This window comes from Zootoca vivipara, chromosome 8 (assembly GCF_965207765.1).
Source record: "Zootoca vivipara chromosome 8, rZooViv2.hap1.1, whole genome shotgun sequence".
In the NCBI taxonomy this organism is placed as follows: Eukaryota; Metazoa; Chordata; class Lepidosauria; order Squamata; family Lacertidae; genus Zootoca; species Zootoca vivipara.
The window spans coordinates 44,737,128-44,798,075 of record NC_142591.1 but is presented as its reverse complement, the minus strand read 5'-3'; the positions used below and the strand labels follow the sequence as shown (position 1 = coordinate 44,798,075).

Genomic DNA, 60,948 nt, shown 5'->3' with positions numbered 1-60,948 from the left:
ATTTGGCGCTTCTGCACATACCTGCAATGTCATTCGGCACGTCTGTGCATGCGCAAATCGCCAAACCCAGAAGCAACCCGTTCTGTTACTTCCGGGTTCGGCGCGTTTGTAACCCATGTTGTACGCAACCCACAGCATTTGTATCTAGAGGTATGACTGTATATGCAAATATTGAGCTATATGCTTGAAGTATTCTCTGCTATTGCGGACTTTCTGCTTTGATGTGCTGATAGCTTCATGACAACAGTGCTGGACGCAATAATGCCATCTCTGATGTTTGATGGAGTAAATACTCTAACATTTTTAATAAAATAGTTACTTTAATGCAGTATTTAAAATAATTTTAAACATCTGTCAATAAGACTGAATACACAACCGGGGAAATGCTGTACTTTACATAAATAGTAAAGCTATTCTTTTTATTATACAATTATCTTTCTTCTTATCCCATCAGTATATTGCTGGCATTTCACACACACACAAATAATTCACTGTGTAGGTTTAACTAACTTAGTTCAGTTTTCCTAACAGAGAAACTGTAACTAGATTAGAGCCTCTCAACATTCTGCAGTAGTCCTGGTCTCTTAAGTTCGACAGTTTCCCCAATTTGTAAGGTGGCATACCCAAAAGCTTTGAAAGCCTTTAAAAATAAAGACTTTAATGGTAAAGACATTCATTTGCTATCTCTTACCCATCCCAGTATACACCCAATGTTATACATTATGAGCACAGGGTAGTGCAGAATTTGTAGAAAAGTGCAAAAGATGTCTTCATATGGCTCTCCACAACCAACTTCTTCTTGAGTGATTCACGGCAGGCTTAGAAGTCCACCAGAACTTTCACTTCAGCTCTTTGCAGAGTTTTGTGCTCTCCCACGAAATGCCACAGCAGAATTTTTCTCCCTATTAAGCGGAGTTCGGAATTGCATCCAAACTTCTAGTTTAAGATCAAATCCCTGATAATTATATGTCTCCTCTTTGATTCCCATAATGTAGGAAGCAGGAGATCAAATAATTATATTCTATATACTTTATATAAAGCAGGGAATGCGTTCCATACTGCAAGAGCCTCCAAGATAGTTCTCTGCTTTAAAGTCTGCACAGATGCAAAACCGAACACATCCAAAGTCATTGTTATGCTGGAAATGAAATGTGTTAAGTGTTCCACCAGATTTGCCTTTTAGACTTCGGCAACTACATTTCCAAACGCTCCTCGCCCGCACCCTTACAGTTCCAGCTTGCTTCATCTGTCCAGTAGTACTGGCAGCACAAGCCATGCCACTGGGGAGTCCTCCTTTCTTTGGAGGCAGTAGATTGCAGATCTCACTTTGGCACTTCTTTGGCTTGCTCCCAAGTGGTTTCTCTTCCAGCTAGCTATAGCAAACTCTAAAAACTAGGACAGCTAGCGAGGTTGAATCCTGTAGGCAACCCGCTAGCAAGCTGCTTGCCTGCTGGTTTGTGATTAAATACATTCGTCATACCACCCTTCCTCAAATGCAGCATTACAAGGCACAATATTCATGGGATAATATTGCAGATTGAAATACTGAAACGTGTTGCCTATACTGAACTTCGCAGGCTCCTGAAGCCTTCTATCTCCAGTGCATTCAGGCAGCACACATGTTTCTAGTGACCACCCAAGTAGACTGTTCTAGGTGGTTCCCTTTGTTTAAAAAAAAAAAGGAAAAGGAAAAGGAAACAGGAGATCACTGTAAACCAAGGCTTCAAGATAGTGCAAACAGGTGTTTCTTTGGCAACAAATGCTGGCAAGCCAAAACGCAAACCGCCTAGCCGTTACTTCAGAAGAGCTTGGTACAAGGCTAGAGAGCGCTTCAGCTCTTTTTCTTGTTCCATACAGAATATCAAGTCCCTGAGGCAGATGCGGGTTATTCGTGGATGAAGATTTGGTTTCGCAAGGCTGGGTGATCTGTTTGAGCCCTAGAACGGGAAAAAGGAGAGAAAGGGTGAGTAGTCATTAAAAATACTGTAAATAAAATTCACTGTACAACGTAAGTGCGATCCAATAGGATCTTATACTGCATGAGCTTCACTCCTCATTATTTGCCCTAACTTTAGAGGTCTCCCATGCAAGCGATTGCTCGACGGGGCACAGCTGTCTTTGCAGGAAACCCATGCAGTTCAGTATGCTGCAGAAAGGTTGTTGAATAACACACATATGTTTCTTAAAGAATTGTGTTCAGAATCTTCAGGAACAAATAGGATAAAGCTCTGAGACAGCCTGGTCCTGAATATCAGAAAGGAGACATCAAAAATTCCACCCCAGCCTTAAGATCTATTGGAGAGGTCCTATTATCAATACCCAGATGTTTAAGTTGTGATGTGCTGCTCCTCCATGGTAGCATGTGCAACTCTCCTAGGGGACATGGGGTAGCCAGAGCCTCTTTCATTTTTAGGAGAACAGCAAACACCTTCTTGGGCTTCACGTTAAGCTATCTCACACCGCTTTTAAAACTGACCACATAACTTTAGTATATGGTTTCATTATTGCTGGAAGCCACCCAGAGTGGCTGGGGCAACCCAGTCAGATGGGCAGCATATAAAATATTGCTATTAGCATTAGCTGCTTTAAGTGGGACATAAATATGTTTTTATTTAATCCAAACCACCTCAAGGATATAGAACAAAAGAATTTTAGCCTCGCTTAGAAAGTAGGGAAACAATATAAGCCAACACATTTAAACGCTTGGATATTGGCATGAAGTATATCCATAGGAAGTACTACTGCTACTACTCTGACATCAGCAAACAGACTTAAGTTGATACCTGCTTTCTCTCCCAAAAGAAAGACTGTTTCTCCCACTAACATGATCCAAGACAACACCAGCTGAAAACTGAAATAAGAATGCCATCGTTTGAAGCTTTCCATTTGTTCAATAGCTTGGACCAAAATAGGCATGGGAGAAATATCAAGGCCATGTACAGGGAGAGAGAGAGAGGTCCTTCTTGTCTTGGTAAGACACAAAAGGGTCACAATTCAGAGCAAGACAACCCCTTACGGGGAGGGGAAGCGGGGGGGGGGGTAGCTTTGTAGCACAGCTGCCACTACAGGGTTGAAGAGGAGGTCACTCCAACAGGATGCAGCAGAAAGCTTGAGGCATTATTACAAATGAAACAGGCCTCAGGGGATTCCTCAGCAATCCAATAGCCATGTCCTTCAGAAGTCAAATAACTTTAGGGAGGGGAAAGTATTTACTTTCTAAACAGAGACCAGCTTAGAGGGCTTAAAACTGTTCAACATTCACACACAAACCTGTTTGTTCTTATGTAGCCCTTTGAAAAACAAAGTGTAAAGGACAAAAACTTCAAATTCCCAATCAGCAATCTTCATATCTGGATCTATCTCTCTACCCTTGAGAACAGTCATAGCTTGAGCCCATGTAAGGTTTGCACAGATGTTTGAATTCAGTGGGGCTTCCTTGTGGGATAGTGTGTGCTGCCAGGATGGGGAATCTTTTCAACCTGAGGGCAGCATTACCTGGAGTGGGGGTTGTTTTTGATTCTCTTGAATCAGCACAATGTATGTGGATTATGGGTTTTGCCTATTCACAAAAGAGCACACATATTTGCATATGCTTTTAATCATATGCTAATCTACATCCTCCCTTGTGTGGGGTGAAGGTGACAAACATAAATTAGGAGCCAAGTGCAAGCAAGCAATGTTTCTGAAAGAACATTAATAGGTGAATCTTTCCCCATAATTGTATTTCCATACTAGAAAGGACTTCACCTGTTCAATTTCTGCCTGCCACACAGCTGTTCAAACCACAAGAGCCCTGCTCTCCCCCCCCCCCCCCGGTGCCAACCCTAAACCATGCAAATAGCACTCTCTTGATCTTCTCTGTAGATTCAGATAATGGAGAAAGACTGCCTGCCCTAGTTCTTCAGAGTTACTCAATACACTGCATAATTTCTGAAGCATATGAGGTGCTGGCTGCTATTACTTAGGGATTAAAATAAGTCACTCTGTTGTAAATCTGAGGAGAGTGTCTGAACATGTACATACATGCCGTAAACCAGTCCCAGCATAATTTAACTTGACTCTTCCTGTCATCTCAAGTTTTTACTGACCAGAAAACCCTCAATTATATTTGTTCTGCTTTTTGTGTTGCCTTCATTTTAGCCTCTCTTTCACAGGCCCAATAAGTAGACTACTCATACCACTGGAGACAAGGTTGCCCAATAATTTACATATCTTCCCCATGTATTCTCTTCTGTTCAAAGTACTGAATTTGCAGCATTCATGTGTTGTCTCACAAAGCACAAATATAAGCAGCGCCTTTTTTGTGATGGAACAGAGTACCACCACTTCTTTTTACTGGCCATGAGTGTTGGTTAAAGTTTAAGTGAAGTTTTCCTCCAACATCTATTTAACCAACCAGTAGTCTGTCTCAGGGAACTTTCCTAAGGCAACAGATTTGAGCTTATCCCACACTGGGTGTGGAGTTGTTTAAACTTTGTCAGGATAAGCATGTCATTTTTATGATTATTTTGTATTTTTTTTATTCCATATTATGTTTTATTGTACTTCTAAATGTTGTTGCATACACCCCCAATATTTTATATGGGGGCAGTCTAGAAATATTTTTATGAGATAAATATGATAACTTAATCAAATGCACACAATAGCCCATATAGCTTTTAGCTTACATGTAGAATTTTGAAACAGATGTGCAAACTGAACTCTAAATGGAAGATTGGCATAAAATCTGGGAGACTTATCCAAGCCTTTCATTATGTGCCAAAATAAAAGAACTGTCATACAAAATCCTATCTAAGACTGCCCCTCCCCCTGGCAATAATATACAAAACCAAATTGGTCTCTGGGTTTAAGCTCGTATGCATGTTATGTTTTTTAGATGCTTTAATTGCTTTAAAATGTTTTTAGGTTGTTTAAAGTATGTTTTCATTTCACTTTAAATTGTATCATTTAACATTTTGATGTTTGTTGCTCTCGCCTCCTTTGGGCGGCAGGGCAGGATAGAAATTTAATAAACAAAAGTGTACTTTTCCACATTGTGAGAATGTGAAGCTGGACCAAGGTTTTTCTTTTTCCTGCTGCTGTACAGTGGAACCTCGGTTTATGAACACCTCGGTTTATGAATTTTCGGTTTATGAACGCCGCGGACCCATCTGGAACGGATTAATTCACTTTCCATTACTTTTAATGGGAAAGTTCGCTTCAGTTTATGAACGCTTCAGTTTATGAACAGACTTCCGGAACCAATTACACCCATGTTTCAGTTTATGAACGCTTCAGTTTAAGTACTCTGCGGACCCGTCTGGAACGGATTAATCCACTTTCCATTACTTTCAATGGGAAAGTTCGCTTCAGTTTATGAACGGTTACTCCGCGGACCGTCTGGAACGGATTAATCCACTTTCCATTACTTTCAATGGGAAAGTTCGCTTCAGTTTATGAACGCTTCAGTTTATGAACAGACTTCCGGAACCAATTGTGTTCATAAACCGAGGTACCACTGTATATGAAAGCTGACAAGTATCACAGGCGCCACCCTCCCTTGAATCCAGCCTACACCTTGCTGCATTCTTTTAATAGTTAGCATGACAAACACAAAGTTAACAGATGTTAGCAATAATGTTACTGTACATGGTTGATGGACTAAGCTAATCATCACTGGTCCAAGAAATACTCAAGGGGCAAAAATACAATTATATAGTATCAAGTCTCAAGAGACAATCAGAAGAATGAGCATAAAATTTAAAGGTTCTGCAATTTGTTCCAAAAGCACTTATATAATGTTTTGTTAGGAATGTACAATACATACATGTAATGAAGTCATGCCAGGTAAGAGATCCACCCTTGTTTCTCATTTACCACTGGCAAATAAGCTTGAGTTAGCCAAATAGTGGAATTTCTTTCACTCTCCCCATCAAGTCAATTGCAGAATTTTCTCATGAGAAATCTACACAGCAAACTTTGGCCAAATGAAACAATACAAAAAAAAAAGCTCAACAGCTTTTGTGTCTAGATTTTTAACTTTTTGAAATATGGCAACCTTATGCTGGGCTGCATTTTTCCTTTTTGAAAAAGTTTGAAACCTACACTAGCTTTTTAAAAATATAAAATAAAACCAGTAGAAATCTCATGTAAGACAACTTCCTTTAAGGTTTTTATTATCCGATACAGATTGCATGGTTAGGATTTCACAACGAAACCAAAATTCTGAAAACAAACTAACTTCAGTTGCCAAGAGATTGTAAAGTGGAAAACATGCTTCAAATGAGATAATTCCGCCTTTTTTTTCTACAGGTCAAGTGCCCACGGCACCACTGTGAGATGCTCCATCAATGTGCCATATTGAAAAGCAACACTTAGAAAGGAAGAACTTCAGTTGACCTCCTTCTTACTGGGATGAAAAAGTCTCCAAGGCAGCTCTCTGACAGTAAAATAAGTAAATGAGAATACTATACTGCACTTTTGATTTTTAAAAAGGAGAATGAGAACTCTTGGGACATCTCATGGCATGACAGACATGTTTTCACTTGAACAATTTAGGAATAAATGTGTGTTTATGATCCAATTATCTTCACTCATGCTGGAACTTCACTAAACTGTCAAAGATCTGCAAGAGACTAGGTATTAATATTCTGTTGTGTAGCTTTCCTCCCCCAACTTGCATTGTGACATTTCTACAAGTCCTTTCAAATGTAACCAACAGAGTGTTTTACATATTGAGACAAATTACTGGAAATGTAGTGTCAGTTTACTCATGATTATGCCCAAGATTCATGCTTACATGTCACTATCTGTGGCTGCATCAGATCCTTAATCTGTACCTGGAGGTAACAAATACTGTACAAAATGTGTCATGTTAACTTAATACATGATTATTAAACTGAAATATTCTGGCTCTTTGCCACATCATTTTAGGCAATATATCATCAACTAAATTATAAAACTCTTGACCCTTCACATGTCATCAACGTTTCTGTTATCAATATGTTTAGCCCAGAGCTACAATACAATTAGTCATTTAAATTGCAGATATCTTTCATACAGGAAAATAATTAAGTTCATCTCTGTACAGGAATGGCACTCTATGGGCCTGTGAGCTGCACTGCTTAAACCTATAAATGGCAGCCTAGAATATTTTAGCCAATTTACAGGCAAACATCTGACGTCATGTGTGTGGCCTAAACTGACAACTGCTAAGAAATTCAGAGATGAAACTGAAACTCCACCATTCACTGACAGATGGGACATACAACACATTTGTTGCTTCCTAGTCTCTTCCAATGAGACCATGTCTCAGTTACAAAGAGTCCCAAGATGCACCTAGCACTTACGATTGAGGGGGCTCAGTCAGCATGCAAGTCAAGGGAGCTGACAAGCTTGAAAGACAAGCTTCTGAGCCAGGAGTAAGGAATCTGCAGTCCTCCAGAGGTTGTTGGACTACCATTCCTACCAGCCCAGCCAGCTTGCCCTACGATCAAGGATGATGGGGGCAGCAGTAGGTTCCACAGCGCTGCCCTAGAATATACATTTGTCTGCACAATTATCTGAAAGTCAGTCAATTTGTGCATTATTCCACAATGAGAGTCAGCACTTAAGGGGGCTCAAACTAAGACACGAGTTTCTTTCTAGCTACCCTGTGCTTGTGTTAAGGAGTACAGAACATTAGCTCCACAATCATGGCAACAACCTGGTTGTCCCCATAGTTTTTTACCAAGGCACCAATAGTGTCAAGTATGGTGCACACACTGATACCGAAGAGATAGCTATCAACCCGATTTCACAGAGATATGAACAAATAGGCACAGTGCTGCAAATGTGATTTTTGAAGAATCAAATCAAAAGGTAAATATTGCATTAAACCTCTAATCTTCAGGGGAAGAGTGTCCAGGCTTATGCAGTCAAAATGGCAGCATCAACACAGAAGAGGGTACTCATAGGAACCCCGGGATTGGAATGTCACCACCAACTAATGTTCTATATGTGGCAATGAGTGGGAGGACTTCCTTGGACAGAGTTTAACTGCTTTCACAGGAAAGTGCCAAGGAGAAGTCTGGAAAAAGTTACCTGGCCCTCAGGTAATAATGGCAGCCTTCCCAGGAGATGTCTACCCAAAACACTTGGCATGTTGGGAGGGGCATGAGCAACATAAACTAGTTCACTCCCCCCCCAAAGATGCTTTATATGTCCATATAACACCCACACCCACACCCACACATATATATATATATATATATATATATATATATATATATATATATATATATGAATTAAAGGCATGCTTCTAGTGCATTACCACTAGTTTTATTTAACACTTAGAGAAAGATAAATAACTGGAAACGGTCAGATGTGTGTCAAACTGCTTAAGCTCTTTGACATTTAACAGCTTTAGAAAATAAGTATCTTTGCACTCGATGGATATAGTTCTACATATTTAAATTAGACATGTTTTCTCAAAATATGCTTTTGGTGATTCCTAGTGTGTACAGGCCCCCAAGCCATATTCTTCCATTTCAAGGCCATCCTTTCATCTCTGAACAGAACACTGTTTACTCATCAGGATGTTTTGCTTTCCTTGTTATGCGTATACTGCAAGCATTCTGGTTATATATATATATATATATATATATATATATATATATATGATTTCTCAGAGATTGTTTGATTTAAAAACTACTTTATAGTCATAACTCTTCAGATCCATTTACAATACACCTCACCATTTCTAAACCCCAGCAAAGAACCAGGACACTCCAACACTGGGAGTCACATTTTCATGGAGACTGTTAAGAGAGCTGAAACAAAATTATGCAAAGGGCTGAATCTGAGAGGTAGAGCATCTCAAAGGTAGAGTTCCTAGGTTCAATCTTCAGCAGTTCCATGTGCTGGAATTACTTCCAGTCGCTGTAAGACAATACTAAGCAAGATGGGCCAATGGTCAGTATAAGGGAACTCCCATGTTCTACTGGCCAATTTGGGCGGTTGACTTAGAGAGACCATTTTGTATGAAACATGTCTTCCCCATTCCCAAGTGACGTTTATGAATGTAAGAGGCAGGTTGGAACAAACTGCTTAGTGGCTGGACCCTTTAGCACTCTAATATCCAACGAACTAAAAAGGAATCTGCACAGGAAGTCCCAGCATCTATGTAAAAGATTAAAGCTCCCAGAGATTTGTGTACTGTAAAAGAATGTTACAACACAGGCCATTCTTCCTCTCATGGTTAGAAATCTAAGCCTCTGTAGCATGGGCTGGCAAATATTGGTGGCAATATTCTCCCACTCCCATATCTAGTGATATTAAAGTTATGTCCTGTCTCAAATTACTTGGCAAAATTATATTCCAAGAAAGCAGGCCCTAGAACAGTCAAATATTCAACTTGGGTCATGTTACTTTTTTTGTAGGTGAATACCAAAATATATTCTTCATACACCTAAAACTGTTAAGTCTTTACGCAACATTGTGTTCCCACTTCACAGCTACACTTGCGGGTGAGCTGCAGCTGGTCATCTCTCCCTGTTGAAAGTCCACTCTGGCCAACCTGGATTAATTTCTGTAGCGCAGGGATAGGGATCCTGCATGCCTCCAGATGTTGTCAGACTCCAGCTCCCATAAATCCTTTCCAATGTGACCAAAGGCCAGGATGGTGGGAGTTGGAGTCCATCAACATCTACAGGTCCCCCACCTCTGCTATGTTTGGAGCATCACTCGTAGGTGCTTAAAAACCAAATGAAGTAACTGACTTGCTGCATATTTTAAAGACACCCTTATAAAGATGCAAAGTGTAGGCATAGCATGCCTTAATGAATGCTTCCATTTATGTTGCACAAAATGTTGGATGCTATTGTTCTGATGTATAACTATTGCCACTGGCATTTTCCTCTAGTGTTATGTAGGGTTACAGCACAAGTGTTTAATAAGGTAGGAATAGCATCAGTGACAGCAAGAATATGTCTAAGGGGCAGCCATTATATTATCCTCTAGAATTATATAAAAGTAAAAGCTAAGAATAATTACTACCTTGCTCTGCTGTAGCCTTCACCTACTTAATAGTAAACACCATGATTTACCTAATGAAAGCCGAATGGCTAAGGGAGGGACCTGGGAAAGTTGTTATACCAAGCTCATGATTTTAAATCTTTTAGCAGTAATTAAGGTAGATAAAAGCTCATTCTACAGGCTGCAAGAAGATAGCCACTAATTTATTAAAATTTCAAGGCACACACCCAAGCTCAAAGGCAAGATAATATCCCTGTTGGTGGACTGATTCACTTTTGTTGGCTAGTCAAAATTTTATTCCACCATTCTTGTCCTGGGAAGCAAAGTATCATACCAGAGCTCACTTGTCCCCTGAACATCCTTAAAATTCTGGGCAACATTGTTAGGGAGCAGCCATTGGTTTTAAACATCCCGTGTGGGTGCCCTCCATTCGCAGGTGATGGGTGCTCCAGTCCAACCTCATTGGGAGTACGCCATGTTAGCGAAGGCAAATAGGTATTTCAAGTGAACTTTTAAATTTCTTGGAAATAGCTGACTAGTTTTGTAATGTGTGGGAGGCAAAATGTATTCAGATGATCATTCTTGCTTTTTAAAAATATTCCTTTTATATCAAGACTTAACAGAAACCAAAATACTTAGGCAGAAGAAGAGTTCTCAACTGACGGAAACCCAGGAATTTTCCATTCACCATCATGCACAAGCAGGTGGGACAACAAGAGCAAATGGATTTTCTTTCATTATGCGGGAACTTTTCTTTTAATATATATAAAAAGAACTAATTCAGGATGAGAGTTCTGAAATGCTGTGAGACATCCAAGATAGGTGGGGAAAGACTTGAGGCTTGCCTTAGATACCACCCAAATGATGCCCATGACATTTGCACAACCACAGCAAACAGAAAGGACACTAGCCAACCTTGTCCTCATGCTACGTTTTACTACAGGAGTGGTAAAACACCATTCCTTTACAGAACACAACACATAATCATGCAGAACTTCTCTGGATGCCAAGAGACTGCTTCATTGCCGGTAAAACTGATAAAAAAATATCAAGCCGCGTGAAATTCCAACAATATACAAAACAGAAACACGGTTCGGCTGGAAGGTATTAAACCAAGAAGGGTTATTGCACGTACCTCCAGTCCAGATGAATCCAGTGGCCTCTTTTTTCTTGGCCCAATGGCTGCCAGAGCTGCACGGTTAGCCTTCATTTGCTGCAATTGTGCAAGTTCTAATTGCTGCAACTAATTTAGGAAGATAAGAGGAAGTTATGAGTAGGTTGGTCTGCAATACCCTGAAAGTCATGGCTCAACTCGAGCCAGTTAGTCTTAGTCTTGGCCAGTCTTCTACAGTTAGAAATTCATGAACCGAGCGTGTTCTTGCTTGCTTGTTATCCCATTTGTATAGCAATAAAAAGGTTCAACAAGAAGCATATTTAGGGACATCATTCTATAGGTCAGTATACATTTGTTTTGTTTTGAAAAAAATCCATACTTCAGTGGAACATTTACCATTTAAGTACAGTATGTAATAATCTCTTTAAAATTAAGCATCCCATTCTCCATTTTCTTTATTAAAAATACAATTTATTCTGAAAGAATCTTTAATACTATTTTAGCTTTTGTTCCCTCCATCCTGCAGGAAGCAGTTTTGATTCATGAATATTTACCTAAACCTCACCCTGGCTGCCATTTGTAATAGGCTAAGATAGCTAGAGCAACACAGGTTGGTACTCTGTGGCCACCACATGCATCTCTTAGCACCAGATCACAAATACATACACGCAAGATACCCGAGAACTCTGCACTGTGACAAGATCCAAATATATGAATCACTTCTACTGAGAAGTATTGCACTGGAGGTATCAGGTTCCAACCTGTTAGATCTGCCATGGTAAATAAGTTTGCTGCATGTTGCAGACAGACAGTTGTGCTATGTGAACCAGCCCCCATATGCCTTTACACCCCAAACAACTGCCTTGAGGGATGAATTCAGCTACAACAGCTTACAGCAGGTATAGCTACATGCAGTCCTGATGTTGTTGCAACTGCCATCACCCTGTCCAGCATGGCCAATTGCCAGGGAGGATGGGAGTTGGGAATCCAAAACATCTGGAGAACCGCAGGATAGATATGTTACTTATCCCTAAACCAGATGAAGCAATGTCCCACCAAGTCTCAAGACTAGTACTCTATAGACTTCTCAACACTATTATGTATTTGCTCAGAAGGGACAAGTCTTGAGATCAGAAGCCAGCCAGAAAGCATTTCAAGCCCATTTTCCCTTCTTCGATTTTTCCATCTGCTACAAGTACAAAGATTTTTTTAAAACCTGTGTAAAGATCAAATTGCTATGAAAACGTTGCAGAAATTGTAAAATGGTCTTTGTTGCTGCTGGCCTTTTTAATAATAATATATAGGTTTTTTAAAAGTCTGGTCTTGAAGCAGTCAGGAGTTTCTAGGTGACACAATAACCATTTTAGTTAATCTGACCTGAAGCACAAATAAAGTGGAGGCACATTTTTTAAAGCCCTTCCCAATGGTGAAATGGCATTTGCAGCATAGCTGTAATCACATGAAGCAATTTTTAAGAAGGGGAAACTGTTCTGTTCTCCTGTTCAGTTTTAAGAAAAGATTTCCTTACCATCTCACAGAAATTGGATTTTTCCACTTTCATAAAACTTGCAGACACACACCACCACCACCACATTTCAGTACAAGTAGGAAGGCCAAGTATTTTAGTTTAGGATGAAGTACATTGACTTGTTGCTTTTGACGGTGCACGCTTAAACTCTCCAGATGCTAGACAGCTGATAGTCACTTGAACTATTGTTTTATTTTGCCCATGCACCAGGGCATTTGTATACTTAATGTGCTTTAATAAACAGAAAGCATTATCTACTCACTATGGTACAGACCAAGCATTATCCACCTCATAGGTACAGAAATAATATATTCCAGAGGGCAGTGAAGGCACCAAACAGCCTTCAAGTGCCATTATACATTCAAGGGAAGCTTGCTTGAAACCTTTTGCCCTCATAGGCTCAAAATTTAGCCAGCAGAATTCCTCTCAATATTGCCCTTCCAACAGGAGATGCAAATGAAACTAAACTACCCAATGACTGTTTCACCTATTACCACCTGTCATGCCATTTGATATGTAAAACAAGTGACATTAGTTCGGGTCAGATGCAATGGGAAACTAATCTCTCACGGCATAAATGAGACATGGAAAGTTTCAGGCTTGTGTGCACTTCTCTGTTCTCTCATCTACCACGTAGAACTTTCAATCCTGATTTTGAACTGTGCAGTTTTACATGGTGTGCAAATTTGACTTGGTGCATTCTTATGTGGGACAGCAAAGAGCCCACAAAAGAACAACTGCAGTTGGGAGTTTATAGGAACAAAGGCTACTATGTGGCTTTCATGGACTGATAGAAGGTTTTATTGGAAAATGTATACCTACATTTAAGATTGCCGGAAGAAATATCAACAACCTCAGATATGCAGATGACACAACCTTGATGGCAGAAAGTGAGGAGGAATTAAAGAACCTTTTAATGAGGGTGAAAGAGGAGAGCGCAAAATATGGTCTGAAGCCCAACATCAAAAAAACCAAGATCATGGCCACTGGTCCCATCACCTCCTGGCAAATAGAAGGGGAAGAAATGGAGGCAGTGAGAGATTTTACTTTCTTGGGCTCCTTGATCACTGCAGATGGTGACAGCAGTCACGAAATTAAAAGACGCCTGCTTCTTGGGAGAAAAGCAATGACAAACCTAGACAGCATCTTAAAAAGCAGAGACATCACCTTGCCGACAAAGGTACGTATAGTTAAAGCTATGGTTTTCCCAGTAGTGATGTATGGAAGTGAGAGCTGGACCATAAAGAAGGCTGATCGCCAAAGAATTGATGCTTTTGAATTATGGTGCTGGAGGAGACTCTTGAGAGTCCCATGGACTGCGAGAAGATCAAACCTATCCATTCTTAAGGAAATCAGCCCTGAGTGCTCACTGGAAGGAAAGATCCTGAAGCTGAGGCTCCAATACTTTGGCCACCTCATGAGAAGAGAAGACTCCCTGGAAAAGACCCTGATGTTGGGAAAGATTGAGGGCACTAGAAGGGGACGACAGAAGATGAGATGGTTGGACAGTGTTCACGAAGCTACGAACATGAGTCTGACCAAACTGCGGTAGGCAGTGGAAGACAGGAGTGCCTGGCGTGCTATGGTCCATGGGGTCACGAAAAGTCGGACACGACTAAACGACTAAACAACAACAACATACCTACTTTATTCTCCAAACTGAGAACTGTGTTAAGCCTGGGTGTCACATTTTAAGGAGGCCTTTGGGGGAAAAAACCTGTAGTGTCCAATAGGCAACCAGGACAAAAGACTTGGAAACCATGTCCACAATGAACTGTTCAAAGAGCAGAGTATGTTTAGCTTGAGGAGAGTACTATGGAGAAACAGGATAGTGGCCTTCAAATATATCAGGCACGTCGAACCTAAAGTTGGTTGCAATCTACCAACAAGTATCAAAAACTGGCAGTGATCTACCACCCTCCAAAGTGATTTAAGTTAAATAAATAAATGGATCTTTATTTCACAGATACAGTAGCTATGTTTGGATATTGTTATGACAGATCCAAGTGGTTACTAGATGGACAAGTAACTAAACAAGTGAGAAATGTCAAACTATATTTTTATATTAGTTTGCACAGATCTGAGGAGCCAGCTTCTTTCTCTCTCTCTCTCTTAACTCTTTCCCTTCTGAGTTGCTTCCTTTCTTGCTCTGTGATATTCTCTCTCTCTCTCTCTCCTGTCAAAGGGAACCTTCCCATGCAGCTCCTCCTCATGCCTCCCTCCGTCTCTGGCAGTCGCCCTCTTCCCCATCGGGAAAGCTAGGCTAAACCCGCCTCTCCTCTTCCAGCTTCGCACAGACCTCCCCTCCATCTCCCCTTCCGCACTTAGAGAAAGGCCCTGCGATCAACCAGAAACAACCTCACGGTCCACCGTGGTCTCGCGACTGACGTGTTGTACATGGCTGAAATATATGAAGACCTGTCACACAGAAGATTGAGCAGACTTCTTCTCTGATGCTCCAGAAGAGCAGTGCTAGAAATAATAGGTGGAAATTGCAGGGAAGGTGATTTTGGCTAAGCATTAGGAGAAACTTCCTAATAGCAACAGCTGCCCCACTAAGAGTGGAACAAACTGTTGATGGGCTCTCCTTTGCTGGAGGTGCTTGAGCAAAAGTGGGTGGGCATCCGTCAGGGATGCTGTATGTCCTGCTTTTAGGCAGGGGGTTGGACTAGATCTCCAAAGTCCCTTCTAGCTCTACTATTCTTTAAAAAAATTAAAAAAACAAATACACAAGATGAGAAATGCAATAAAACCAAACACCATTTTACAGCCTATAATATTCACATACGGACTCTGCAATCTGCTCTCTTTTAGACCTTTGTTGTCAAAAAGATCAACTTACTACTTAGCACAATGTTTCCCAAACTTGGGTCTCTAGTTGTTTTTGGATTACAATTCCCATCATCCCTGACCACTGGTCCTGCTAGCTAGGGGAAATGGGAGTTGTAATCAAAAAACAGCTGGAGACCCAAGTTTGGGAAACACTGGCTTAGCAGCTTTCCTTGTTCCTGATTTATTTATTTTTAAAGAATCTATTCAGACACCAGCTTCTCAAATTCCTTCTTTGCTTGCTTCAGTTTATGCTCACTTGTGAGAATTTACCCCCACATTTGGATAAGACTTCTATTTTTTAAGGAACCCTTCTTCCCATTCCTTGACCTTGGCATTTATGCTTGCTTGAAACCTCTTGGCACTTGTTCATCACCATTCTAGTCTGTAGTACTACTGCAGTGATTTAAAACAAACTTCAAAGCTGCCTGAAGAGGTTTGACCCACCTGACCCACCCCTTCAACTTCCTTTTAACTAATCCCCTCATTTGAGAAGTTTCCTCTTTTGAAGGCAGATGCAAGTGCTGAAATTTCCAAGCAACTTTCCCCCTTACATATTGTGGCCACTTTCCCCAAGTGGTCCAGCAACACTTACACACTACATTCTGGGTACTGCTCGGTATTAGGTTAACACCTTGCTTCTTGCTCAGTGGCCTCTATGAGGAATGATTATGACTTAGAACAATTTGCAGCATCTTGAAATTTTGTCTGGCATTATCTTAAACCATATTTCACCTACTCAATATGAGGATCATTGAAACCACCACCACCACATCTTCTGCTCTGGCTGCAGGTAAGAGTTGAGAGTGAAAGCAATATCTAAGCTTACCATAAAGCCAGAGGGAGGATGATATTGGAAGGGAGAACAAATATCCGAATATCAAAGAAGAGCTGTTTTGACCAACAGGTCAAACTTGTAATCATCAGGAATGGTTTCAACTTGGAAAGCAATCCCTTTTAGTTATTCCCATCCCAAAATCAACTTTGAAAGTTACCTATCTACCTGTGGAAATGGCAAGGCAGCATGACAGTACCAAAGCCCTGTTCTCCATGGAGTCATGCATATGCAATATTCATAGATACAACCCTTCAATTCAGACTGAAATGAACCAGAGTGACTCCTCGGGCTGAATGTGCTTCTGGTGTGGGTATGAGTTATACATAACTGAAATGGCATATTACTTTACTTATTATTCCAATTCCCTCCCCCAGTGCTGAACTTTGAATTGTAAGCTCTTTGGGGCAGGCAGCTCACTTTTCGTACTCTAAAGCACTACTGCACACTAATGGAGTTATATATAAGGAAATCAAAATGTTTCCATAACCGGGCACTGCACCATTCTCAAGTCACTCCTCCCCACAAGGTTTAGGATAGTAAAATGCACGACTAAAGGTAAATATCCATTAAGAGCATCCTATGGGGAACTGCTGTCTTGATAGCAAAACTTAAGAGGGGCAGAGACAAAGTAGCATCAGGCAAGTAGCAGAGGTAAGTTGTAAATAACATGCATATTTTGATGTATAACGTCAATCCCTCTCCACGCGCCTAAGGAAACCTTCTGACGCAGAGGGTCCAAATTCCCTCACTTATGCTCTCCTTGCATTCTGTGCGCATTCCTTTACTTTGGTTGGAGTCTGGTGCATAGATGCCGAGACCATTTCACAGGATTGCCATTTCTATTTGCCTCTCCTACATTAATCCAAACAATGAGGGCCCTTTAAAGTATTCATAACCTGCTGCTGCTGCTGTTATTGGTACTTAGAAGCCAACCATAGCAATGTTAAGCAACAACAAATTTGATAGTTCAAGAGGCACAGTTAAGAAAAAGATTGCTCAGGAAAAAAACAAAACCACTCATTTACTACAGAGATCCTTAAAAATGGCACGGAATCAGTCAAGTAACTATAGAAACCAATTTCTTCAGCTCTGTATAACACATCTCACACCTCAATTGTCTTTATTATTGTCTGCTGTCAGATCCTTAATCAGAAATGTGAACAGGCTTGATTTATTCAGCGGGGAAAAGAATCTGTAGGTCAAGTAAAAAAAACAAAAAACTCTCACTCACACAGTCTTCAACCTTAGGTATTTTCATTTAATTCTGTTCCCAGTAGCTCTGGGGGCAACTCCAGTGAGATCCAATATTAAGGCTCAATTAAAATAAGCTCCAATTAGTGGAGCTTTTTTCTCTCCGGCTAGAAAAGTCAGGAAATGGATATTGGGAAATGTAAAAAGTCAGCTACTGAGAGGAGGCTGCAGCAGACATAAATGAACTTATTTGTTGATTTCTGCAGTTGCTATGCAGAGGCCTCTGGGAGTAAAAGCTTAACCAGTCTAAGCTATAAACTAAAACCCCTGCAGCTAAACATGAACTGCGTGAAACAAGGGCTCCATTCCAGAACAGAAAACTGCTGGGCCCAGAAAATTAAAAGCCAGAGGCGTTTTCCATTTAAAACTAAATCCCAGTACCGCCTCCCAGCCAAAGAATTATAAGCAGTATCAGATTTACAAAACGAACAATTACCCTGGAAAAATGTAGCCTATTGTACGGTCCCAGATGCTAAATCTCAAAGTGTCTTTTCCCCCCCTAATCCCACATTATATTCCTACCAAGCACACTGCTGTATAGTTTAGGCCTGTCTAGAAATAGTTCTTTGTAAACTATGAAAATAAAATGTTAAGAGCTCATAATTCATTGACCTCATTTGAAGTGCTGCCCTTGCCTGTAGCAGTTCCTGTCCTTCCCCAAGGCCTCTGCAAATGGTATGCAACAGCAAAATAAACCCTGACCTAATTGCCAGGAGAGGAGGGCTGCCAACCTTCCCTCAGAATACAAAGGCAAAGCGTGGGGACTTGAAAAAGTCATACCTCTTTTGCTTTCTGCTTTAATCGCAGCTGCTCCGGATGTTCTTTATTGGTACGGCTCTATCAAAAGGAAAGGAAAGGAAAAGAAGGGGGAAGGGGAAGGGGAAGGGGAAGAAAAAGAAAGACATTTAATAGAAATCACTAGCACCCAAACACAACATTATCTTTAAATATTTAATAAGTTACAATTTTCTCTTCTGATTGGAAATCTTAGCTGCAGGGAATGAGTGCCTAAAGCCAGATTGGCGCTCTCTCTCTCTCTCTCTCTCTCTCTCTCTCTCTCTCTCTCTCTCTCTCTCTCTCACACACACACACACACACACACACACACACACACAAAACCCCTCTCTTCATCAGGGGCTGCTGCCTCCATTCTAGCCCAGAGGAAGCTTGAACTAAAAATGATGCTAACATTGTCAGTCAGGTCCAGCCTAGGCGTGATGATGTTCATGTCAGCAACAGACACTTGGGAAAATGAGAAAAGCAGCAAGGAGGGAGATAAAAAGATCAAGCACCATATTTGACGGGAATGCAGAAGACCTCCTTAAGGAGCCTATTTTTTTCAGTTCCTATATTGGGCCATTTAAAAATAGGTCATTTCTACAGTTATAATAGGTTACATTTAATAAGTCCCAGGCAGCTACCAGTGGATCGTCTGGTAGGGGAAGGAAAGACTTCTAGGTCCATTAGCAAATTGGTGTAACCTTGAAGCTCCTGGCTCAGCGCATAAGCAACTTGCTGAAGGCCACACAAAGCTCAGTCAGTCCCTGCGATCTGTAATGTGGGATAATAGGAATGTACCCTTTTAAGTACGCAGGTGGTGCTGTAGGTTAAACCACAGGGCCTACAGCTTGCTGGTCGGCGGTTCAAATCCCCGCAACGGGGTGAGCTCCCATTGCTCTGTCCCAGCTCCTGCCAACCTAGCAGTTCGAAAGCACATCAAAGTGCAAGTAGATAAATAGGGACCACTACAGCGGGAAGGTAAACGGCGTTTCCGTGTGCTGCTCTGGTTCGCCAGAAATCGCTTTGTCATGCTGGCCACATGACCTGGAAGCTGTACGCCGGCTCCCTCGGCCAATAACGCGAGATGAGCACTGGACCTAATGGTAAGGGGTCCCTTTACCTTTACGTTAATTCTAAGGCATGTATGGGGTATCTCAGGCCTGGGGGCCCCCAAAGGTGGCCTCTCCAGTCCTCTATCTGGCCCTCAAAACTCTTTCCAGGAAACACCCATTTCTCCAGGCCATGCTGCTCACCAGCCCTACTTCATACCTTCTCCTTGAGAGTTTTTGCCTGGCTGGAATCTGTCCTTGAACTCTGCTTGCCTGGTCGGAGGAAAGGGAATGGTGTGGGTGGGTGTGGGTGCGTGTAAACTGCCCTACTGTACAAAGGTGAAATTCATATTTGTTGCACATATTAACCTGTGGTTCCAGGAAGGTTGCCAGCAACCTTTGCAAAGGTTAATGCTGGGTCCTTGCAAATCAAAGCCAGAATCCACCTGCCCCAAGATAGAGTCCCCTTCCCAGTAGTTTGCAGGGGGCTAGAGTTACATATTCATCAGACCCAAGTTAGACACACTGAAAGCTATATAAAGAGATAACTTCCTGCAATTCTATGCTTGACTATTGTGTTCTGCACTCAAGTCACAATAATTGCATCCAATTAGATCCATGAACAGGAATCAGAAGTGTTCTGTAGCTGCTGTTTATCCATTTTTGTCTTCAACGCGAAGCAACAAAATAATAACAACAGAAGGATAGGTAACAAACTCCCCACCATCTAGTTCTAATTTTTGAGTGTAAGGCTTTGTCTTATTTCTGTTTTTAGCAAGAGCAGCATTCAGTAAATGGTCTAGAGCAGGCATCCCCAAACTTCGGCCCTCCAGATGTTTTGGACTACAATTCCCATCTCCCCCGACCACTGGTCCTGTTAGCTAGGGATCATGGGAGTTGTAGGCCAAAACATCTGAAGGGCCGCAGTTTGGGGATGCCTGGTCTAGTCATACAGCCCAGACATAGGCTTATTACCAACAACTTTGAAATAGTGATAAATAGTAATATAACCAAAGTGTATGACATTTTCCTATTTGCTTTTAACCTCAATCTTAGTTTTTTCTATGGGATATCTTTCCTACCCATTTCAAGTGTCAAGGGGGCCCACTGGCACCACACAAAAACACACAAATGCAAGAAGTGTCCATAGGTTACAACATGTTTGGACTCAGCAGCCCTGTTTAGGGAAGTTTTTAATGTTTCAAGTTTGATCGTGTTTTTAATACAGTATTCTGTTGGGAGCTGCCCAGAGTGGCTGGGGAAACCCAGCCAGATCCAAAAAAAAATATTATTATAGAAAATATTGGAAAGATGGAGAGTTGTAGTCCGGTGTTCAAGCAGAGTTTGAACCTTTTCGGTAAACCTTGGAATCCACAGAGTCCATGATAGCCCCCCTGAATCCCTTCTGAGGTCCAACTTCTCAAGGTACCCAATTACTGCAAAATATCCATCTCCTACATGGATGTGCTTGTATAGTTATTTCAGCTGCAGCATACAGGCAGCAGCTAGGTCTAGGAATATTTAGCTGCCGTAAGTCTTATGCAAATAACAGTTCTCTCACCTTGGCTGCCCGGAGCAACATCTCTCTTTCTTCTTCATCCTTCCTCTGCTTCTCGATCTGGTCCAATTGCTCAAGAAACCTAAGCTGAGCCCTTGTATCACTAGTTATTGTGTACTTGTCATTCCCCTAAAAAAATGGGGGGGATTTATGGTTTTAAAATACAACATGGGCCACTGCCCCCCACCCTAGTTGTTAAAAGCAAGTCAGAGTGCATTAACATAATAGACAAGTTCAAAAGAAATTCAATGCACATTTGCTTACCAAGATTGCATCCGCTTATTTTGTTTTATTATTTATTAAATTTAAATTCCATTAAGAGCTACTTTCCTCCAAAGCGTTTCCAGATTTTCAGTTAGCTTATCTACACTAGCTATTAAAACCAGCCATTCCCTCCAACCCCCCCCCCCCCCAAAAAAACCCACCACCACCATTTTTGCCTATTCCAGTTTCAGGCTTCCAAGCTCAGAAAACAGGACCAACAGCAGCTAAACTGGTGCCTGAAGAAACTTAAAGGCAGGGAAGGATGAGGGCATATAATTGGAAGCATGTTGTACCTCAGTGACAGGTGTGCATGCTTGGGATCGTAGACACTCCCAGGTGGAATCTCTGGAAACTCTAGTTAAGAGAGAAGCCTGGGACTGCTGCCAGTTAAAGCAGACATACACCGGACTAAATGAACCAGTAGGTGGAATTGGTATGTGGCAGCTTCCTTCTGGTTATTGCCATTTCCATGACTGCATTTTATTCTTACAACCTAATAGCCAAGAACCTCCTGCATCCATGAGGAAACGTACTTTAAGGCAGATTTTAGATATAGGATGCCAAGACAATTACTTTTATATTTATTTATTTTTAAACCCACTGACTGGAACAAGACTGTTAGGAGACCAAGAAGCTTAATGATTATTTCCTTTACCTTATAGGTCATCGTACGATGCTGAGCAATTACAGTTAGTTTCTCCAGAAGCCCTCTTAATCTCTCTTGTGTAGCATGGGAGATCAAGTTCAGAACATCTGAATTAACTTCCGTAATGTCATGGCTTTTACCTGTGGAGGCAGAGAAAATCCATTACGTGTTTTAGTACTAGCTGATAATTGAAATAATTAGCACAGCAGGCATTCTGTTCCCCCTGGAAGTCATACCCATTATGAATAAAGGTTTGGGAGATTGTGATTTTCCTGGTAAAGCCACAACTTCAAAGATCTTAGACATTACATTAATAAAACCTAGCCTACAGCTTCAGAAAATAGACATTGTTTCACTTAGCCCCTAGAATCACTTTCCTTGCAAGGTCATTTATAGGACAAAGTTAATAAGAATACAGAAATCAAGCCTTGTGGTTGGGAGAAGGGAAGTAGTAGTAGCTGTAGAAATTAGTGCCCTATTCGGTTAATTTCAGTAATTAAAAAAAAAAACCAACCACATGCACAGTTACGTTTTGCCCTGTTTTGACACAGTGCTTGTTAAATCTTGACATGTTAATGAACGGAGAAGTTTTTCGCAACATACTGGGCCTTTTTCATACTCCAGTCCAGCCAACAGCATATGGCAGCTTGACCCACAGTCTCAAGGCAACAGCTTGGAAAACAGCTAAGTCCAATAGGGTCTTAAAGCGGCCCCCTTTCCTCTTCACCCATAACTGCAGCTTGCCTGGGTGAGCTCTGCTTCTCTCTTGTTCTGCATCCCTTCACTCCCCCTAATATTTTCAGAGCAATGGCACAGAGGCAGACTGCTTTAAGGAAATGCACCATTGCGCTATGCACCAGCGCAATGGCTTCTGGAACATCTCTCTGATCTACTGCTTCAAAGATGTATTGCTGGCCTGCTCAGAAATAGAACAAAACCCTCCTAATTTGCTATTTAAAAATTTGGCTGCTTAAGTACAAGTTCTGTAACTCAGAACAGAACAACGCCAGTACATTCAGAAAAGAGGTGGTGTCAAAGTTAAGACTTATGTAGCCTGTTTTACATTCTGGAGTATTCCCCCTCCCACCAATTCTCTCACCCATTTCTAGGATCTTCTTCTGCAGTGCATCTGAAGAAAGGAAGAGTTCTTCTGGACAAGACCGGATAATTGCGCCGATTGCTTGAGATTTTGATCCGAATATGCATGCACTCTCTTCACTCAGGTTGACCCCAGCCATAGAAGTCACATCATTGATGTCATCTTCATCTCTACAAGCAAAATTTCTATAATATTTTGTATTGGGTTATAAAGGCAAACTGTTCTATTAAATACTGTGCTTATCAGCACGACTGTAGGTCTTGTCACTAACTAGGCTGATTTATTTCTTTGATCTGCACTACCGGTAGCTAGAATTTCCATGTTTAGGTAAACTTGGCAACTTTGGCATCATTTTCTAAGCGGGAAAGTGAAGACTCCCGAGATGTCTGAGAAAGTCATCACTGACCATGTTTAGAAGTTTGAGGGCTAAGTCAGACATTAAAAGCAACAATAACTGAAGAGACACTTAGTGGGTAGGGAGATTAGGATCAGAGAAGCAAGTGGAAACGTTCTTGTTAAGAATTCAAAACACTGCAAAGGGTAAACTGTTGGGAAAGTGGCAATTTGAAGCACTGAAGTTCAACCCCATTTAGAACAGGTAACTGACTTATTGCCTGGACATGAGAACCACTTGCCCACAGAACCACTCTCTCTTGCTAGGGCTTTAACTCAGTTTGTTGGACCCCCATACAGCCCACAGCTGCAGCCACACACGGCCACTCTTGATCATATATTGTAGAGAAACAGAGATGTGTGCCACCAGCATACTGATAACATATGGCTCCATATCCCCCAATGACTGCTTCCAATCGGTTCATATCACTGGGGAACAAGAGAGTTCCCTGCAGCACCTCATAATAAATGCCATGGGCCTGTTGAACATCCCGCCCCCATGCCACTCTTTGGAACTGATGCTGCAGGTAGCATGAACCAGCACAAAACAATATTCCTGACACCTATGTCACACAGCCAGTCCAGGTCCATGGTTGATGGTATCACAAACCACAGATAAATCAAGCAAAAGCACAAAGGTTCCACTCTGCTTGTTGCTACCCCTTCAGGGAGACCAAGGTTGATTTAGTCTCAACATCAGGTCTGAAACCAGACTAAAATGGGTCCAGACTATCTGTTGTATGCAATAATGCCTGCAGCTGCTCTGCCACAACCAGCCAATGACTACCACAGACTAGGGAATCTAGGGTGAGGGGTTTTTTTTTAGCAGTGGACACAGCACCGGCTCCTTCAAGGTAAGCTCAGTGCTTTAGCTTGCCAAGAGCAAGATGTCATAGAAAAACAAGCACAGTCAAGTCAGATAAGTATTAGATCTTTTAGTTTAAAAATAAGGTTAACAGAGAAATGAAGGAGAAACAAGGACTTGAACTTGTCTATGTAATGGTTAAAGGAACTTTACTACAACAACAAATTGAGTAACAAGGGTATATTGCAACATGAGTTCAATTGTCCAATTAACCTAATATTTAAGAGAACTTGATAAGCAAGCTGCGACCATTCCAGTTCATTCCAGTAGAGCATTTGATATGGTACAAGGAAAAATACTGCTTTTGGCAAGCCAAAAAAAGTGTTATAAGTATTACAGGTATTGAAAGAAAAGAAGTGGGATTTTGTTGAGATTGGTCTTGAACCAATTTGTTCATATTTTAGTGAACATGGTAATAAAAATGCACTTAAGGGTCAGCTGAGTAACATGCTCAAGATTAGGGGGTGGCATGAATTGATCTTTTCACTAGGACCTAGCAAGCAGGTATGCTTGGGACCAAATCCCCAGGATCAGATTGATTGCCATGTCAATAATATTTCCTCCTGTGGTGGTTATGGATTATCCACAGGAACCATTAATACTGGGACATTTGTCAATTACGGAAGTTGCTTCTCTCTACTTAAGCATTTTATTAGTTTGGCTCATACCTATGTCCTTAAGTGTGGACTACACTGATCTAATCAAACTTTCCAATTGAAGCAAGTCCCTTCTGATTTTCTCATTTAGCATATCTCATTTAGTAAACTTTTCAATGAAGAAAACACACAAAAACACCTGACAATCAAGTCTTTAGCACCCTCTGCTGTTCAAATATTGGCCCTGCACTTTTCACTATTTTAATTACACAAATGTTCTAAAAATAAGGAAAGGCTTGAGCTAAAGCCTGTAAGATGCCAGCCAGAGGCTGCTAATCGAAATCTGCATGGAGCAATTTAAAATATAATCTAGGATTAGGTTGGTAGCAGCTACATACTCATCTGTGTTCATTGTCTTTCTTTATATTTAAGAAAGCTCTCACACAGGTAAAAAGCAAAATTAAGACATCTGGACAAATGTAAGATTGTTCTAGCCTTAGGATGAAGGATTTCAGATTACCAGTCTTTTTACCGAAGTGTGATGCTGCAAAAATAATGGCTCCCAAACTCTCTTCACCATGGACCACTTGAAAATTGCAACAGGTCTTGGGTGGACCAACTTAATGTTTTTTCCCCTGCATGTTGTAGCGATGTTAATGCGCTGTGCTAGATGCTGCATGATTTTGATCATATTTTTATTTCCCATATATTGTATGTTATTGCATTACAATTTGAATTCCGTAGAATTCAAATTGTAATGCAATGTAAAAAATAGCAATAGCAAGTAATAGCCAAGCAATAGCAAGCAATAGCCAAGCAATAGCAATACAATTAAAATGAGTATGAATCACGTGGTGTATGCACCACCTTCCACATTCAACCACAGATCCACAGACACCCCATGGACCACGTGAATGAAGTTCTATGTGGTCCAATGACCAGAGTTTGGGAAAAGCATTAAGTCCCCCAACCCCAAAGTACATAGGCTCTTGTAGGTAGTGTAACTTCTCCAGCTAGAATCTGCAGACAGAGATAGTGAAATAATCTGAACAGCCATGAATTAGCACCGTTATCTTTCAGTGTAATTATATGGTAGATGTTCACCAGAGCATTTGATGCTGCTAACTGCTGGGATGTCAGACCTTATGCCACAACTTAGAAGTAGTAGTAAGAACAGAAACTTCCTGCACAACAGCTAAAGCAGCTACCCTAACCTTCCACATTTGGAGGGAAAAAGCTCCCTTGCTACAGTCTTTTGCCATAGTACACTAGCACTAAATTAGTAGAGTTGCTCTCACATCTTATACCTATGGCCCTCCGCCAGATATTGCCCGAGTCTTAGGGTTACTGGGCCTATCTTATGTGCACTGAAGTGTCTAAAACTTAGCTGAATGCCACACTTACGGCCTACGGCCCCAGCCAGCATGGCTAATGGTCAGGGATGGCAGGAGTTGTAGTCAGAACAACATCTGAACAGCCAAAGGTTCCCCTTCTGCACAAGATGCCACTGTCATCCTTGCCTCCCTCCCCAAACCCAAAACATTTTATGCATGACACAGACTTCTACTAAAGGTAGCACAGCACTAGTTTAAGGGGAAAGTCTAGAGCCCAATAAAGGAAGGGGCCAAGATGTTCTAGAGTGACTTTTTGCCCCAAGAGTGGACTACACTAATGTGTCAACTTCTGAGCCTTCTATGCAACAGAAATCATAGAATAGAATCATAGAGTTGGAAGAGACCACAAGGGCCATCCAGTCCAACCCCCTGCCAAGCAGGAAATCTGAAAGGGATTTTCCTTCCAGTTACTGGCCACATTCAAATGATTTTTCAGGGTGATGAAAGCAAATACAGCTTCTTTTCCAACAATCACAGACAACTAACACTTCTGATTTCAATTGAAATCTGTTAATAAACCTCAAGTCTGTATTAAACCCTAGGTAATATTCAGGTGGACCCAGGTAATATTCAGGGACCCAGCTGGCGCTGTGGGTTAAACCACTGAGCCTAGGGCTTGCTGATCAGGTCAGCGGTTCGAATCCCTGTGACGGGGTGAGCTCCCGTTGCTCGGTCCCAGCTCCTGCCAACCTAGCAGTTCGAAAGCACGTCAAAATGCAAGTAGATAAATAGGAACCGCTACAGCGGGAAGGTAAACGGTGTTTCCGTGTGCTGCTCTCTTTCACCAGAAGTGGTTTTGTCATGCTGACCACATGACCTGGAAGCTGTACGCCGGCTCCCTCAGCCAATAATGCGAGATGAGTCCCGCAACCCCAGAGTCGGTCACGACTGGACGTAATGGTCAGGGGTCCCTTTACCTTTAATATTCAGCTAATAGGTATGATACCCCTCTGAACCCTACAAAAAAACTGCTGGGCTATCTAAAAGGAATAGAGTATGCTGACTTAGAATTAGCTTGAATCTATCAGCAATGGGCAAATATAGTATATTTGACTACCTCAAACCCCAACAGAATAATAAAAATATGGTATGTAGTTATTAATGAAGCCGACTTATTTTCATCGTTACTTTTTGTTCAAGTATATAATTCATATTACTTAGGATAAAGCAATCTCAAATCCAAAGAAAACTCTTTAAAATGTGTGAAGTTTTAGTTCCCACAAATTTAAATTGTATTTTCCTTCAATGAGGTAGCAATACTGATATTTTGCAATGTGCAAATTCATTTAATCAGTTGGACAGTTAGAAGACAGGATAAGGAGTTCAAAATAAAAGAACTAGGATTAGCAGCTAGACAAATAAAAGCCTGGACTTCAGGAGCATATAACCCAATCAAAGCTCTGGAATGTAAATATCTGAAACAGCTGGCAGGGCAAATTTTAGGCTTTCCCTTTCATTAGTACTAAAACATCAGAACCAAGGAAGCAAAAACTCCCATCAGAAATCTTAAATATTTATTTAGGCATCACTTGATTCTCTGTGGCTGTTTGCTTCCCACCACCCACCATCCCCCCGCCTCCCAGCCAGGCTTTTGCACAGTACACAAACTTCCGACTTTGTTTATTTTTTACCTGAAGGATTTTGTTCCGTTCTCCCTTATTTTATTTCTCTGAACAGGAGATGCTTGGAGCGACAGAATTTTGTTTCCTGGCAGGGTAATTTGTTTCACAATGGAACCTAAAAAAAAAGATGAACAATCCATAGCAGAAAGCAAAATCCTCAATAACATTCAGCGCACAGCTCATCCAAAAACAGATATCTGGAGAGACTGTGTCCAGGATTTTTCTTTTCTGTTTTTTTTATGAAAGCTGTGCATTTGCTTCAAGGTCACAAATGCAGTTCCCATATATATTATCTGCTCAAGTTATTTTATCAGGACATGGACACCTGGACAACTGTGCTATAGCCAAGAATATTCTAACATCAAAGGTATCCATAACTGTTGCCTTTAACAAAGGCTGCTCCCTCTTTTAATTAAGAGAGCTCTCCAAGTGATTTTCATGACAACTGCTTTTAGCACAGTTAATACATTTGCTGTGCAAGGTCCAAGCATCTTTCCTAAAGGTTGTGGATGGGTCAATGGATAGTACTGTGCCAATATTCAAGAGGTAGCATCTATCACTGGGGAAATGCACTTCTGGTATTCAGGATATCAGGACAAAGCTTATGTTAAATGGTACTAGCCTGGGCAAGCTGCTCCTCAAAAATCCTGGCCACCTTCTAATGTGGCCAAGAAGACAGAACAGAAGCTTTCGCTTATTCACAGTGTAGTGTTACACTGTGTTACATCTTAACCCTAAACCATGGTTAATCTTATATATGGTTTGTAATGGAAAGCGGAGCTTCTAACTCCTTTTTGAGAAGGGGTGAACTTCAGGAGCCCGAGGCTCACCTGGGTTCATTCCTATCATTATGAAACCGTCATGATAGCCAAAGCTCAGCTATCATAAACGAATACTGGAATCTGTTTTTCCGTGTATCATGGCACTTTTTATTTACATATTCATACTCCAGACTTTCATAAAAAAAGATAAAGAGTTGGTATACAACATTTAAGAATACAATGCACACATTCATAAAAACATTAAAAACCACCAATAAATACTAAAAGGTTAAAAAGAGATAATTCATATTACAAAGGCCTGTCTGAACAACATAGTTTTCAAAAGACATTGGAAAGAAGCGAGGGATGGTTCCTGCTGTAGATCGCGAGTTCTACAGGTCTGGAATTGCCACACCCAAGGTCTGGCTCATAGTAAAGGCCAAACTAACATCAGAAGTAAGTGGAACCACTAGAAGTTGCTCATCCGAGGATCTCAGTGATCCAGATGGAACATACAGACAAACCCTTAATGTATTTTTGGCCCAAGTTGTTTACAACTTTGAGCCTGGCAAATTGGCAACAAGTGCTGGATTCTTAGCAGCTGAGTAACATGTTGCAATTAACTACAATGTGCAACGCTAACAGAGATGCCAAGCCTACCTTACCCCCGTTTCAAACATTTTTGTGAACCTGTGGTGACTTCAGAGTTGAATTACTGCAACCAATCAACTCTATGTGGGGCTTCCTTTGTGCTTGACCCAGAAACTGCTGTGAGTGCATACAGCTGCATTCCTGACAGGAATGATAAACTGTCAGCATGTAACACCCCTGCTCAGAGATCAGCAGTGGTTGTCATTCTCTTACCTGGCCAAGTTCAAAGTGTTACTATTGGTATATAAAGCCCTTAATGGCTAGGGAGTTCACTTGGGTGATCACCTTAACCCAAATGTATGATATGTGGAACTGGTACTGTCAGGGGGACTCCCTACAGGGAGCCTCCCCCTCCATCATCCTGACCAGCACTTCGCCCAGCGACAGCACTAGCAGCAGGTCAGGGGGAAGCGGAATGGAGGAGGGAAGGATCAGTGAGGCATCGGAGCCCCTGCACCACTCTGACCAACAAGTGGAGGAGGGACAGCTCAGGGAGATATTGGAGCCCAGGCACTGCCCCAGCCGGTCAGGGGAAGAAGGGGCACCGCTCCTTCCGGCACCCAAATTGAGGTGCACACCCAAACACAGGGCGAAGGGGCGGCGTTTCGGGGTGCCCAGGTTATTATGCTGGTCTCGAAGCCGACGGGCGCCATTGCCGGGTTCTGAGAGTAACTAGGAGGTCGTGTCTTCTGCTATCTCTACACTGTAAATAGTATGCACAATAAAACCTTTAAAGACACAACGGACTGGAGCGTCTTTACTCAGGAGCAGCCGCAACAACTCCCTGACAGGTACCATTACAGGTGCCACATAATACTGGTTCCACATCTGTAAGAAATCAATCTTTGGGCACTTTGGAACTCCTTGTTTATTGACATCAGACAAAACATTGATCTGTACCACTGAAATGCAGGACACCCCACCAAGCACAGAGATACATTTTGTAAAGTGGAAAAACAGCATGGTCTGCACTATTTGGTTCAAATCAGTTTTCATTTCATTTCATTTATTTATTGAATTTATATACCTCCCTATACCCGGAGGTCTCAAGGAAGTTCACAGAAAGCTATGCAAGCTATGGTTTGGGTATGAGGCCTGAAATCAGCCAGATAACTTAACTGTACCTGCAGGAAGCTGGCCAGACTGGATCAAAGTGTTTAATGGCATTTTTTCACCCGATTTGTTCACAGCATGGAGTGAAGCCTGCTCGAGTGTGACCACTTTTTTCAAGATACTTCCTGAAGGCGGCTGGACTATCTGGAAAAGTTACACATAAAACTACTCAGCACATATTGCAAACAATATTAGATTAAGTTAGTCAGGTACATGAAAGTGCAACACTTGCGTCAGGGCTGACAGAGTCACCCAAGATCAAGCTTGTAAACAAAATTAGCATGTCAAATGGCTTTAGAAGTCTGGGTACAATCATACTGGTAGGACACATGCTTTGTGAGCATTCCGATATAAACTTATTTGCACACTTAAAAAAGACACCAATAGAACCACTGCTCAGTGTTCTCCCTTCTATCAGAGGCACAAAAGTTTGAAATATGGAACAGGCCTTTCCCAGTGGCACCAATGACATTATGAAACTTTCTCCCCCTGGTCTTTCCTGTTCAGGACAGCTGGAATTTGCTTCAGAAGGGATTTGTGGATCTGGTGAATTTATGAACTTGTGTCAAACCGCTGGTGCTCCTCTTCGATTTTTTTTTTACTGTTTTATTGGCTGTTTGATGTTGGTTTAAACACACAAAACTGCTTTGGGGATAATGTCAAAAAGCAGGATGAAATTATCTTAAATAAATCTGTTTGATCATAAAATGAGATCAAAGCTACCTACTGCTATGACTCAAAAGGGCAAATATCAGAAGCCATTTTGCCATAGCTCACAGTTAAAGACATTATGTATCCCCAATGTTTTACAAGACTAAAAGTGCCTTCTAATCTCTCCTGCTCCCATATATTCAACAGCTTTCCAGAATACTAACAAGTTTGATGTAGGTGTTCTGTGGTGAAGTTTGAATTACCCCAAACGTAAAAAAGTTTAAAAAAAAAATCAGGGTCAAACTGTTCCATTTCCATGGGAGGAATTGAGAACCTTCCCAGTGTTATGAACCTCTACAAATACGAACTAGATGGGCATTTTAAAACTACCAAGAGAAAAATGCAATGGTATTTCCAGTGAAACATTGACGTTTTCTTCAACTTTGGATCCCCAGCTGATGTTGGACTACAAATCCCATTATCCGCTGTCACTTAGCCCTAACTCTCAGGAATTATTAAAGTTGCAATCCCACAGCATCAAAGGATCCCAAGGATGAAGACCACCAATTCTAGAGACAGAAAATGCTATAGATCAGACAGAAAAAACACCCCTATCCTTAAGAGGCTGTATCTGATACCTAATAATGGAGCTCTTCACACAGTGTGCATGTACAATTTGCAGCACTGCAAATTTAATAACCTAAGAAAAGTCTGCTGGATCAGGCCAGTGGCCCATCTCATCTAGCATCCTGTTCTCGCAGTAGCCAAGCAGATGCCTGCGGGAAATGCACAAGGAGGACCTGAGCATTCTTCTCTCCTGCAGTTTCTAGCAACCGGTATTCAGAAGCAAACTGCTTCCAACTGTGGAGGCACAACACAGCCATCAGAGTTAGTAGCCACTGGTAGCCACTGAATTTGCCTGAGCCTCTTTTAAAGACATCCAAGATGGCAGCCATCACTGCCTCCCGCGGGAGCAAGTTCCATAGCTTAACTATGTGCTGCATGAAGTAGTGCTTTCTTTTATCTGTCAGTGAAAGGTTTCCTGCTCTCCTTATCAAACAGAAAATAACTGCACAGTAACTTTAACATCTCTTTCAGTTGGTAGATCAGGGAGAAAAGGGGTGTCCAACAACAGTACCTATGGTGACTTCAAATGAGACAGACTTAGCAGTGGGGAGCTGAGTCAACCATCACCATTTAACATCTGTACAGCCTTTGAGCATTCAAAGTACGTAACATAGTCTTTAATCCATACAATAACCTAGTACAGTAGACCGTATGCCCCCAATCTGTATTACGGGAATGAGGCCAAGATATAATGGTCTGTCTACGGTCAAGTACACAGAATGGGTGGACTGTGTGCACACACACACACACACACAGAGAGAGAGAGAGAGAGAGAGAGAGTGTTCAAGTATTGGCTACTACATCACATTCATGCTCAGTAAAGTTCTGCTGGTACTGGAATGCTGAGTTTACATTGTAAAATCCCTAGAAGGCTGCTCTGTTTAGTATCTGCCAGAGTTTCATTCATGGAAACAGGTGCTAAATGTTCCTGATTCTTTGAGTGGAGTATTATCAGACAGATATATTCCTCAATGTTGCTTAGTCACATATCTCCATACTGCCCCTTTCCTCATTGTATATTAACCTTTTAAAACGGACATCTCTGATGTCAAGTGATGCAAGGTACATAAGGCGCAAATGCACAAGTGCCATTTTTTTTATTATATGCTGATAAACTGCCTTTGAATTGCTGGCTCGGCTAAACTGCCAAGGTTAGCAAACTTCAATGGGCCAACAGACAACATAACTCACATCAAAGCTTTACAGATCAAGAACAATATAAACTTCTCTTACCAGCTGCTTTACCTTTACAGCCTGTGATGTCTGAGCTGAATGGCAAAGGACAGAACTGGGATGGGCAACTCTGATAGTGATTGGTTTCCCAGCAACTGGCATTACGGATTGGAGAGACGCGGTCACTGCTGTTGTAGCAGTTGCTGCAGCAGTAGTCAAGGTTGGCTTTAGAGCTTGTAGAGATGTTGCTGCAGCAGAAGAGACTGACTTTGCGGAACTAAGAGCAGCAAATGCAGGCGAAGACGACATTGCAGGGGTACGGACTGGTTTCACAGCCTGGAGAGAAGTGGTACCAGTGGCCACCATTGCAGTGGAGGAGACTGGGTGTACAGCTCTCACAGTATTTATTCCTGTAGTCAGTTTAGTGGAGGGAACGGGACTGGCACCTTGAAGGGAGAGTGTCCCTGACAAAGCAGGAGTGGTCCGAACAAGCTGAAGAGAACCAGATCCTTTTGTCACCCCTGATGTACAGAGGACTGGACCTGAAGACTGTTGGGAGGGTATCCCCATCGGAATTTTAAGAGAGGTCGCAGTCACAGGAGTGCTGGCAGCAAGTACCGAAGAAGCGGATGATGCTGTGCTACAAATAGGAGGAGCTGTTTGTGGTCCCGATTGTTGAAGACACTGCTGTATAAAAGCCTGTGCGTTAGGCATTAATTGCCGCAAGGCAAGCATACTTTTCTAGGCAAAGAAGAAAGCAATAGAAAAAAATTAAGATCCTGCATTTTCCTTCCACCATTCACACTGCACTGTGTCTCATTGAACAGTATCAATGTCACTGCTAAAACATTAGAAAGATAACTAGCAGACCAGCTAAACAATAAAAGTTATCACATCTGATCTTCAAGGGAACTTCCTAAAAAGTTCAGGCTGTTTGCCTTTGCAATCATTAACAAATCTGCAGGAGACTTAAGCACACTGGACAACATCCCAGACACATTTATGAAGCTGGTCCTGAAGTCCTGCTCTTGTTGCACGTGAGAGAGCCACAAGTACCTGAATGGGCAGGAAGTTTCCCCTGAATGGGTAGAATTTACCCAAATGGTACATGCAGGCTTATGCCACTACATGGTCCGATGTCACAGATGTGGGGTCCCACTTCTCATCACAACACCATGGAGGCATGGGCATAATTTCACTGGAGGGGCTCACTTTCCCACACCCACCACTTCATGTCGAGTCCCTGTGTGTTTTGCTTTACAAATTAATTCTCCTGACAAGCTTCCACCCAACTATCAAGGACCATCACCACTTTGATACTTAAAATATGGAGCAAATTCATTTAGACCAGGTTTCCCCAAACTTCGGCCCTCCAGATGTTTTGAACTACAATTCCCATCATCCCTGACCACTGGTCCTGTTAGCTAGGGATCATGGAAGTTGTAGGCCAAAACTTCTGGAGGGCTGCAGTTTGGGGATGCCTGATTTAGACATACCTTGAGAAAAGGAAGAAGATAGGGCTGAGGGGTAGACTTTAGCTCAATGTACAGTTTTCTAGTAAATTCTTCAGGTTCCATTTTGGCTTCCTAGATAGGAAAGGAAATAGTAGCACAAATGTAACGTGTAGTTTCTCCAGATGTGCCTAAACTGAACCCACCAATTCACGAACTTTCTAGTACTAACAATTTCATACGCTGAATATTCTATTCAACAATTAAATTGAAGAAAGTGTACAGCATCAGCAGACTCTCAAAAGGAATCTAAGATGAATTCTTCACAGGTTAAGAACCAGCAACTGCAGGAAATAAGTTAGATTTCCAAGTTGTTCCTAGAAACTTGGAAATGCACCAAGGCGGTAAAAAAATTGTGCAATATTTCTGCCACATGACTAGAGAGACAGACTACAGAGAGTCACATTTCTACTAGTTTGTATCCAGAAGCAGCTAAAATAAAACAAAACCCTTCCTATTTGTTTTGCTTTTCTTTCCTGTTTCCCACCTGTATTTGCAGCAGGCAGTATTTAACTTGCCTATTCTGAACATGCTCAGGTAAATCAAAAACAGAGCTACAGATGTATTGCCATGTCATACACTCTACACCAGTCACCCTGTGAAAAAGAATGGGATCAGCTTCTGGCAATTATGACACTCCAACCTTAATGAGCATGCTGCAGAAGTCTAAAACCTTTCCAAATGCTAGATCTGCCATTTCCCAGACATATCTGGGATTCATCCATTGGAATTAGAGTCCATGCGGAATTTCAAAAAATCACTAAAAAATGACCGAGAAAACCCAGATGTATGGCAACCCATGTCGGACTTTTCACTTTTTGAAATAGGGCAAACCTAGCATATACAAACTCATTTTGCAACCTAGACTTCCCTGTTTAAGGCACATGCCTATTTAAACATGTTATAGAAAAACTTATTGGGAAAAAGGAGCCTTTCATTGTTTGAGAGGTCTGCAAGAGTGGCTCACATTATGGTGTGCCTGAGAACCCTGCATCTCTCTGAATGTTGTCCCAGCACTCAGGCTAGGACTGGAACATTGGCCTGCAGCCAGGCTGCCTGATGACTAGGATCCATGCCTTATGCCATGCACAACTGTGCACTGTAGCCAATGACGTTGTGGCCTCTAGTATATCCCCATGTTATTAATACATCCCGTACTTCACACCCTTATTGCCTGTGTGCACACAAATCACTTCTGAGTAAATACATTTAGGATCAGGGCACAAATACTTGCAGATGAACTTTTACCAACAGACTTTGTACCAGGTTCTTCACATTCTGCCCCATTTCAGGTGCTTGAGGCCCACTGGATGCCAGTTTTATTAGTGTTGCAAGGAAGTTTTTGCACTTTTTCACATTTTCCTGCATTTCCTGATAGGAAGCCAAAAAGAGAAAATTAACTTCAGTTTTGAAATAATGGGAAAGGTAAGCAATCTTAGACTACTTTGCACTTACTGTAGAGGTGCTGGCCTGTGCTCCTGTCCTACTTTCTGTGTCAGGGACTGGCTTTGGAGCAACAGTGAGTGCAGAAGAATCAGAAATAGGAGGCTTTGCCAATGGTCCGGTAATCAAAGACTTTGCAGCCACAACTGTGGTGCTGCTATTATTTGTTGATGCTATTGACTGGAAGAAATTAAACATTTAAGTAACTAGATTCAATTCTGACAGGAAAAAGCAAAACTAAAGTGGCTACATTAATATTAGTACAGTGGTACCTCGGTTTACAAACACAATTGTTTCTGGAAGTCTGTACTTAACCTGAAGCGTACTTAACCTGAAGCAAACTTTCCCATTGAAAGTAATGGAAAGTGGATTAATCCGTTCCAGACAGGTCCGCGGAGTACTTAAACTGAAAATACTCAAACCGAGGCGTACTTAAACCGAGGTATGACTGTATCAGGAAGGCACCTTTGTTCTACTGATGTTGGTGCCTACCACCCTCCAACACAACTTTCCAACCATGTCTCCCAGTCACACTTTTAGGAGAAAGCAAAGAGATATACATAACATTATGCATGCAGATTGGCTCATGTGAACCTCCATTAAGATTTAGCAATAACGATTTTGTCTGACAGATAGTAATCCTAACAACCGTGCACATTTCCATCAACCACCCGAAGCTGAGAATGACCATCACTGAAGAGAGCTCATAAAGCATTATGTTTAGAGGTAGACTCCTTTATTGCAGTCAGATTCAGGCATTAGACATTACCATAGGGCTGGGGAATAAGGATGACTAACCCAACCCATATGGCAACTTGAATGAGGCAGGTGACAGCTTTCCTGTTCCTCAGTATGTTATGAGTTACATTGGCAAATGTGCCATTAGGTACATGTAAAAAAAAAAAAAGATACACGCAGCATGATTTATAAAGCCACATTGCCATTTTATTAGGTTTGTGTCTCAGTGGGCTAAAATGTTTAAGTGCCAGAAAAATAACATGGAAGTCATACCTGGATTACAGCAGGCTTCTTAACATTAGAATTAACAGAAGAAGTTGTCCCAGTCACTGTTGTATGAGGAGCAGCTGATACTTTCAGTACTTGAGTTCCAGGATTCTTTCAGAAAGATAATAGAAAATATATTGTTAGGTAAAAGCCTCAATCTCGGGTAAGCGGCCGGGCACCATTTCCTTCTAACTGGACACATCAGTGTTATTTGTCCCAACTTCAAGTCCACTGGGCAACAGTCTTTTCTGAACAGGAAGATGCAAATGATGCTGAAGAGGATTCAGGAGCATGCCAAGTAGAGAAGGCTTCTTTCTATGGATAGGCAGAAATGCTATGACTTAAGCGGCATTTCAGGCTATGACTGTTCAAGTGTTTTTATTTCTACGTATTGAAATAATTATTTTTCCATCCATGTAGTAACAGTGATAGTTGGTATGAGCAAGTTGAATGCATAAGAAAGAATAGGAAATCACTGTACTATATAGCCAATTAAAGCTTGCTTAACGTACGTACGGGCAAGTGGCGCCAGCAGAAAATGGAAATGATTCCTGCATCTAGACTAGATTCACTTCACTGCTGCACCCACATCCCTGAGAGTGACATACACTGGCCCAAGCCCTGTGAAAAGCTATAGTAGCAGAAGAAATACACAACAAAACTGCTATTACAGAGGTTATTTACCTGTACAGTCTGTATTTTGACTGTGGGTGCATTTGCAGGCAATGATTGCCGTACAACTGGGTTCTTTTGGGACTGGCTTTGCACTTGAGCAAGTGCTTGTTGGGACACCAGCATCAGCTGTCCAGTGCTGCTTCTGACAAGAACCGTTCCTGCAGGAAAGAAGATACTATCAGATCCTTCCACTGCACATTCTTAAGAGCAAGTACATAAATCTGAGTTTGTATAATCCAAACTTTTAAGCAAGAAGTCGGCAGCATAAACAGTACATGAATTATGCAATATTACAGTGTGCTTCTATAGTACTGCACACTTCCCTTCTAGGTTCCTCTGTTTAAACAACAGACTACTACATTCCTGCTGTGCTCCAATCAGTGTTATGACAGATGTAGCTTATTGTTTGACCTTTTAAAAATCCATCAAACATATTTAAGAATAAATTCTGAATTGGTTTAGTTTAGTCATGCATCTCTGCTCCCACAGCTTGCAATATAGAGATGTTAAGACACGCCACACCACAGGCTTCCGGTTGACCACGCCATCTTGCTCAGACGGGGGTCCGCACAGCGGAGCGGACCTCGGCGCTTCAGAGGTGGAGGGAATCGTTCCAGCGAAGCGAAACCTCCTTAAAAGCCCCAAATCGAGCTTTTTGGGGACAGATTTTGCCTGGCGGCGCCAAAAGCGGGCTCTCTCCTCCCCGGATCGGCTTTGTTTAAGCCCCCGAGAGCGAGGAGGTGAACCGCGGCGGACAGGCTGACATTGCTGCTCTGAGAGTGCGAAGCTGCGAGTCTGGGAAGTGGAGGTGGCCAATTCTTCAAAGAACATTCAGCAAATGAATAGACTGTGAGTAATTTGGATTCTTTGGAATGTAAATTAAGGCAACAATTTGGACCTGGGAGAGAGGGGAAAAGAGGAAGCCACCCCCCCCTACGGTAACATAAGAGACAGTAAACAGAAACCCGAAGCCGTAAACAGAAGATTTCAACTTAAAAGGATTCCTCAAAGGCATCGAAGAGAATCTCCCCTAAATGCAGGGTAAAAGGGGAGAGAGACTGTGGTTGTGATTGCCCTGCAGAAAGAAGTTAAGACTAAGAAAGACCTTTCTGTTCCTCGGGAGCCGGCAGCCCAGACAATCCAGTGAGTTGATCAGGATTTATAGTTAAATTCTATTTCTATCTTTATCTCTGGACTTTTTGGAAATTCTTTTTTGGTTTATATACTTTTGAAATGTGAGTTCGAACTTTATTTTTAAGAATGCAGCCAGCTTGTTAAAATGGAGTCGAGAAAATAGACTGCGATTATATTCCACCCCATGTGACAAGTTTTGACCTTGACAGGACTGAACTATGTCAACAAAAAGGTACCCGCCTGAGTTTCAGCGGACTGTTTTGACCTTAATGTGGGAAGCAAGAATAGAACTATGTCAAGAGGAGACACAACGGCAAGTGTTACAGCAACAATTCCAGATGATGATGGCAGAATATGATTTCTTAGAAGATGAAGCTTTTGAAACTGAAGAAGACGAATGTGAGAATGACAATGATGAGGACTGTGATGACTTAACACAAAATGAAGCCCATCACGAAAAAAATGATGATTTTACTCTACAAAAAGTTGGATGGAGTGCCTCCCCTTCGAGGGGGGCACGATTGGACTTACTGGAACTCCAGAATGACCACAGGGAAGAAGGAAAAATTAAGCAGAGAAGAGAAGAAGCTCAGGGGTCTGATATGGAGGCCTGGATGGCAAAAGACTGTAAACAGGGGGTGGGGTGAAGGGAAAGTGAAGTTGTGATTGTAAGGATGGGTTAATAGGACTATAACTGGACTGCTGACTATGGAACTTGCTGGATTGGTGGGGTGGAGCCAGTACTCGGGGGGGGGGTGTAAGGTTAGTTTGGGAATAATTATAGGTTTAAAAAGTGAATTGATTCTGGAAAAAGGTGAAAATATGGAGGCCTATAGAGGGGTAAAAATTAGGCACGGGAAGAAAAAATGGGAGTTTGATTTCTCAGTGATTGGACAATAGGCGAAAATGATAATAGTTAGTTTAAAAGTGGTACAAGATATAAAGGTGTATGTTATAAAATATGAACTATGAAACTGTTGAAGATGATAAATAAGGGAGGAAAACCGGGGAAGGGGGGAGGGTGGGGAAGCCCACAAAATATGGTTTAACAATTATGAATTTAACAATTATGATGAATTTTTTTTTGTCTTTTTTCCTTTTTGTCTTTTTTCTTCTTCTCTTTTTTCTCTTTTTCTCTTTTTGTATTTTCTTTTTTTTTTGGTATGACAATAGATGGTTGGATGGATGAACTCCTGCGTACTGCCCTGGTTCACTGGAGCTCCCTGGTGGCAGGGGGGGGCTTCGGGGGCAGGGGAGGGGGAGGAGGACAGAAACCCAATCATAAAATGGACCACTTCTGACTGTTCACCTGCGTGGGATACTTCTGTGGCAGGGGAGGACCCATGGAGGGGGGTGGGAAGAAGGTGGAAAAGGTGTATATGTATGTACCATCTTTTGTAATTTGTAAAATCAATAAAAATTATGTTTAAAAAAAAAAAAAGACACGCCACACCACAATGTTAGTCCTGCTTTATATTTTTTAATTACACATATTTATAACCCTCCCCCTTTCACTCAGAGGTCCGAGGGCAGGGTACAAACACTTAAAAATCACAAATATATAAAATCAACACAAAACAATCATGAACGAAATCAAACGGCAACAACAACAAAATGAAAATGCAGCCAGGAGAAACAAGTCAAAGCGCACCTCACACCCATCCCCAAAGGCCTGGACAAAGGTGTGTTTTCACCTGCCTTTGAAAAGGCCAAAATGTTGGAGCATGATGCACCCAAGGGGAGGTCCTACCATACTTAAAAAGTAATTGTCATAGCCTTGATAGACAATGCTGTGTGACTGCATACTTCTGTGACCACCTAAGTGTTTCTTTTTAGGCAAGAAATCTCATGCTTGATATTCTTCACCAGACAAGGTCCATTCTAAAAAAAAAGAGAGGGCCTTCTTTTGCTCAAAGTAGGCACGTTTTATTACATATACAACTCTAGAATCTAACATTTTAATACTGATTTTAAGGCACTTATCCATGTTTATGATATTACAGTAATAAGGGGAAGTCTGCCTCATAGGCACACACCCCTCCTCAGGTAATCCTACTTCCACAAACTATTCACCGCTGGAACAGGGGCATGTTGCCAACACAGGATTTAACCCAGCCCTAGTGCTGATATCACAAACCCCATATTTGGGGGAAATGGCCCCGCAGGCCAAGATTGTCCTACGGGCCAAAGGTTCCCCACTACTGCTAAATATACTTTTTAATAAGGCTTCCAACTCATCCTTAAAAGGGCCAAGAAACCATGCAGGAAGGTATGTTCCTCCTTTCCACATAGGGGCAGTGAGTGTTTAAAGTTACAAGAATTTCAGGATACAGGTAGGTAGCCGTGTTGGTCTGACGTAGTCATAAAAAATAAATCTTTCCAGTAGCACCTTAGAGACCAACTAAGTTTGTCATAGGTATGAGCTTTCGTGTGCATGCACACTTCTTCAGATACAGATTCAGGAGTAATCACTGGGTACTTGTTAAATCCTCTAAATCAGGGGTCAGCAAACTTTTTCAGCAGGGGGCCGGTCCACTGTCTCTCAGACCTTGTGGGGGGGCGGACTATATTTTGAAAAATAATAATAAATGAACAAATTGCTATGCCCCACAAATAACCCAGAGATGCATTTTAAATAAGAGGACACATTCTACTCATGTAAAAACATGCTGATTCCCGGACCATCCGCAGGCCGGATTTAGAAGGCGATTGGGCCGCATCCGGCCCCGGGCCTTAGTTTGGAGACCCTGCTCTAAATGGTAGGTGCCATTAGAGACGAAGAGCTGAAAAGTGCTGCTCTATTGTCACCTCTAACCAAGGCAGCTTCAAAACCAACATAAAACCTTGTGAAGCTTGTTTGTTTCTAAAGTATGGCTGTCTATTACAACACCATCAAGTGATCCTTCTTTTAAAAACCCCATTAACTCTAGGGAGAAACAACTGTCTCAAAGCTCTTGACACCCCCACCAACGCTTCCCTCAGCCACTTTGCAGGTAGCAAGTCGAGAGCCTAACAAAGGCCAGCTTTTGATATCTTATCTCAGCTACAGACCACTGCTAGAGAAAAGGTTTAATTGGTATGTATAGTTCCAAGTTGGGGGAGGAAGAAGGATCCGGGACAGCCTGGAAGGATAAACTAGGGCACAAGTAACAGAAGAGAAGGCAGAAGAAAGAAAAGAGGAGGGGGACTGGTAAGCATACAGGAAAACTACAGCAACTGTGGCTTCAGAGGAGGAAATGCTTTAAACTTAATTTATTGTTGACTTTATAGTTCATCCTTCACAGAAATTGTATGATAAATAGCAAACATTATAAAATTCATTAATAAAAAATGAGTAGCAGTATATAAGAAGAGGTAGTAAGAAACATTCAAGTGTTTCCAACCATCAGCTCCTCCCAAAGGTGTGGGTAAAGAAGTGCTGGGCAGAGGAGTATCAATGAAGGCAAAATTGCAAATTAGCAAAATTGCAAATTAGGGGTCTCATGCTCATCTGCAATTTGCAAGCCTGAAACTGCAATCCTAAGCACATATGTCTAAATAAGCTTACGGTGCAAGCTGACACTTATTCACAAGTATGCATGCACAGGACCTAGCTGTAAAAAAACAACAACAACCCACTAGGGGTGCTTTGACATCTCAGTACAAAATGCACAATCTACATAGCGTAGCCTGGGTGCCACAAGGCTTTGGTGCCTTTCTTCTACTTTCTACCTACATTTATTTTCACTTGTATACATGGGCTTCATAAAAGGCACAGAGGCACTTTTCGCATCAGGTGTCCAAATGTCCTTAAGAATGAAACACATGGCCCTGCAATAGTTATAATCCTGTCTGCTAACTGCAACATAGTTACAGGTAGGTAGCCGTGTTGGTCTGAGTCGAAGCAAAATAAAAAAATTCCTTCAGTAGCACCTTAAAGACCAACTAAGTTTATATTTTGGTATGAGCTTTCGTGTGCATGCACACGAAAAAGAAGTTCTGAAGAAGTGTGCATGCACACGAAAGCTCATACCAAAATATAAACTTAGTTGGTCTTTAAGGTGCTACTGAAGGATTTTTTTTTATTTTGCAACATAGTTGTACAACACTGCCATCTAATGGTGCAGCTAGTTAAGTGTGTGTTTCCCCTTCATTCTAAGCATGTATCACAAGTGCCTGAGAACATGGATTATCTAGCACTACTCTACAACACTCGCCCACATTTGAACACCCGCCTGGGAAAACAGTTCTAGGATTGAACCGAAACAAGCACTCTGTGTGGTGGCCTGATGTCTGTTGCCTTAGAACAGCTGCATAGGATAGAAAGGAAGGGGACGGTGCACATCTGGAAGAATCCCAAGAACAGGTAAGCAACACATTACCAGAAGAAAACCTATTTGCTACTTATCTCCACAGGAGGCAGTATTTGGTAATGGCAACGAAAGTGCCACTGCACAGGTACCCTGACTATTGCTATCTTGCTCATTAGCTTTGAAAATCTTTCTAATAACTGCTAAGCCCGACCACCCCCACCCCCCAACCCAGGAATTATCTGAATAGAACTATCGTATATGTGCAGTAGTTTGAACATACTTCTGCTTTGGTTTTCAAAGCCAGAAGCTATTATTGTGCCAGAGAACTTAAGATCAATTTTATTGTTTCCCTCTGTTGCCTCCACTTACCTGTTCCTGCATTTTATACAGGCATGGGGAACTACAAAAGTAAGTTGTGGAGCACACTCAGGTCCTCAAAACACAACCCAGTAAAATGCTACCGAGTGGCTGAGACCTCTACAAAGGCACTAATGACAGGTTCCCTTTGAATGCTAAAGACCGAAAGTTCAATGGTTCCCATCATAAGATTTGGGAAATTAGGAGGGGTGGGTTTTTTTTATTAATTGGGAAATTCTGAATTGGATAAATTTCCTATGCATCAGAAAACTTTCTGAAACCCTTAAGCCCCTAATGTTTTAGCCTTTCCTCATAGCAGAAAGTTCAGACCCCACATTCTTAAAATGTGAAATTAAGGTTTTTCTGCCTCAACTTACATCACTTTACACTTGCTCACACAGAATTGCATTTTCATTCTACCACCCATTCACTACATTTGGACAGATCATTCAGAGCTCTTCACAACCCATTTGTTTTACCCACCCTGAACAATTTAATGCCATCAGCAAACTTGGCTACCCTCCCCCTGCTCAAGGGCAACCTTTGCCCAACCTGGTGCCCTCCAGGTGTAGACTATGGTGCCCATCACCCCCACAGCTTCACTGGCTGGAGCTGAATTGAGGAGAGTTCCAGTTCAAGTACCTGGAGGGCACCAGGTTGAGGAATGTTGCTCTCTAGGGCCTGGGCTCATAATCTTCCACAATTTTGCTGTTTCAGAGCACCAGCCTTTGCTGACTACAAAGCAGAAAGTGTAACTTCCCAATTCTTCAGCCAAGTTCAAGCATAGTTACCTTAGTGAGTAATGGCAATAATAGTGTACAAGAACAACCATTCCCAGTGCAGAATGCAAATACAGTGGTGCCTCGCTAGACGAATTTAATTCACTTCAGGACTCAATTCGTCCTACGAAAAATTCGTCTAGCGAGTCCCAGTTTCCCATAGGAATGCATTGAAACTTAATCAATGCGTTCCTATGGGCTCCGGGGGACTGGCGGTGGCATGGAACGGGGCTTGGAGAAGGTCTCCGAAGCCCCGTCCGATGCTGGCTGTGTGCAAGGCGGCGGCGGGGAGAAGCTCTTCTCCCCGCCGCCGCCTCGCCTGCCTTCCCTGGCATGGGACGCAGCTTCGGAGACCTTCGGAACAGATTGTCTTTGTAAGTCGAGGTACCACTGTACAGTGGTACCTCGCAAGACAAATGCCTCACGCAACGAAAAACTCGCAAGACGAAAGCGTCTTGTGATTTTTAGTGACTCGCAAGACAAATTTTTCTATGGCCGTGCTTCACACTTTTCTAAAGCCACAGCGCCACCTAGTGGATATACAGTGGTGCCTCGCAAGACAACGTTTTCACAATACGACACGACTCGCGGAACAAATTAATTTCGCCTTGCAAGGTACCACTGTATTTTAAAGAAATACTGCTTTATTGTGTTTGTGTGTGCAACTGTATAAACAATGAAGAATGGGCTACAAGTATTTTAAATAAACATCCTACAGGATTTGTGAAGTTATTATTCATATGTGTGACTAAACATCTATGTGTTTGGTCAGAGGCTCTTCTTGAAGGTTGCCTTGAGCCTTTTGAGACACAGGGCACATTTGCAGCAACTTTTCATCTTGTATGCTGCTGTCCTCTCCCCCCTCTTCACCCATTCATTTCTTTCTGTGATGACACAGAACACTCTCGACACTCCCTGCAAGCCTGTACTAAGGGTTGCCACCAGCATTTTAGACATCCCCAGTCTAGACCCATGGAAATCCTGATCTGTATTTTTTAAAGAGAAGGAGCAAACTGCATCCGACTCCCCAGAGCAGTCAAGCACATGTGCTATTCAGCCAACTGTTTACAAAAGGAGTCAAAAGAAGCAAGTTGCAGAAACAGTAGCAAACAGAAAGCAAGGAAAAGTAGCAACCAGACAGAAAACAGTAGCAAACAAAGAAAAAACAAAAACAGTAATTTATAGATAACCTTGCTGATACCATTTCTAAGTTGGTTTCAGCAACTTGCATACAGCCAGCCTTATAGTTAAGCAATAGCCTGCTTGTGGACCATATGCTGCTCATTACAGACTTTACTGTGGGTCACATGGACTTTACAGTGCAGTGGAGCGTCTACCCAATATTGTATTTTACCCTCTATTTTGGCACTATTGCAGAATCCCATTTTTATTAATTGACAAGTTGAGTTGATTTTAAAATGCAAGACTAAAAAGATGCCCCTAATTAATCATAATGATTTGTCTTAAATGCACTAATACTATCAGCATTATGGAAGAGGCTTTATTCCCTAGTAGAAAGGGATGATTCTTCCACGATGATGTCTACCATAGCCAGGGCTGTCTTAAGCATATCCGGCGCCGTGGTGCAAAGATCACTCCGGCACCCCCCCCCCCATTTCCCAGACCCAGAGTTGTTGACATTTTTCAGGAAGGGGGAGTCCAGAGGGGAGCTTGCCCCACATTCCCTACAGGGGACGGGCAGTCACGCGAGGCACACGGTTTGGCCCAAAGACCAGCGAACTTCCCGCTCCCGAGTCTTTAGAGCCCAGCAGAAAGCCAAGGTCGACGTCGAAGGGGGAGCCCCGTGCTCTGGAGGGCGAACGGCTCTCCTCCTCCTCCTCTTTGGCTCACCTACCGGGTGGGTGGGCTCTGACCACGCTCTCTGCGGAGCCTTCATGGTCCAAAGCGCAGGCAGCGCTGAGCACGGCAGCCAGGAGCTCCATGTGAGGCGGCAAAAGCGACAGCTTTAGAGTTGCAGAATCAGTGAGACTCCTGATTCTGAAGCAGGCGCATGGTGCCACTCTAGGCAGGAGTCTCGCTGATTCTGCAAGAAGAGGAGGAGAGGAAGCTCAATGGCCGCACGCTACTGCCGCCGTGGGGGGGGGCCGCCGGCAGCAGCTGCTCGGGAGTTCTGCAACTCACTGCTAGTGCCACCGTGGGGGGGGGGCGCCGGCAGCAGCTGCTCGGGAGTTCTGCAACTCACTGCTAGTGCCGTCGCTTTTGCCGCCTCGCATGGAGCTCCTGGCTGCCACACTCAGCCGGACACCAGCCGTTCGGCGCCTCTGGTGGCCAGGCGCCCTGGCGCATTGCGCCACCCAGCCCGGGCCTAGAGATGGCCCTGACCATAGCTCATGCTTGCATCTTTAAAAAACTGCTTCAAAAAATGAGAGAGTGTGCATGTGTTCATTAATTGTCCAGTCGGACGATTCTGGGGTTGCGGCGCTCATCTCGCTCTATAGCCCGAGGGAGCCGGCATTTGCCCGCAGACAGCTTCCAGGTCATGTGGCCAGCCTGACTAAGCCGCTTCTGGTGAACCAGAGCAGCACATGGAAACGCTGTTTACCTTTCCACTGGAGCGGTATCTATTTCTCTACTTGCACTTGATGTGCTTTAGAACTGCTAGGCGGGCAGGAGTTGGGACTGAACAACGGGAGCTCACCCCGTCGTGGGGATTCGAACTGTCGACCTTCCGATCGGCAAGCCCTAGGCTCAGTGGTTTAGATCACAGCGCCACCTGCATCCCTGTAGTCCTCACATAAGTGAGTAGATTTCATCCTAGAGATGCATGTACAGGTTCTTACTTGTCTGCCACTCTTTGGATTTTTTTATGACACAGAGGGAGACTGCAGAAGCATAAATTCATGCTGCCAATTTAAACTGTTGTAGAAAGCATGACAAAATCTGGAAACCATCAGCACAGTTGGGTTACATAATTGCATTTTGTCAAGAATAAAGGAAATCACCGTGGTAGAGAGGCACAGGTAGCAACAAGGACAAACAAGCTTTGCCTACACATGGCAATCCATTGAGGCTGGGCATTCAAGGATGTCTTGCTCATGTGGGTTGCAATATGAGCTACTGTTTTTCAAAGCAGTGCAATCTTAGTAAAAAAAACAAAAATATTATGGCTATGTCCAACAGCGATGCGGGACTTTCTGGAAAATTTTGAATCAGAAGATATCTCATTGCCCTAAATTGATGGTTTGATGTATCACGCTTAACTACATTATAAAAAGAAGAAAAAAGGAGCTCCGTGTTAATTTAACATGCTGTATAAAAACCTCAACTATTTCTAGCAGCTCAAAATAGATGAATAGAAATATTTTATTAAGAACATGTTATGTTTCAATAAAAATAATGAAAGAGAGCTTTGACTGTATTTAAATGCTTGTAAACACTATTCTATAGCAGCCGTCAATCCCTGGAACTCCCTTCCATAGGAAAGCCATATGGTACATTCCTTGAGTTTTTAGGAGGGCAGTTAATTTTTTTCTGTTTGGACCAGCTCTTGCAGCCCTCATTATTTGGGGTGCTGTGAATTTCTATTGTGTGTTACTGTGTATTACTCTAACTCAGGCATCCCCGAACTTCGGCCCTCCAGATGTTTTGGACTACAATTCCCATCTTCCCTGACCACTGGTCCTGCTAGCTAGGGATCATGGGAGTTGTAGGCCAAAACATCTGGAGGGCCACAGTTTGGGGATGCCTGCTCTAACTCCATTTGGCAAAAAGTGGTATACAACTTTAAATAGTTGTATGTATGTATATATGTATGTATGTATACATGGAATTTTGTTTCTTCTCCTTCCCTAATGCACCCACACACAAGAAAAAATCTGCTCTGGAGGGTCACCCAAACCCTCTAGAGTGATTTTGAGGGTGTACATGGACTGCAGAGAAAGTGAGCAGACATGCAGCTTTGGATACAGCTCCAAAATATTTTAAGATGTTACAATTCACACACTTTAGACTTGAGGGGAAAATTAGGGTGTCGAAAACTGCTAAATACTCATTTTAGCATGCTAGAATACCTGTATGCATAAGTAATTGTGTTTTCTTGGGAACAGTCATAAGAAATTATGACTTTGGTTGTACATTTTACTAGTATTATTATTCATTCTAGCTGTCTAGCTCAGCATGTATTTTAGTCATTCATGCAGCCAATCTCATGAAACAATGAATTTCTAAAACTGAAAACGTCGTGTAGAAAAATATGGTAGCGATATTCCCCCCCCCCAGCAAATTCTCCCTATCACTACAGGTTTCCTTGATGTAACAAGTCATCCTTAACACAGCTAGCACCATGGACAAACAGCAACAATTAATACTTGGATAATATGGTAAGGAACATTTTTCAACTTGTTACTTGCTCTGGGCCTGCAGCCACTCTATCAAGTCGACGGCACTCATGGCAAATAATGGTTTGTGCATGACCAACAATAGCCCTGCCACCACTATGCAGGAGGTTTTTATGCCACAAGTGTTAAAATGTATGTGAAACAAATGAAGTAAGCTACAGGTGCTCTGGAGTCCAACAACTTGTGCTCTTCCTTCAACAGATGCACTAGCACTTAGATTCAAAATTAGGGCCGGAAAATCAGTGCACTGCCATGTTTCCTCAAAAAGACAAGCAGCACCATGAGATATAGACAACTACCGACTCCAAGGTCACCCACACTCAGTTTGAACTGCAGGATCTCCTAGGTTGATCATTCCCTTTCATGCATACCAAGGGAGCAAGGAATAAGACTGAAACTTTCCAAGTTGCTCCTGATTTCATGACATATGTTGTTGGTGACAAAAAGAGCAATGTCTGAACAGGCCCCCACAGTGGCACTCCTGCCAGGGGTGCTAATTGGATAACTATTTTTGTATTGTCGCATTTGCTACACAGAAATTCTGCCATACCAAAGTCTAACAACAGCTAATATTTCTGTTTATTCCAACTCCTAATATTCTCTCATTTTAACACCTGCCACCTGCACCTTGTCAAGAAATGAAAAAGTCTGGGTAAATGAGAGCAGTATCATTTTCTCAAAAAGGTAGATTTAACTAGAAAAATAGGATACCAACTCAAAGCTGAAGCTAGCTTCAAAATTCATTTTAATCGCACAAGATATTAAAAAGTCGACATTAAAAGCTTGGGTGTCAAAACGTTTGGAGAACTTTTGCAAGTATATTACATTGTTGCAAGCGGGCAGGGAGAAGAGAAGTTCACATCAGTTTATTATATGTGGCACAAGCATAACTTAGATGAGCAATTTAGCAACAGTTCAGTGGAGTCATTTCATGCAAATATGCAGTTGTGTCAGTGCACTGGGAACTTTTAAGTCACTAATCTGCGATTAGAAAGTGAAGCTGTAAAGGGCTTACAATACTAACTTTCTCCCTTTACTTCTATGATAGTCTAGGTCACGCTTCTAGGGCAACCTTACATAGAACATAAAAAAGTTCACTTATATTGAGTCAGAGTGTTTCCCTATAAAGACTTAATGCCATACAGCACAGATACTGCAGTTGGGCTGCTGGCAACATTTTTTAAAAGTCCTATCTGATTTTTCTTGAATTGGGGGTTGGGGGTAAGGCAGGGATACAGGCTGGCATTTTGGTGCCAACAACATTCAGGGGGCGGGTGCTGCGAAAGATCGGAAGGTTACGCCATCCCCATTTAACCTGCAGAGTTTGAACAGGAGTCCCCCCCCCCCATAGCAGAAATTGAACCTGGGACCGTCTGCATGAGAATCAGCTCTTTGCCACGAAGCAATCGGCCCTGCTGCTCTCATGCTTAGAAGGCACATCCCACCATGATGCCCACAACTCGCCACTAGTTCACTGATGACTTGACCCGTTAGCTTAAAACAAAACAAACTTGGCGGAGCCTGGCCTCATCCAACAGGGAGCGAAAGGAGCGCTGCCAGGAAAGGGAGAAGGCAACTCACCCGGCGGGATCTGGAAGTTAGCAGGTAGCTGTATTGTCACCGTCTGCGGGGCTTTGGGGGCTCCGGGCTGAGGGGCCGGCAGCCTGGTCCCCGCGCCGGGCGTCTTCGGGAGCTGCTGAGCCGGAGGCGCCCCTTTGCCCGCCGCGGGAGCAGATGCCGCCCGGGGCTGCTGGGCGACGGAAAGAGGGACTCTGCTGAGGGGAACTTCGGCGTTCAAGGCGGCCGCCGGGCTCCCCGCCGTGGCTGGCGGCGCCGTACTCTGGGCGCGCAGCGCAGCCGGGGCCTCGCGAAGCCCCCCGGCCCCATTCAAGGAGGCAGAGGAGGGGGAGCCGGCCGCCAAGGCAGCGAGCTCAGGAGTCCCGGAAGGCATGACCCTCCCCAGGGCGGCTGCTCCCGGGGTAGTCATGGAGGAGAGGGCGCGTGGCGAAAAGTGCAGGAGAGGAGCCTTCCGAAGAATCCGAGCGAGTCCACAGCATAGCAGCCTCCGGGCGAAGGTTCCGCAGCTGGCGATGCGGCAAAAGCAGCGGCGGCAGCAGCAGGAACAAGCTGCCTCAGAGACTGCACCGCTCCCGGACCAAGCAAGAGTTAGCGAGACGGCTGCAGAAAACACATGGTCACGCAGCCGCTGCCGGCTTCTCCTCCTCCTCCTCCTCCTCCCTGCTCAGAGGCGCGCACGTGCAGCGCCAGGCACTTCTCGCCTTGAGCAGAAGGCTCCAGCCAGGACACCGGCACACGCGAGCCGGCAACGCCCTACTGAGCTCCGCGCCGCCTCCAAGACCCGCCCCAAGGAACAGCCCCCAAGCGGCCTCGCTCTCCGTTAGCCATGTTTATATAGCCACGCGGGGCTCCCAGGCGCACGCGCCCTGGCTCTCCTGGAGGCTCATTGGCTACACCGGGCAACCTCGGCTGGGCGGTGTCAAGCAGCGTCACGCAGAGAGAACGGCCCCCCGCGCTGCTGAAGAACGCCGGAGGCGGAAAGTTACTGGGGAAATCGAATGCACTTTGTGGTTTTCTCTATACTTGTATTGCACTCACTCACTCACCGAAGGCGCATGTTGCATACGAGGAAGTAAGTGGAGTTGGTAATGCCAACAGAATGCCTATAATTTAGGGATTTGTATTTTTTTTAATGAAGAACATAGGTTTGCTTTGGGGTGGTGTTTTTTTTAAAAAAAATGATATTACTTGGTATCTGAAGAAGTGTGCATGCACACGCAAGTTCATACCTATGAGAAACTTAGTTGATCTCTAAGGTGCTACTGGAAGGATTACTTGTGGAGTCAGCGTAGTGTACATCCACAGGCACCCCTGCAACCTTGTAAATAAGCACCCCAAAAGTTACTAGCATGCAAGCAAAGAAGAAAAAGAAGATTTTTTTACTGGTACTGTAAAGAAGGAGTGGATAACATAGCACCTTGCTGTTTTTCCGTGCAAACGAAGGAAATGGAACTCTAAACTTCCACCACCAACCTACTCACTTTTCTGCATAAAATTTCCTGCATGCATTTCCTTGTTACTTACTGCTTCCAGGCTAGTGGTTAAATACAAGTCTACTGTATTTAGGGCTACTCTTAACAAAGTAGTTAGTGGTTTTCAATCGTTGCTGTGAGGCTTACAAAATAAGCAGGGTGCATCCTTTTGAGGACAGGCAGGCTGTTCTGCTTTGTTGTAGACATTTATACATTAATGAAACGGTCCTTAAATGTGCTCATTTTGCTTTTTTTAAAGACATAAGCATGGATGTGGTTTTGAGAGTGAAAAGACTGTTGGGCAGTGCAATTTTATGCTGCCACTTTACTAGCTGCTGCAACAGTACATTATATCACTGCAAGTGGGGCAGAGCTGTGCATTTGCAGAGACTGCTTGACCACCTACTAATGAACTCTCATGATGCCTGTGTTAATAATCACACTGACATATAACACTAGAGTTTTATCATTCCAGCTGGATTTTTACTTAAATATTTTGGTCAATGGCCATTCTTGTTGCTCCTCAACAAACTGCTGCTGGACCACTGAATATATTTTCAACTGCAACTTTTAACACTTACCTAGGAGGGAGTCTTATTTATCTCAGTGGAAACAAAATTAAAATAAAATAGAAAAATTCTGTGTGCGTGCACACGAAAGCTCATACCAATGACAAACTTAGTTCGTCTCTAAGGTGCTACTGGAAGGAATTTTTCTATTTTATTTTTATTTTGTTTCGACGGCAGACCAACACGGCTGCCTACCTGTAAATTATCTCAGTGGGACTTACTTCCCCACATATTATGCCCAAAGTAGCTTACAGCATTTCAATTCAAATAAATCTTAGAAACATTTAGAAATAACGTTAATTTAGCAAATAAATACAAAAAATAAATCCATACAATGCTATATAAAACAATACAAATATGGTAACCTAGTTTAGCAGCTTCAAATTAAACAGAAGAGAATAATCCCAATTCAGAAATAAGAAAGTAGATCATATGTTTCAGACAATGCACTTGTATCCAATAGTGTGTATCTGGGACTTCATCTTTAAACATCCAGAATCTCCACCCCATCTCTCACCTGGCTTTCACCCAGAGGGGCCTTATGCTCACCATTATTGTGGGCTCTCGCCCACAATAAAACAGCCAATAACTTTCCTTCCACACTCCCCATCAATAAAGATATGTTTGTCCAGTCTGGAAATCATAAACAAAGTTTCAGGATGTTGTGATGACCCCCAAAGTAGTGGACCTTTTAGCCTTCCTCAAGTTAAAAGATAAGGGTAACAATGGAGAAACATGATTTAAAGGGCAAGTTTTACAAAGAAAAATAAGCAGTTTCAACATTACCAGTTGAAACTACCATTCAGTATTTTGGAACATTGCCAATTCTGTGTCTGTGGTTCATGCTGTTCATCATCGACTTATGCAGACACAGTAATTTAATTAGTAATTTAATCCTTAAATATTTCCTATTACCGCAATTAGTTAACACAATCTAGCATTTCCCTGCTTATCTGCAGCTGTCAATTCCTAATCAACAAGTAGAAATTGCATGTAAATAAAAGTTTGTTTTGTCAAACAACTTTAGCAATTCTTCAAAATAATTCCTGTTATTGTGTTCAGATGATATGCTGCTTAATTTATATTCTCCTGCTGAACTGAAATTCAGTATATTGTTTTCCATCTGTCTGAAGTGCTCAAGACTGGTGAATTCCCTTTCAACAATATGAGTCCCTTGGTCTGAGCTACTCAGGAAAAGCAATTACAATATAATTGTAGGTATTTTTTCCCCTCTTCGCTTGTGCAGTGCACCTAAATTCTTTTTAATGAGAAAAAAACAAGACATAAAAGTTTTATGCAGCTTTGGGACATCATGAACATGTCACAGTTACTATTCAATTATTGAAAATGGAATTGGAATCAAGCACCAAATATTGAGAAGTGTAAGTAAACCAATACCATGATCATTTTTTTAGCTTTGTGTAAGAAGCTTGGGTTTTACATGTTGCTTTGTCCAACAGAAATATAAAGGTGATAATAAGCAGGGACTCTTTTAAAACACAAGCAATAAGCCAACCTGTAAGTGAATTGACAAATCCAATTTAGTTGCTTTTGCTGTATGAATTTTTTAATAAGCCTATCCATGCTCCTTGGAGAGTTTGAAAAATTATGACATCCATTTAATGGTGATTCCAAGGGAATATTCATGAAACTATTTTTTTGAAGATACACAGGCTTCATCTGGTCTTCCAGCCATTCCCCACCCCAGATATATAGCTCCTCCACCCCACACTTCATGGGGCTGCCTTTAAAGCTTTCGCTGGTACGGAATGCAAATTGGCAAGAGCCAAATTGGGGATGGGGAACCTGTGGCTCTCCAGATGTTTCTAGACTGCAGCTGTTGTCATCCGGATCCATTGGCAATGATGTCTGGGGCCAATGAGAGTTGGAGTCCAACAGCAACTGAAGTGCCACAGGTTCTGCATTCTTGGGCTAAATGGTGCCTGCACTGATAACCTCAAGGCTTGATTACCATAATGTACTTTATGTGGGGCTACCGTGTATTTCAACCAGAAGCTTCAACTAGTGCAGAATGCAGCAGCCAGACTGCCCACAGTAGCATATTACTGGAAACATGTTACCCCATTGTATTATTCCTTTGTATTGAGGTTCTCCGAGACAACTGCCTTGCAACAAAGTTCCCACCCACCCACTTCTCCAGTACAGTACTGTACTGGACAAAGCATGGATTGCTGTGGTAAATTTCTGTTTGTTTCCTCTAAATCACCAGGCCCAGACAAAATGAATGTGATCACATATCTCAATTCTCCAAAGTTTATAAGACTAAGGGCGCTGGTGTGCAACAGCCTTTGCCAACCTCATGCCCTCCAGTAGTTTTTGAATTTTTTTATCAGTCTCATCCTTTAGAGCCATGTTGGCTCAGGCTGATGGCAGCTGTAACTCTAAACATCACGATGGCAGCAGATTAAGGAAGGCCGTTGTGCACCAAGCAAAAATTATTAAATGAAACTTCTCATCATCTTTCCTCACCTTACTGCTGTTAAGTTAGTATGCTTGTTCAGAGGATAGTAATACATTCTGATGAAATATATATAATAAAATGGCCAATTGTATCTTTTGATTAGGATCTTTTGATCCCAAGAGCTCTCAGGGTGCAATCCTATACACACTTACATATCTTGGATTAAGGCCTGTTGAACTCAGCGGGGCTTCCTTCTGAGTAGATCCATGTGGGGTTGTAGTGCACTTTACCTTGAGCTCAGTGGGAGTTACTTCCAAGTAAACATGATTAGGATCAGACTGCACATTATGTAGCTCAGAAGAACCAAAATTATTGACTGCATGAAAAAAACAAGCGAATTGACACAGAATCTGATGCTACTCACAGCTTGTATTAACAAAATAGTTTACATGCTTCAAGTGAGGAAACTGCTCCCCTCCCCTAAAAATTCTGTGTATGTGCCATATTTTTCCATTTAATTTTCTTATGCCTTGAGTATATCTTTCCCACTGTGGCAGATGCACAGAAGCAATCATGAGAGCTGCAGTATGTTTTCCCTGAAATATTAATTGTAAAAACTATTCTTCAGAATTGTATGTTAACAAAACTGATTGTCACACTGTGGAAATTAGGATGGTAATTTCCCCCTAAATAATACACAAAATTATGTTTTCATATGCTTTCCCAGAACCCTTTCATACCCATAATGTTCTCAATATGGGGCTTCTTACAGTATATTATAAATTAGCATCAATTACTATAGCTCACAGCATTGTCAGTCTAGAGACAGAGACAACAGAAGTCACATAACGTTGTACCACCAGATGCTAGGGGACACCTTGTGCACTTCATGAATTTTCAATTGAAAGGCACAGTTGCCAGTTAGAATAATTTATATCAATTCTATACAGGTGTAGTTTGTTTAGCTCCTATTTAGCCAATCACTCATAACCATAATAGCTGGTTTTGTTGCACCAAAGCAAATGCTAGCGTTTCCTGTTATTGTTTTGCCACACTGTGCAACCTAATATACAACTGATACAAGATTTTATGATTTGAGGTGGAGAAAGCAAGTAAATTTTATAGGGGTTACTGACTAATTCCTAATTGGTCCCAAGACAGGAGCAAGCTGGCAATAAATCACACTGAGAAAGTTGGAGTTAACTCTTTATTAGCAAAAACAGGATCTACACAGGAGTGTCAGGCCTAATGAGCACAGCAACTCATTTCTGGCAGGACTTGCCCCCATGAAGCAGTTGCTGAGACTGCAAGTTCCCGCCTCCCCACAGCTGTCTAAGTCCCCTCCTCTCCAGAGTTTTCCCCAAGCTATCTGACACAGCAACTGTGTGTAGCTAACTTATCCTCCACCCTTTTCATGACTCTCCTGGTTCTGGAAGACATTGGGGGGGGATTTGTTGCAGCAGGAGGGGAAGACACTCAGGCCTCTTCAACAGTTGGACTCATCTCTGCCTCTTGACCTCCCTCCTCTCCTGCTTCAGCTTCTGCCTCTGCTTCTGGCCTCCTCTCTGCCACAGGCTCCCCCAGCTCACTAAGTCCTGTTACCCCTTCAGCTTCTGACACCTCCTCCTCCCAGGCTTCTCCCTCTTCTCTCTCTTACCATTCATTGTCATCCGAGCACCAATCCCCGGACTCTGAGTCTTCTTCCTTTTGTGGGTTTCCCAGCTGGTTCCTCCCGCCATTCATCTTCATCCAACCTGTCCATGATATCCCATGACGCTTTGTGCCAGACCATTCCAAAACACACTGAGTTGGATCCAGATTTGGGGTTGTATTTAACAATGTCATTCCACTTGCATAATAGGCTTTTGTTTGCACGATGGAACTTCCCCATCCTCTCTTCTGCACCCCCACCCGCTCACTCTCAAAATGTGTTCCACATGGTTGAGAAACCCCCTAGAACAGTTTTGTGGGTCCTTGAGGAGAGGTGAGGAAGAAGTCCCACTGCAGAAGCAGAAGTCTTGAACAAGTAGAATGGCAGCATTGAATACAACTAGTGCTATTTTTCTAGAAAAAGAAGTGCTGGAATTCACAATAAACATCTCCCTCGTTCTCTTAGAATGGCAGTGGCACCCACCTAAGAGTTCTCGGAACTGAGTTCTGGCTGAAAAAAGTTTATTGAGCTTAGTTACCATTGAAATCAGCTGGGCACATTAATAACTTAAGTCCCAGAGATTTCTGTCTCCTAGATTTGAACAGACATATTCAGATGACTCCATGCTCTAGAACAGGCATGTCAAACATGCGGCCCTCCAGATGTTTTGGCCTACAACTCCCATGATCCCTAGCTAGCAGGACCAGTGGTTGGGGAAGATGGGAATTGTAGTCCAAAACATCTGGAGGGCCGCATGTTTGACATGCCTGCTCTAGAAGAATGGCTGGAAAGGGAGGAGAGATGTAGAGAAATGCCAAAATAAAAGACTACAGAAAGAATAATCTCATTATCTGGACAAGTCACTTCTTGTACATTGTAAGAAGCTATTTTAAAATGTCCCCAGGGTTGCAAGTGAGTATTGCTCATAGAAATATACTTGGAAATCCAAGATTGGGAGCCAGTGTGTACTCACACAAAGACTGCACAAAAGAACTCAACAAGGGGGGGAAATTTCTGGGAGGTTGAGATGTTTTTAATATTGCCATTTCAGAACTCAGTTTTGAGTCTATTCTTTAATGTAGAGATTTGCCTGTTTGTCCTACGTAGAATGTGGAAGGGTATTTCTGACAGATGGCATCTGTCATATCTGTTATATGTCTTTTGCACCTGGCTCTAGTTGGCACATCTTGGGGTTCCAGTAAAAAGTAAAGTTGATCCAAAAGTCTGCCTACCCCTAACATACAGTAGTTGGTAGCAATCAACAAGAATGTCACTGGGGATAGGAGCAAACATTAAACAACATTTGTGCATGCATCTACAAAGCAACCTCATCAGTCTGAAAATTCTGTGCACATAATAATCTGAGCCTGAGAAAACCTTCTGAGGAAAGCAACACACTCAAATTGTAATACAGTCAAGCCTGAAGAGTAAAAACACAGATTTGTATTCGAAACTACACACTATAGTGATATGTCTAGCAGCCACTATTATGATGACGATTTATTAGTCACATAACATAAGCACACCACTGCCACGCAATCCTAAGGAATGATTGAATCCCAATTTAGGATCTTTGAGCAGTGATTAGTGTTTTACAGGGACCAAGTCTTCAGCACTTCTCTTTTGCAAAGAGAATCCCATGGCAGCTTTTCCCAATCTGCTGCCTTCTAACTCCCATCAGCCTCAGCGAATATGCCCAGTGATAAGGGATGGAGAAGACTGCTCCATGGTGTTCTTTACATGACAAGACAAGGGCACAATACAAATCACATGCTTCAGAAGTCACCCTATGAAATCAGCAGCAGTAGGTGGCTTGTGATGTAAGCAGTATGGAAAGAGCCTAGTTCCCAACCCTGAATCACACATAACATGCTAATATATGTTGGAACAACCTTGGGTCCCCAAATGTTGTTGGACTACAACTCCCATAATCTCTGACCACTGGTCCTGCTAGCTAGGGGTGATGAATGGAGGCAGTCTAAAAAGATGTGTCATTGTAGCATGTGGGGATAACATAGGTTCACTTCAGAGTTGGTGCCTTCTGCTGGGATGAACTTGAGCCAGATTTTGTTCTGGGTTGTTTGTAGTGATGCTAATGGAGGCAGAGGAGAGAGCCACACTGACAAGGCGTGAAGTTTCCCTCTCATGAAAGCAAGCAAGTGTGGCGTAGCAGTCTGGGAACTGGATTCACATACCTTTTCAGCCATAAAATTCAATGACTTGGTTTGAACACCATAGTAAGCCACAGTGTCTTACTAACACCACCACCTCCATCTCACTAACGGGGGGGGGGGGGCTGCGAGTCTGTGAGCCAGTATGGTGTAGTGCTTTAGAACGGTAGGCTCGTCATCTGGTGAACCGGGTTCACTTCCCCGCTCTTCCACAAGCAGCTGCTGGGTGACCTTGGACAAGTCACACTTCTTTGAGGTCTCTCGGCCCCACTCACCTCACAGAGTGTTTGTTGTGGGGGAAGAAGGGAAAGGAGAATGTTAGCTGCTTTGAGACTCCTTTGGGTAGTGATAAAGCGGGATATCGAATCCAAACTCCTCCTCCTCCTCCTCCTCTTCTTCTGTGGTTTGCCTTGGGTGCAAAAATGTATTGGGCTGGCCGTGGATACCAAATTAACCACCACGAGCCCTTTGGAGAAAAGAAGGCATACAAATGTGGTTAAGAACATAGACCCTGCTGGATCAGGTAAATATCACAGCATTGGCCAGCCAGATGCTTGTGGGAAACCTGCAAGCACCATTCAAGCACAAGAGCACTCTTGATTGATACATAGAATTGATTGATACATGAATTGTAGAAAAGAAGAGAAAAGAAAGAAAACCTAGGTAGATTTTAAGACTCGGGGGAAGTTAGGCACAACACTGCTGTATTTTTTATTTTATTTATGTATGCATTCTTATGAGTAGGAGACTCTCTTTCAAAAAATAAAGTCAGGCCTTTGGAAGATTTTGTCACTAGGATTGTGCCACTTGTTTCCATTAGTGGTGACTGGTGAACGTGGCATGTATTTTTTTATTCTAAAATATTTATATTTGCAAACTGTCACAGAACAGAATCAAAATTTAGCATCGCTGTGACTGTCTCTTGTTTCATTATTATCTCTCTGGAAGATATCTCAGACACCAATGCCCTTGCAAATGTGCTGTGTTGCCTGGTAAGTTCGTTTTTATATCGAGACACGGGGGCTCATATTTCAAGTGTTATTCTCTGAATATTCTACCCAATAACAAATGCAAATCATAAATGTCAGCGCTGAAAAAGCTGGGGAAGACAAAAGGAACCAATAAATGGAATAAACTCAGGGCATATTTCCCTGTTCAGAAAATCCCTTCAATGCAGTAAAACAGCATCATAAGGAAAGTACATCATCTCATCCTACGAAGTTGCTCTCGTGAGCCAAGCTATGGCACCTCATTATCTGTTAAGCCAGTGACTATGGGCACAACCCAGAGAAAGTCAGGAACACTAAATCGTAAGGAGATTGAGTAGTCTTGAGTGAAGACTTAATTGCCAAAGGCTACAACCCTAAGGTTACGGAAGAAAGCTCTACTGAAACCAGCAGAACTGCATAAACATGGTAGGACTTATTTTCAACAGGGTGATAAGTTTATCTGACTTTCTGTTGCACTCTGTTTGAAACAGAGTTCTTAGTTTAAAAATTAAAAATTAAATCATGCACAGCCATCCAAACCCCCCACCCAGGGAACACCACAGCCAGGAAGCTAGTGTAGCTGAGGGATCCAAGGATCAGCTCCCTCCCCCCCGATCTGAAGTCGCTGGTTCCGTTGCCCTCTACAGCATCCTGTTCTGGGCCATTCTGCTTCCTGCTGCTGGCAGGAACCTTCCCTTTAGCACAGTGTTTCTCAGACTGTGGACTAGGACCCAACACTGGGCCTTGGGTCACTTTCAGGAGGGCCTCAGTGCCACAACTTACCCAGGGGTTACCAGTTGCCTGTCCCATCACCCAGCTGTGCCTTGGGGTTGGATCAATGGGCTCCAGCAACTCCTTGTATGCTAAGTAAATGTTGCTAGGAGAAATGTGGGGTGGAGAGGAAGCTAGCTTTCCCTCCACTAAGGGGAAAGGGCCAGAGAGAGGAGGTTAGAAATTTGCATATAAGGTGGTGGTTATCTTCCTCACCACCATCATCAGCATCTGGGAATAGAAAGGAAGGAGATAAGAGGCAAGCTGCTATAGAAGGACAAAGTGCATGTAAAACAGCCAGGAAGAAAGGATGAAAGAAACTTGCAGGTGTTGTGGGGTGGAGGTACAATGTGTGTGTAAAAAGAATAGGAGAAGAAAATACAGGAGATGGATAAAAATAAGCGGAGACGCAAGTGCACATGGGAAGGTAAAATATAAAAGCAAAGGCCTTCTCCACTTACAGCCTTTAGATCATAGAATCATTGTATTAGAAGGTACCCTAAGGATCATCTAGTCCAACCCCCTGCAATGTAGGAACACGCCGCCGTTCCATACGGGGTCAAACCTGCAACCTTGGTACACTCGGTATATTCTGCCGACCATGGAAGATGTGCTATGGAACCCCTCACCACAAGGTGAATGCTGTGGGAAAGAATTTAGCAATTTTCAAAGATGGATCACATATCAGAAAATGTCAGTGATTTCCAACTGATTGTGCCAAACTCTCTGCTTCTATCTGCCACCATTTTGTGACAGGTGGGCCTTGGTAATTTTCAGTCTTAACTAGGTTTGAGAAGCCCTTTACCAGTGATACTCCTCCCTAGCAGCAGAGAGAATAGGACACGGCATCCTTACCTCCTCAGCTATCAACATGGTGAGTGGTGTTGGTGGTTGTGAAGATTGCACTTATTCAGAAGGAAGCCCCTTAGAAATAAATAGGACATGCAACCTGATCTCCAGTTCCTCCAATGATTTG

The 60,948-nt window shown here is 42.5% G+C and overlaps 1 protein-coding gene across 1 annotated transcript; it reads right to left on the bottom strand.

Annotated features, from left to right (window-relative positions):
• Window positions 1–300: 300 nt before the first annotated feature.
• Window positions 301–51,678, bottom strand: TAF4B (TATA-box binding protein associated factor 4b). Its single transcript, XM_035126312.3, has 15 exons — window positions 49,931–51,678; window positions 37,439–37,587; window positions 36,761–36,865; window positions 35,762–35,929; window positions 35,555–35,677; window positions 34,292–34,381; window positions 32,856–33,536; window positions 30,356–30,488; window positions 27,829–27,934; window positions 22,950–23,119; window positions 21,860–21,990; window positions 20,944–21,069; window positions 18,334–18,390; window positions 11,129–11,236; window positions 301–1,937 (listed from the first exon to the last, which is right to left on the bottom strand). Exons 1-15 carry the CDS (start codon window positions 50,334–50,336, stop codon window positions 1,794–1,796), a joined length of 2,697 nt encoding a protein of 898 aa, XP_034982203.3. The 5' UTR covers window positions 50,337–51,678; the 3' UTR covers window positions 301–1,793.
• Between the last annotated feature and the right edge of the window lie 9,270 nt (window positions 51,679–60,948).

Bases quoted from the DNA above. Each gene is read 5' to 3' on its own strand.
- TAF4B (XM_035126312.3), bottom strand. From the start codon at position 50,336: ATGACTACCCCGGGAGCAGCCGCCCTGGGGAGGGTCATGCCTTCCGGG. The intron at 33,537-34,291 runs GTATGTCTAAAT...TTCTTTGCCTAG, and splicing joins ATCTTCTTCCTTTTCTCAAG to AAAAGTATGCTTGCCTTGCG. The intron at 11,237-18,333 runs GTATGACTTTTT...TTCCTAAATTAG, and splicing joins TAAAGCAGAAAGCAAAAGAG to TTGCAGCAATTAGAACTTGC.